The sequence below is a fragment of the Phragmites australis genome, chromosome 1 (assembly GCF_958298935.1).
Source record: "Phragmites australis chromosome 1, lpPhrAust1.1, whole genome shotgun sequence".
NCBI lineage: Eukaryota > Viridiplantae > Streptophyta > Magnoliopsida > Poales > Poaceae > Phragmites > Phragmites australis.
The window spans coordinates 22,661,237-22,727,745 of NC_084921.1; the positions used below are offsets into that span (position 1 = coordinate 22,661,237).

At 44.4% G+C, this 66,509-nt stretch overlaps 1 protein-coding gene across 3 annotated transcripts; it reads left to right on the forward strand.

Moving 5' to 3' along the window:
- Positions 1 to 27,356: 27,356 nt before the first annotated feature.
- LOC133912860 (uncharacterized) lies at positions 27,357 to 55,417 on the forward strand. 3 transcript variants are annotated; one of them, XR_009908909.1, is made up of 13 exons: positions 27,357 to 27,704; positions 28,797 to 28,906; positions 28,993 to 29,103; positions 29,180 to 29,237; positions 33,402 to 33,491; positions 33,910 to 34,004; positions 34,579 to 34,632; positions 35,027 to 35,164; positions 35,776 to 35,833; positions 35,938 to 35,963; positions 36,410 to 36,470; positions 51,677 to 51,746; positions 54,044 to 54,115. XR_009908909.1 is itself a non-coding variant. In XM_062355801.1 (13 exons), the coding sequence occupies exons 1-13, from the start codon at positions 27,446 to 27,448 to the stop codon at positions 55,148 to 55,150; spliced, it is 1,347 nt and encodes a 448-aa protein (XP_062211785.1). In that variant the 5' UTR covers positions 27,361 to 27,445; the 3' UTR covers positions 55,151 to 55,417. The 3 variants fall into 3 exon arrangements, 1 of the variants encoding a protein (XP_062211785.1); XR_009908910.1 differs by lacking the exon at positions 36,410 to 36,470 and adding an exon at positions 55,034 to 55,106 and having other exon boundaries at positions 27,359 to 27,704; XM_062355801.1 differs by lacking the exon at positions 36,410 to 36,470 and adding an exon at positions 55,034 to 55,417 and having other exon boundaries at positions 27,361 to 27,704; positions 35,938 to 36,052.
- The last annotated feature ends 11,092 nt before the right edge of the window (positions 55,418 to 66,509 follow it).

Here is a 66,509-nt window from a genome sequence, read left to right on the forward strand (position 1 = left end):
ACTACTGAAGGGGTAGTGGGCCGTCTCAACCTCGCTGATGACTCTACCTCTAGCTTCCATTGCTGAGGGGGTAGCAGGCCACCTCAGCCTAGCCGTCTACTCTGCCCCTGGCTCTGCCCCCTCACGCTCCTCAGCCTCATTGTCGACTCCACCTTCGACATCCACTAAGGGGATTGCAGGCTGTCTCAGCCTCGCCAATGACTCCGCCTCCAGCTTCCACCGCTGAGGGGGTAGCAGGCTGCCTCAGCTTCGCCGTCTACTCAGCCCCCGGCTTCTATCGCCGAGGGCTCCGGATGGCTCTACCACTATCACGGCCCTCAGCCTTGCCGTCGACTTCACCTCTGGCATCCACCTCCACTGCTGAGGGGGTAGCAGGTTGCCTCAGCCTCACCGTCGACTCCACCTTCGACTTCCGCTACCAAGGGCTCCGGATGACTCTGCCTTTGTCATGCCCCTAAGCTCCGCCGAAAACTCCGCCCTGGCTTTACTGCAATGCTCCAGCTGGTCTAACCTTCATCGAGCATCGTCACGGGCTCCGGAACATGTCACCTCCATCAAACCTCATCGCCGCGGCTTGCGGCCATCGCCGAGAGGTTTTACAGGGACGGGAAGCTGTTCGGGGTATTCTAAGACCTAGGTGGGGCTAGAGCTAGTTCTCTAATCATCTGCTCGCCCCTCATAAACTTAGAGCCACAGATGAGGGGGTACTATTGGGGGAATGCCTCAGCTTGGAGATATTTAGACGGTGTACTGTGGTATTACTATAGTGTCATAGTATCTTAGCCACCATGTGGTATTTAAAGGGGTGAAATGCCAAAAGTACCCCTCTAAGCATATGATTGTAACATAATATTTTAGGGGCAGGCAGGTAATTTTCCCTTCCCTTCTCTCTATAAATATGCCCTCCAAGGGCAGGAGATGGAGGACCCTAGTGATTTTTTCCCATTACACAAATGATATTTCTCTCACTCTCTCCTTTCCACTCACAAGCTCCGTCTCCAAGCTTGAGCCTCCTCTTATGAGAGGGGCTCTCACTGTATCTGTTCGGGGTTAGGACATCTAGGGTTAGGGTTCCTGATTTGAGGATAATATAGGGGATAACACATCTAGGATTTTGGATTTAGGCAAATTCACTATTAGCGTTCCGATTTGAGGCATAAATTTGGGGATTAGGGTTATGGGTAGAGGGGATAATCTTAGGGTTTTGCTAATTTTGCATAATTCCCCTCCTTCTGTATGCTTACCCGAGACTTGAACCCCCTAAACCGAGCTCGGGGGATTTGATCACCAGTTCATCCCCCAAATGTCTATCAAGTCCCAGGCGCTAGCCGACTTTGTGGCCGAGTGGTTGTCCTTAGAACCCGAGCAAGTACAGCGACTAGAGGCAAGCGGGCACTGGACCATGCACTTCGACGGATCGTTCACACTAAAGGGAGCCAGGGCTAGAGTGGTTCTAACCTCTTCTATCGGCGACATCCTCAGGTACGTAGTTCAATTATATTTTCTAACCACTAATAACACTGCTGAGTATGAGGGTCTCTTGTCCGGAATGCGAGCAGCCTCCACACTTGGGATTAAACGACTACTGGTGATAGGAGACTCGCTACTAGTCATGAACCATGTGTAAAAGGAGTTTCAATGCTCTGACCCAACAATGGCGGCATACCTCGTCGAAGTGAGAAGACTAGAGCGACGCTTCATCGGTTTTGAGATCAAACATGACCCTCACAAGGACAATGTAACATCCTGAGTTTGAGCATGCTAATTAATTACAAAATTCACTCCAGATTAAAACCTTTTAGGATTTATTAAGCTAACTAAGGCTAAGAAAATAGGTATGTGAATATATATATACTAGTGTTAATTGGCTAAGTATTCCAAAATACGCCAAATTTATTTTTAGGAAATTCCTACCTTAAGTTGATTCATACGCAATTGGTTTATGGCTTTTTATGCTTCTTCGAGTGGTGATTTGAAATGAATGTCTCTCAATTCGAATCTTATCTTAGATTCCTTTCCACTCAGATCCGAATCGAATTTAAATCCTTTTTGATTCAAATCATATTCCCAAATCTTAGAGCTTTACCTCTATCTCATAATTCAAATATTTCCATTTAAATTGATCCTAATCCAAAGTCAAATTCAAATTCAAATCTCTCATTTGAATTTAAATTCCAAAACCATTTTTCCTTTTTCCTTCTCCTTGGGCCGAATCTCTCTTTTTCCCTCTCTGTTCAGCCCACCGAGCCAGCCCGTTCCTTCTCCCTTTTCTCCCTCTTCTCCCGCGCTGCCGGCCCATCTCGCCCAAGCGTGCACCAGCGCTCGGCCCACGCCAACGCACTGCCGGCCTAGCCGCGTGCTCGCCCGCGCCCCGCCATTGCTGCACCGTCCATGTGTCGCTCATCCGGCCGATCCCCCGTCGCTCTCTCCCCTTCCTCCTCCAGCGTGTTGCCGCACCTCGCTGGCTCTCGCCACCGCGACGGCTGCCGAGCTAGTAGCTCCCCCTCTCCCATACCGCCATGCTCTCCCGCTCTCTCTCCCTCTACGCTCTCTCTCTCTCGCAGCCCGAGGGCCTGACGCCGCGCGACTTTCACGCCCCGCCCGTGTGTGGACAGTGCAGAGCACCCACGCCGCAGGAAAAATGGTGGGCACCGCTCCACCACCTCACCGTCGCGCTGCCCACCGATGTCACGCGCGTACCGCCTCTCTGTGCTCCCTCCCCTGCTATAAATAGCGTAGCCCTAGCCTCTCTTCTCCCCTTTTCCCCCATTCCACCACCGCCGCTGCCATTACACGCCACCGCAGCTCGCCGCCATCGATTCTCCAACGACATGCTGCCGAGGAGCCTCAGGACCTTGCCACCTCCTCTGTGCCACTACCCGTTCACCGAAAGCCCGACGAGAGCCCGTCTACGCCAATAGCAGAGCAACACCGCCACCACCTCTTCGACGAATCGTCCACCGTGTCTCGCATCTCATCGTTCTTTAGCACGGTGAGCACCCAAGCCCCTAGCACCCCATCCTAGATAGCGTGTTGGTGTCCCCATGCTCCCTCTTAGTTAGATGCCGCGTGCCGCTATGAGCTCTGCCCTCCTCTGCCATGTAGTTGTCGCCGCCGGTGTGTCCATGCCCTGTGTTGTCGCCGGCCATCACGCCGTGTCGCCGAGGGGTCCCATGGCCCCTTTTTCTTGCAGGTTGGCACCTTCTAGTGCAGGGGAGGTGCTATTCAGTTGCTCTGCGCCGCTGTCTCCTCTCCGGTCATGATTTGGCACTGTTCACGCCACCGGCCGCCATCGGCAGGCACCCAGCCAAGTCCGCCATAGCGCGTAGTAGGTCGGCGTGCATTCGTCTTTATGGAGCCCCGGCCAGAACGCTTCTTCGGCAAGCCTTCCAACGCGCGCCGCCGTTGATTTCTCACCACCGGCCGATTCTCCCCTCCCCTCTGCTGCTTGCCTAGCACCAGCGTGCACGCGCGCGTTTAGCATGTGATAAGGGGATTGGTCCCAATCTTTCGATGAGAGAGATTCTTTCGATTTGGTGGAAGTGACTTTGATGATCCGACTACACCGTACGACGACGATGCGCCTTAGCAATCGCTAAACCAACTCCGGAGGGTTGTTGACCTTGCCGTGAGCACGATCAACCTGAACACGAGGTTCAATTCCTGCGAGTAACCGAAGAACAAGCAAGAACTCAAGTAAAAGCAATCTGAAATTGCAATGATATTGAAAACAAACGAACAAAGTGGGGTTCTATTGATGATCTTGACAAGGTGGCTGTCCAGCACAACTCGAAGACTCAAAGTTTGCACGTAGCTAAACCAATCTAACAAAACCCGTCTCTTCTGCGGCGGTTCCTGGGTATATAAGGGTAGAGGATGACCAGGAGGTGTTGGAGTCGTAATCCTACCCTAGGACGCGCCCCTCAAAGGCTCTACTTGATACAAGGCCCATCGGACCTAAATAAGGTGGCGCAACACCTGTTTGCAGAAACAGACTCGGTTTTAAATTGATGATAGAGATCGACTCGGGCTGAATTTGGAGATGAGGCCGGATCCGTTGGAAAGTAGACTTGATAAGCTTTCCATGCAGTCCTAGAACGTCCCAAACGGAGTCCGGATGAAGTCGGTATGGCCGAACTAAATTGATGCTGTCATACAACCAAATCCGAATCGAACTCGTGGATAGGACTTGTTTTACGCTTGGTGACTCCACTTCTGCACTTGGGCATGTTCGGTTCCTCTCCCTGGTTCCTAAGGACAAGGAAATCATCACAAGAATTAAATAGTATCCCATTCTTTGAAACATTCGTATGCATCCCTAGGAACGCATTCACCTGATGATTAAGTTGATGAGCACGAGCTCTAGTGAGTGGTCCTTGTATTGTTGGAGAAGTGGTAGCAGATGTTGGTGTAGTGGGCGTAACAATAGTGGAGATGTCCTCATCATCATGGCATTGGGCCGTGGCTCGACCTGGCCGATTGGGCCACGGCTCGGCCCATGGCCGGCTAGCCTACCAGGCCGTCCCGGTAGCCAAAGGCTGTGTGGTTGTGGGTCGGCCCAGCTTTTTAGCCCATTAACCACCAGCCCAAGACCCGAGTGGGCTAGCACTGTGCGGCCCAGTACTGTGTATACCAAACCCCGCCCAGGCCCATCTAGGCCCGAATCCAGCCCACCCAAGCCCATTTAGCCCAAGCTTGTACTGTTCATGTGGGTCCCACTGATCATTGTTCATGTGGGGCCAGTTACTTTTTAGTGGGTCCCACCTATAGGCCCCACCTATGAATAGTGTCATTTTGTAATTTTCCAATTTAAATCTTCCGAGAGCCATAACTTCTCCGTTCTGCCTCCGATTTCGGTGATTCTTTCGCCGAAATTACTCACCGATCACATTATGATATCTATTAGAGCTCATTTTGCTTTCCATTTGGTGTTAATTGATTCTTCTCTAGTGTAGCCGTTATTGATCGTAGTCGCAATTGCAGAGCAACCAGAGTTCTGCGAGTGTTGCGCAGGGAGCATCAGGAGCGAGGAGGACCCCGATTACAATCAAGACTTCAAAGAAAACTCCGGAGAAGGCAAGTCCTAACTCCTTGATCATATTGAACCTATGTTTTCAAATAATATACATGATAACTAAAACCAGACTTATTATCGCATGTGCTATGTATTACGCTTTTACAAACTACATATAATTGTTAATCCTATCAAACACATGCCATGTCTTGAATATTATCATCCAGAATACATATCACCTTAGGATTACCTATCGTTATCTATATTAACGTCGGACGACGTCATGATATCTAGCATGCTTAGGATTGAATACGTCTCCTCGGAGATGTCGCTTTTAAAACACCTCTCCTTGGAGACAAGAATTACTATTATCAATGACAACTCATATACCATGAATCCTTGATGGTTGTGAAATCCTTGATGTCATGTGGGATATTGGATGGTGATGTGTAAAAATTGGTGAAAACTGTTTTGGTGTGAGCAGAAAGAGTGGTCCTTCAGGGAGGATACTCTTGGGAGCTCGAGTTACATGATGATATTCATTGCCCATGGAGATGCCTAGCCCGGCCGCTTAAGGACCGAGTCTTACGCGTCATGCTTAGCCACCCCCGTGCAACCATGCGTCCTGTAAGGGCAGGACTTGGCTGAGCATTCGCGTGGGTAAAGCTATACAACCTCTGCAGAGTGTTAAACCTATTTGAATAGCCGTGTCCACGGTCATGGACGTGCGAAGGCATGGTCACACTTGACTAGACTCAGGGTGTGTATCTTGATGAGTAAATGTGTGGACTAGATGTCCATGTGATGTGGCGCCTGGCTCGATCCGTCAGAAGCTGTGTGGTACTAGAGGTACACCTAAGGTGATAAAAGGGACTGCGGAGTGAGGTGTAGCCCCTCTTAGGACCGAGAAACCCCATATACAGCTTGTTACTGGTTTGAACTGCTTAAACTATTTTAAAAGTCATTAGCTGATGATACCACTGACCACCTGGATAAAACAGCTTTGCGCTAAAACTAAAACCATAAAGCCTCACCCTTGAAATACCCCTTTATGCATCTATCAACACTTTAAAGTAGTATAGGGCTTGCTGAGTACCTTTCGTACTCACTCTTGCTGTTATTCAGGTGAAGAAGCCGATGCCGACTTCGCCGGAGGTGAAGCCGGCGAGGTAGAGTAGTCTCTAAGGTCGCGTTCGCACCCTCGCTGCTTGTGGCTTGGGCTTTTGTTCCGCTGTGTATTTTGATGGCCGCTAGTCCAAGCTTGTAATATGCAATACGGGTTGTACCCTTTTGAATTCTGAACCTCTCTATAATGTACGAAGTTTGACTGTGATACTGTGCGTATCAGCTATGTAATCCAGGGAGTGCTACTGGGGGCACAGGAGATCCCGGTAACCTGAGGTCTTATAGACAACTTCCCAGCCGATGAGCTGTCCTGTCTAGATTCTTCTCAAGAACATGTCCCAGTCGGAATCTTTGGAGAAAGATTTTCGTGACCATCCACTGCAGCCTTGGGCCAAAGTGAAGGGGATGCTCCGCTCGAAACAAAGCTCCCGAGACAACACCTTTTGAGGCAACGCCTCTTTCGTTGCCGTCGACCTTAGGTGGCCATCATGTGGTCACCCTGCTTGATTCGAGTACGACCTAGATGGATCAAATCTTGGACTACCTTCATAATCGAGCAGTTCCTAATGATGATGCGTTGAGCAGTTCCTAATGATGATGCGTCAGCGGAAAAGGTCTCCCAGCAAGCCAGCAGATACTCCCTAGTAGAGGGACGCCTCTACCATCGAGGGAGCAATGGCCTTTTATTGAAATGCATCACTCAGGAAGAGGGGAGCACAGTGCTCTCTGATATTCATGGAGGCATCTATGGTACCCACGCTTCATACCGCACCCTGGTCGGAAAAGCGTTCCGGTAAGGATTCTATTGGCCCACTACCCTCCAGGATGCCTGCGAGCTAGTGAAACGGTGCGAGTTATGTCAGTACCATGGCCGAAATACCAACCTGCCGACCAAGGCACTGCAAACCATACCACTCTCTTGGCCTTTCGCTGTCTGGGGGCTCTATATCATGGGATCATTCCCAAAGGCCCCAAATGGTTTTGAATTCCTGTTTGTGGCGATCGACAAATTCACGAAGTGGATCGAGGCCGAGCCCGTCGGGAAGATCATCGCCACAGCAACGATTAAGTTTCATACAAGGGCTGGTAGTGCAGTTTGGAAGTCCAAACCGTATAATCATAGACAACGAAACTCAATTCCCCAGTAGTGCTTTCTGAGACTACTGTGAAGAGATCGGGACTATGGTTTGCTACACCTCTGTGGCTCACCCACAAAGTAATGGACAGGTTGAAAGGGTGAATGGAATGATACTACAAGGAATCAAAACTCCGGTCTTCGATTGACTTAAAAGCTATTTGAGACACTGGGTGGACGAACTACCCACAATACTCTAGTCGCTACGAACAACCCATAGCCGGGTCACGACCGAAACCCCTTTCTTCCTGATCTTTGGCGCTGAAGCAATGCTCCCCTCTGAAATCGCCCTTCAATCGCCCCAAGTCAGCAACTACTCGGACAACGACCATGTGGTACGACAGGAGGATGATATAAACCTAATCGAAGAATTCCACGATCATGCTCTAATTCGAGTCGCCTGTTATCAGCAGAGCCTCAGACGCTACCATGACCAAAAGGTGTGGAAGCGAACACTGGTCGTAGGCGACCTTGTCCTTAAGCATAAGGCAGGCCGAAATAAGTTCTCCACCAAATAGGATGGAACCTACAAAGTGGTCGCCATTACCCGGCCTGGTGCGGTCAAGCTAGCCTTGGAGGATGGCCATGAATTACGCAACTTCTGGAACATCGCCTTGTTGCGTAGGTTCTATGTGTGAGGTCGCTCGAAGACGGCTTTCAGACGAGCATGGAATATAGCTTGTAAGTTCTTAAATTTTAAGAAAGAAAAACCAGACTCTCTGTTTTGCAGGACCTCATGACCAGCCACGGACTCCCGACACATGAGTTCACTAACCATAGCACGCGATCACACTCGGCGACCACTATGGGGGTTGGTGAACAAGATGTCGAACAACCAGGCAGCCGGAGACAAATGCCGCAAAGCCACAAGTCCTCGTAGGGCCGAGCGTGGCCCGCCCCCAACGGACTTGCCGAGTCATGGCTTGTTCTACGCACTAAGAGCTTGACTAGCGTGAGGAATACAACAAGAACAGGCGTCTAACCCCCCACGCTTTTTTCTTATTCATAAAAGTTAGTACAAAGTTGACAGAAAGGATATGCCCAGGCTGGAGACCGAAATGAACCAGCAGAATACAGTCCACGATGAAAGAGCGAAAGTATGATGGTCATTGGCTCCAACTTGGCAAGCACCGGCTTCAACCTTGCAAGCATACCCGCAACGTCGATTGACTCTGTAGGCACCACAGTGAGCGAGACCGGTGCCAGAGGAGACTCGACCCTCACCAAGCCTTCCGAAATCGTCAAGCTCTCCAGCAAGGAAGGAAAGAAGCACGCCATGATCCCGGGGCTTGCCAACACTACTGAGCAGAACGTGAGACAAGAAGGAAGATGTGAGGGAGGTCCGAAAGATCGTCAAACACTCCTTTTTTCAAAAAAAGATCCCAGTGGCACCCCAACAGGCGCAGCGGTCAAGCTGCTCAAAATCCGAGGGGGCACACTAAAGGAACCAAAGAGTCCTTCAGGGCTAACAGCAATCAATGTCTCTCTCTCAAGACGCTTAAAAGCTCCCCCCATGACACAAAAACTCAGAGTTAAAACTCAGGAGACTAACGACATCAAAACGACTACTCCTCAGACAGGTTACGTTTGCCAGGGGCCTAACTGGTACGACCAGGACGGACCACGGTCACGGGGAAGCTTGGAGGCTACTATTGGTGTATGGCCACCCAAGGAATATAAGAACCAGGGTAGGAAGTCCCACGACTAGTACGAGGCTTATGCGACCAGCCTCATTGGGACCTCGCCTGAACCCGCGACCAGCCCCACTGGTCGCAGGGCCGGACCTGACACAAACTGTCCGATCACATTTATTGATATCTACTCAACTGTTTTTAACTTCCCCAGGCGCCTTCCCCTACGAACAAAGTCATGGACGGTGTAGAAGGATAGTGTCCCATCTTGTGGCATTAAATGCTATGGGGTGGGGCAATGCAGACCAGCACAGTGCCGCACAACAGATGGGACGATGTCAGCAGGCCGGTCAGGCAAATTGATAACTACACATACAAGCGGCGAGCAGAGCACCTGGACGAGACAGTGTTATAGCCAAAGATCTACGGTGAACAACGAGGGGATGTATCAAACCCTCAGGGCAAGTGCACACGCTTTGTCCTCTATAATGATGGCTTGGTTAGATATTAGGATGAGCAGGAGTCCTCTGTTTGGACCCCCCACGTGTAAGTCCCCCTCCTCCCTCCTATATAAAGGGATGAGGACCCCGTTTGTAGAGGGAGAAGAAAAGCCTAGCAACTAGCTAGAACACCCTCTGTAACCCACTCAGACCCTCCATAAACACAACACACAGGACGTAGGGCTATTATCCTCCGGAAGGCCCGAACCTGTATAACTCCTCACGTCTCAGAGTTCGTGACACACACAATTCATCATGTGCTTCACTAAATGCCGGCTCATCAACCCCATGTGTTCCTAAAACACCGTTCACGCACCCACTGTCCAATTTACTCCGGAATCACTATCAGGGATTAACCCACGACAGCATTGACAGTGCATATTCTGACATGAATCATAAATCACATGTGTAGAATAATAAGTCACATGTGTAGCGTTCACACATGACCGGAAAGACCATTTTCTTTTCAGTTAACTAAAAAGAAAAGGAATAAAATGAAAATCTTATGTTCAGCTCCACAAACAGAATGCTTCAGTATGCTTGTAAGGTATACTGATCCACTATGCATCGACACTAGTAAAAATCATCCACATGACACTATGCTTCAGAATATGTCTCGTAGTGCTGAAAATGATCATTACATATTGGAAGTTAGTAAACTGATCATTACATAATAGACAGAAATCCATGGCAAGAAAAAAAAAGTATTATCCATGAATAAACTAAACTCATGTAAACATTAAATAAAAAATTAATAAACAATATTATTAATATTTATTGTACAATCTAATTTGAAATTGGATCAATACCTGTTACCATCAAACCAAACTTGAAGCGAAGAGGGAAGTCGCATCACCACTCCAACACATCCCTGTACACAATATTTTTGGTGGATTTCCGAGTGGCATATATTTCTTTATTGGGCTTCTCCAAAGTTTGAGTCGTCTCTCTTGACACACCCCTCGACAATGCAACATAAAGCTGACCATGCGAGAAAACCGGTTCAGGAAGGTAAATTCCAATATGAGGGATGGTTTGTCCTTGCGCTTTGTTTATGGTCATAGCAAAGCTGAGCTGAATTGGAAATTGTTTCCACTTGAACTTGAAAGGGCGTGAAAGGTCCTCCGAGGGATACAAAGGGATTCGTGGTATGAACACCTTTTTTCTAGAGTGTTGGCCACCAACAATCTCAACAACAATCTCAACACCCTTGTCCCATTGCATAGGCCATTGTGAGGATCAATATTCTGGAGCAGGATCATTGGACAGTTGATTTTTACCTTGAGCACATTAGGCGGCAAACTATTTGGTGTGATTGAGTTCAGGAAGTCAAGCAGGTAGTTGTTGTGAGAATCATCATCAACCGAATCATAGCTATAATATACCTTCTCTTTGCCCGAAACCTTTCAATCATCCTTGCATTCAGCTCATCTACATGCTCATTCTTTGTTGAAAGAATAGCATGTGCACTCATGAAAGCCGTTGATTTTGCATTTTCATGGAGACCAGAGAAAACATGTTCTATGAGATTGTCCATTGATTTTTCTGCAGTAATATAATCAATCACAATGTTATCAGGCAGGTGTACATAGTCATCGCCAAACGTCTTTTCAGTGCCATTGCCAATTCTATATAGGTATTCAGATAACCATTTGTCAGATTGTGCCCTCATATTATGGGTGAGGTTTATCTTACATATCTTCTCCCATAAATAAGATCTTTTTAGAGTTGCATCAGTGATATGGGCTCTAGTACCACGTGTCACCACGTGAAGGACCTGCCTAAAGTCTTCGCCGAATACCATAACCTTTCCACCAAATGTTAGAGAACACCCCATTATATCTTAGAGTGACCGATCAAGTGTCTCAACAGTTTTGACGTTTTGTCATAGCAATTTCATCCCATATTATCAATGATGTTCTACAAAGTAGCTCTGTGGTACCACTCTGCTTTGTGAAATTGCACATGCTGGTGTCAGTAAGTTTGATCGATATCTTGAATCTGGAGTGTCAATACGTCCACCAGGCATTACCTATGCTGCTATACCAGAGGTTGCAATTGCAACTGCTATTAGTCCCAACGAGCGCGATTTTGCAAGGAGTGCCTTGTACAAGTATGTCTTCCCCGTGCCTCCAAGACCATCAACAAAGAAAATCCGACTCCTATTATTGAGAACATGATTGATTATTTCATCTAACCCATCTCATTGCTCCGGGTTTAAAGTGTCAATAATATGTATATGTTCTTGGTCCACGCCCAATGAGAGTTCCTCGGTAACCTCTCTCATATGGTCGTTTGAGCCAATAGTTGATTGAGCAATAAGAAATATATCAGGTATCATGCACCAGAGGGTAACAACAAACAGGATATTGGTTAAGCAATTATACAGTTAATAGTTACTATTGTTTGTGTTAACATTTGTTTTTGCAACTATTAGTGGGATAAGTATTCATGCATGACAAACATAAAATAGTTTAATCAGTCATGTCTCAACTTTATGTAGCCAGCAACACAAATAGTAGGTAACACAAACAAAATATAAAGAATTACTGCAATATGTAATCCCCAATTTATATCAACAAGGTATACAAGAAAACCAACCGAAAGTTTCAAATATATACATAATAAATATGTAATCCCCAATTTATATCAACAAATTATAGTGTAAATTATCTATAAAAAACAGCATTGTCTATCCATGAACAAATACGACACTAATATGGAACATCACCTGATGCATGCATCTACGAAAGGCCATAGTTTTGAATATCCTTGCCCATGGACTGAACCACATACATAATATGTCTAAGAACCATTTCCTCAACTATTGCAGGTTTGTTGTGGTTCCGGCTATAATCTTTGGCCATCGACTCATAATATTTATCCCACAAACCACGGATATTGGTCGCTTCACAAAATACCATAATAGTAGCAAATAGCTTTTTGAGAGCACAAGGCATCTGAAATGTGATTTATCAGTCTCTACCAACCCTAACACCTCACATGCTCCCCTGAACATGTTACACGGAACACCTTGTACAGTTCTAAGGTTCTCATATGAAGTTGTGCCTCTAACATGGTTTAGGAGCACACGCAAGTAGTACCTCTCTCCTTCAGCAGGATGTGCATACACAATTCTTCCAACTTGTGGCCTCAAAACTCTTTTTTGCCAGCGCTTTCGAGCCTTGATCCACCGAAACTACTCTAGAAAGTCTATGTATAACAATGATCGTGCAATAGGATCAACTCGGTTCATTTTAAAATACTCAGTAAGCATAGACCTTTTCCATTTATCCTGATTGACAACATCATTTAAATTAGTAGTAGATTTGTATGCGACCATATGCATACTAGGAAGGTGTAGTTGGAGTTGCACTGAAGGAGACACAACATACAAAGGGAAACCAAAAATTCTATATATAGCCTCAGGTGGAGTTATGAACCTAGCATCTCTGTATTGTCTAATCTCATTGATTACTTCCCCACTTGTACCTAATGGAACAATTGAGATGTACTTGAACAGGTACTTCACCGCCTTGATTCTAGAGCAAATCTCAACATTTATGTGGCAATTGTACCTCATAGGCAATGTTGGGTTGTACGGAACCACTCATCTATTATCCAATGTGGCACGCCTAATATCCACTTCCGTTTTATCGTCCCTTCTCCTATAAATAGGATATGAGTCCTTTCCTTGTTGTGTCGCTTCACAAAACTGATGTGGATAACGAAAACGGCACTAACCATCTATCATGCAAGGACAGTTCTTGTTGAGGACACCACAAGGTCCATGTAGCATGTGCTTGATGACAAGTTTATGCAAAATAGGATACTTGTCCTTGTCAGGAATCTCCGCAGATATGACTTTATCATAATAACCTGGGCTGGTTAATTTACCGTCAGGTGCCATAATTAACAAGAAGTGCCCATGTGGAAGCCCCCTCTTCTGGAACTCTGTCACATGTGCATATGTTGCAACTTCACCAAAGATTTCCTTCTTGAGCAAAAATTCATGCAAATCACGCAATTTTGCCTTCTATACTCTAGCCACAAATTCTGGACGATCTTGCGGGGTCTACCCTTGTATACTCTAGCTTATGTTAACATGCGTGAGCATTGATGACCATCAACCGTGGACAACATAAAATAAAACACCAGTTTTATATATCGACGAACCTAGATTGCACGAGTTCATTGGAATAATGAATACAATTGTACATTACCAGGATGAAAAGAATGTTAACATAAGCTCGTAAGATCAACTTACCCCTGATCACTTACAAGATTGCTCGTCAGGACTCGTAGTGGCGGATGTAGCCCGAAAATATAGATAGGGCGTAGACCCAGGTGGCCAGTTTGTTGGACTTCGGAGAAAAATGGATTTGGGTGCAGGGGCAGGGGTGCCTCGCCACCGGCGCTAGGTAGGGCGGCCACCCCACCTTGCCCTATTGGTGGATCCTCCTCTAGTCAAGAGGGCGATAGGCGAATAGGTGCCCAAAGGTACAATACCACCTAATATAGGGATTACCTCTTTAAGCCATAAGATCGGTTTCAACACCTACATGATAGGATGATATGAATTGAGCCTAATGTACTATAAACTCAATTAAATTGTTGTGTCCTAATAAGTGTTAATATGAGCCTAACAATGAGGGAGAAAAAAAAGAGGTTACTATGATCGGTCTCGATCATGGCCGGTGAGGGAATGCTGGGAGGATGGACAGAAAAAGAAGAGAGTGTTAATGTGCGATCATGCTGATGGATGGATCACCTAGTCACCGCTGGCTCCTCCCTCACTGACATGCAAGCACGACCACAGGTGGTGAGTCGATCAACGTCCCGTCCACTGCGTAGGGAGGTCCAGCCTCTTAGATGCAGGTCAGCTAGGCGCGATGAACTGCCTGTTGGATGTCGGGAAGATCGATGTCGTGGACGGCCTCCTGGATGCAGGGCTCGTTGGGGTGGTTGTCATCTAGGGCACGTGGTGAGCGACGAATAGGGAGGTAGGGAACCAAAAATTTCAACGAGGTATTGACGGGTGCATGGCTGGCCGGGCTAATCTGTTTGGAAAGGCAATCAATTATTAGAGCTAATCATGGACTTTGTTTGGAATGGGCACCCAAAAATCTCTCCCTAAGATGCTGGCCTGAGCTTGCCTTTTCTCTTCCGTCTCTCTACAGCACAGGCCCACACACTTGTTAGACTTAATTTTGTTTTTTAGGTGTTCTACATATGAATCTAGTCTGAGTAGTGGGCTGAGTCCAAGTTAGTTGTACGTGCATGTGTTAGAGAGTTGATTAGACATTAGCGAGGCACACAGAGTGTGTGTGCGCGGCAGGGCATATCGATGGTTCAGTAGAGGAGAACAAGTACGTGTGCTAATTGGAGTCAGTCATGGTGCATGTGTGCATGTTGTGTTCAGTGGTGGAGCCTTGCATGTAGGAATGAGTGGAGCCTTTCATGTAGGAATTAGTGGAGCCTTGCATGCGTACATGAGTCATACGAGGAATTTAGTTTTGTTAGTGGACCACGTGAGTGGTTGCGGCTAAACGTGGTTTAGCTTCTTAGTGTTTCGTGCCTATTTAAGCATTTGTGATCAACTCCCTAGTGTGCAGAGCCCCAAAAAATCTTTCATGCGTTCGCGTTTGCTAGCTTCTCCACAGTGTTATCCGTTTGCTAGCTTCTCCATCGTTTTATCTTCTCCATAGTGTTAGCTTCTCCACAATGGTTGTGCATTGCTCAGGAGTGGTCATGTGCACTCGTGTGAGTGATTGTGTGTGTTTCCAAGTCGAGCACTACTTAGAAGTGGTTGAGCAGAGTTTTCGTGTGTTGGAAGTGGTCAAGCACGCTCGGAAGAGGTCGAGCACTTGCCTGTGCACTGGCTCGTATCTCCTACCTCCAGCCGAGTCACAGCAGAGCAGCCACCTCCTCTATCTCCGAACTGAAACCAAAATATCTCCCAAAAATTCATCTGAGTCCAACCTCCATACAAGTCGAAGTCTATCTGGAATCTCTCAAACGGGATTAGCATCGAGTCCTAAACTGATCTGAATCCTTGATATTGCAACAAACTCGATCTTGTTTCTTCATCTGGAACCATCGCCCATCAGATGAAGGCTGGAGACCCTGCCGCGAAGCCGTCACCATGTGCTGCTGTCGCCCAGAGAAGAGGAGAGACGGAGCCTCTACTGTTGAGCGCGTTGCCGCTCCCTGTCGCTACCTGCTGAGAAGAACGAGTGGGGCCCTACCACACTGGAGCCCCTAATGGCCATGCCCGGCCTCTGCTGCAGAAGAGTGGTGGGCGACAAACAAGGAGGTATGGTGGGTGATAGCAGGCGGGGGCGTCGGGTGGGTTGGGAGTCGGTAGGTAGACATAAGATTTCTGTGGGATGACGACAGTATAAATCTCACCCATTGAATGTGTAGGATGGGTTGACAAATGAAACATGGTACTTTGGATGTGTAGGTGGTGGTTTACATAGAGTAGGAGGTGGGTTGGATTGGCCCAGATCTGTGGGTGGGTGTGATAGATCTGAGGATGGGTGTTGTTCAAAGGTACATTTACTGTGGTGGAAAATAATATTGTGACCTCTTGCTCTCTACAGTATATATGACTATGAACTTCATGACGTAAATCTTTGTGTGGACGTTCACTAGGGGACACTGTTTAATGGCTTCACTTGAGCCGAGAATGAGGCTTCTCGAGGGGAGCTCTAGCCTCGCCTCCAATCTGAAGATGAGTGAGGGCTACTTTGACCACTGTCAACCCAATGACCACAGGCGGTCGAAGCCTTATCCTGTTTGTAGGAACAAGATTGGCCACTATAAGGGGTGAATAGGCGCCTCAACAAATTTCTTTCGGAATCGATGGTCTTCTCCTATTTGGTTCACCCAACACACCTCAAACTCAAGTGGAAGAAAAAATAGAGAGAAATTTTAACACGAGAAAATCAAGGCAACACGACTCTATGGATGGTATATGAACCATACATTCCATTTAAGATCAATCCATGTGTCTTAGCACTCGAAAGATCAAACTTGCAAAGAAACAAGAAAAGATGAACGCCAAGCAACGAAACTCTCCAAGTTGATCGTCTAGAGATAAAGGAATTTAAGACCTCATCACATAAGCATTTTTTATGCAAATTTATACCTCTAGCAACAAAAATAATGATCTCACAAGGTGCTAAAATTTCAGCCCAAAAATCAAAATAAAAATCAAATCTGGAAACCGAAAAACTTGCAAACTTGCAAGGGAAGTAATAGATGAAAACTAGAAGGAGATGAGCATAATAACATAAAGAAAAATAAACTTTATTATAGCAGAGATCAGCCCTATTTTAGATAGATTACAAAGATTTTTTCCTCACAAAGCTCTCACCTAATGCATAGGCTAAGCATTCATATTCCTCTCCTCTAATCTAGCACAAGGCTCTCATATGGATGGTACAAGGGGCTCAAAATAGCTAGTTTATCTCCTTCCATAGCCCTACCCCTCTATTTATAAACCTAAAAAATTTGACACCTAAGTTTTCTAGCTTTTTCTAAAATACTCCTCTCTTGTAGTACACTCCTACATATCGTCGAGGGTATTTTATTCCATTTTCTTCTCAATTCGGACGGCTGCGGCGCCTTCATGACTTAGTTTTGCCTCGACGTAAGCTCCATGATGGTACCACGTACTCCTTCAGTCCTTCCACGGTTTTGAGACCAAACCGTGAAACCCTAGCATGCTTCTCAAAGCATGACACCTCACTTGCCTACACCATAAGCAAGTGCTCCAATATCGATGCGTGTACTCCGTCTTGCGATCGTAACCGCGGGCAAGTCTCTCCGCTTCTGATCCCTTGGGCTACCTTATCACTTACACCGACATCCCCTTCGCTTGACTTTGTCAACATACCGTCTCTATCCACCTTCCATGCTTTGCTTGACCTCCACGTGTTTAGCTACGATCACCTTTGACTTCGCCCACCCTCCTTGATCATCTGACACCAAGCACTTCGTTTAGCCCCAATCATCCCACCGTCGACCGCCAAGTTACATCCATCACCTGCACACCATGAGATAAGCAAACACATATCTCCAACTCCAATTCCAGATAGTCCATAATCAATATGCTCAAATGAAATCCCAAATCAATTCAAATCACATCAAAGCTCATGCAAAACTGAAGATCATCAAATCAAATAAATATCAATATCAATCACTCATCACAAGTAAATCAAGGCACATTTCAACTTGGTTCCCCTATCTCCCCCTTGATGAGTGCATTAACAACCCCTCAAAGTATGAAGATTTTGGTTTGAAGAAATTAAAACAAGATAAGCTCATCTAAGTGACAAAAAACTCAAGAAAGAACAAAATATGTCACTTGGTATAATAATGGTTGCAAAAATCCTAAGACAGGCAAAGATGAGCCAAAAACCTCAAAAGGGCAAGAAAAACTCAAAAATCCGAAAACACATGCTCCTCCTTGAGGATTGCATATTTTCTTTTTTTCCCCTTCTATTTCTAGATAAATGCAATTTTCTCCCCCTTTGTTAAATATTTGTGCATAATATCTTTGGACATATTTTGTCCCCCTTTGGCAATGCAAACATCAAGGATACAAGACAATGACAAAGATTTGTAAATGAAATATAAGCCTCCAAAGCTTCACATATAGATCACAAAGCACTTGTAAGAACTGGAGATGTCAAAGCACTATAACGAGTAAATAATATAACTTAAAGGCACACAAAGTCTCGAAGTGAGTTCATGTCACAAGCATCGGGAGTGAATAAGTTTTGATCATATTGTTCAATTATCCAAAGATGCCATCATAAAAGCATCCACAGTTTCATGATCGGTGCAAAAATTAAAGAAACTAGTGCTATGTCAAGTTCAAATTAGGCAACCAAGTTCAACTGGACAAGCTATGTAAACACCCACATATCAATCCAAGGCTTAGTTTGATAATATGAAAAAGAACATTCTTAGCAGATTAAAAAGCACAAATTAACTTTATCATTTGATCATTTAACTATCCTCAAGTGCGCTTTAAGCAACCGTGGGTTCAATTCTTTGGCAAACCACATGAAGCCTTAAGCCACCGTATTGGATTCAATTTTAGTTCAAACCTAGATCATTCATTTTATTAACTCAACATAGGATTCAAGATATGCAATTTTTCACAAAGTCAAAATAAATTGTACCTTTGCGACACAAAAGAGCACATGCTCTCTCAATGGTTAATTATGGGCTAAACATTTACATAGACAAAGGTCAAAGACCCCTAATTTGCTGAACTGAACAAAGCGGGCTAGCACAAGGTTTTCACATAACTAGTCCTAATTTAAGTATTGATTAAGCTAAAGCAAATACTCAAGGGTGACAAGAGATTATATTCACATTTCAAGTTCATTCTTAGAAAAGACAAGCTTGCTCAATAGATTTTATGCCATGTTTCAATAAGAGTCTAAGCTTGCATAAACTGTTATACATCTACTACACTTAACACAAATTCACAACTAGTACAAGAAAATGCAAAAACATATAAGTGAAGCTTTCTAACATGATTATCTTAGAAAATGCTATGTAATGCAAATGCAATAAGAATAAGATAGGGTATGTGCAAAGGTAACTTCCCCTCACACAACGTCATAGGGATGTTACATACCAAGCTCTTCCCTTAGAAAGGCAAACCTTGTTGCATCTATAGGCTTCGTAAAGATGTCGGCTAGCTAGTGTGGGTATCTATATAGCTCAACTCAATGTCTCCCTTCTCATTGTGTTCTCTCAGGAAGTGGAATCTCATATCTATGTGTTTGGTTCTAGAGTGTTGAACTGGGTTATTGGCTAAGCTTATGGCACTGGTGTTGTCACACAAAAGCAGCACACTCCTTAAATCTAATCCAAAATCCCACAAAATAGCAACCATCTATAAAATCTGTGAGTAACAGCTAGCAGCAGCTACATATTCAGCTTCAGTAGAAGACTGCGCAACGCTAGACTGCTTGTGAGAAGATCAACACACAAGAGAAGTACCCATGAAATGATAAATACCAAAGGTACTCTTCCTATCAATTCTACAACTAACAAAATCCGCATCCGAAAAGCCACGAAGAGGGTGCAGAAAACTAAAGGCCATGCTCGAGAGTGTGCTTTAGATAACTCAGAATGCATTTCACCGCTTGGCGGTGAGACGTCCTCGGTGAAGCCTGGAAGCGAGCACACAAGCATACGATGAAGTGGATGCCGGGTCTTATCGCCGTCAGGTATAGGAGGGAGTAGATCATGCTTTTGTACTCCCGCTGGTCCACCTCTTCGCTATCTTCATCCGGATCAAGCACGGTCGAGGTAGCCATCGATGTCGTTAATGGCTTTGCATCGCTCATGTTGAACTTTTTCAACAGATCCTTGGTGTATTTCGCCTGGTGGACGAAGGTGTCTTTCTTGCACTACTTGATTTGAAGTCCAAGAAAAAAGTTGACTTCACCCATCATCGACATCTCAAACTCTTTGCTTATAGTTTCTACAAACTTGGCCACAAGTGCATGAGAAAAGCCAAAAAAATGATATCATCCATGTAAATCTGAACAAGTAGGAAATTTTTGCCATACGTAAGAGTGAATAAAGTTTTATCAAACAAGTAGTAAATTTTTCCCATACTCTAACGAGAAAGACCTAAGCCTATCGTACTAAGCCCTAGGTGCTTGCATTAGCTCATACAAAACGTTTTGAAGCTTGTATACTCCTTTTTTAGGGTACTTGGAGTGCTCAAAGCTTGGGGGTTGTTTGACATAGACCTCTTTCTGTATGAAACCATTTAGGAAAGAACTCTTGACATCCATTTAATACAACTTGAAACCCTAGGATGCCGCAAATGCTAGGAGGATCCTAATAGCTTCTAGCCTAACTACCAGTGCAAAGGTCTTTCCAAAATCTATCCTCTGAATTTGAGAGAAACCTTGAGCCACTAGTCTAGCCTTGTCTCTCACTATAGACCCATCCTCTCCCTATTTGTTTTTGAAAACCCATTTTGTGCCTATGGTATGAACATTAGGGGGTGGCTCTATAAGGACTCAAATTTGGTTTCTCTCAAAATTTTCAAGCTCTTGATATATGACATTGATCCAATTTGAATCAAATAAAGTATGTCCAACATCATAGGGCTCAAAGGAAGTAACAAATGTAGAATCAATAAAATGAGCATGAGAAGCAGATTTAGACCTCATTACCCTTTCATTGATGTCACCGATCATTATCCATGGATGGTGTCATCGCTGAATGTGTTGAGGAGCTTCGCGCTGCGAGATGATCTCTCCCACAAACACTGCTGCAGGCTCAAAAGCAGCTGGAGTGAAAGTAGATGCCGCAGGACCCTCCGCCGGTGTAGAGAAGGTAGAAAACAGCTCAAGAGTAAATGTGGTAGTAGGAAGTAGTAGATTACATTTAAAACGCACTTCCAAGTCCTCATCTAGTAACTGAGATACAGAGAGAAGATTGTATCCTAGATGCTCCAGCAAAGCCACATCTTTGAGAGTGATTCTCTTATTCACACTTATCATACCTTTGGCCTTCATTCGTCCTTTCCGATCATCTCCGAATGTGACGTTATAGAGAAAATTGCCCTATTAGGCCATGATTGTGATTTTGATTATTAGTGACAATATAGTCAATAGGAGTAACATGTTTGTCAAGTATATGCTTTTGTAGGTCTCATTGATGCAACAAAAGAGAAGTCACCGAAGCCGGAACAAAGAGAGGAATGAATTGGACTTGTTCCATGAATTTTGATGTAATCACATGGGATGGATTTCTATATAATCTTATAGATCTCTTTACAAGCTTTTCATAGAGCCCAAGATCATCAAAATTGGAGTTTGGAGTGAAAAGTTATACCCAAAATACATAACGATATTCTGCTAAAATTTGCCTGACTGGATAATCCGGTGCTCACATCAAAAATAGTCTGGTGCTACATCGGATAATCCGGTGAGAATAATGAAAAAAAGTCCGGTATCCACAGAAAGTTTGAAGCGGGATCTTTTGCCTCACTGGATGATCTGGTGTTCACAAAATAAATATACCGGACTATTATTTCCATAGAGCTCTAAAATGATCATATGCACATAGGATAATCTGGTGCATGTGTCCGGTATTCAGTGAGTTATCACAGGATATTTCAGTGTTCATAGATGAGTCTGAGTGGGTCATAACGGCTAGTTTCTTCTACTATACTCACCAAATGATCTGGTATTCACAAAATAAACACACCGAACTATTATTTCCAGAGAGCTCCAAAATAAACATATGCACATAGGATAATCCGGTGCATTTGTCCGGTGTTCACAGAGGCTTGAGTGGGGGTTTCAATGGCTAATTTGTGAGAGTGTACTCACCAGATGATCCGGTGTTAGTACTATTGTTCTCATCGGATCATCCAGTGTTAACAACTTTTCTAAGCTATTGGGTTAATGGCTAGTGCGCGGGTTTGAGGCTATAAATACTCCTCCACTCAGTCATTTGAGGTAACTGGAGTCCAGAGAAGTTCATATACACCTGAGAAGGCACTCAAGTCACCAAAATGCTTAAAGTGATCATTCAAGGCAAATTAAGCATAAGATTAGAGAGTAGTTAGTGTTTATAGACCTAGAAAGTGTGTTGCTAGGTGATTACTACCTAGAGAGAGGATCAAAGAGTGATCCAACCATGTACCAAAAGGTACACTGGCACCTTGAAGTCTTGGTGACTTACCAGCAACTTGTTAACCCTCCGACTTGGTGTGGAGCGGCGGTAAGACACGTGTACGGGGACGCGAAAACCCTTGCCTTAGTGGCTCAAGCTCCGAAGTGATCACGGCGGCAAGTAACCAAAAGAGAGGCTAGTTGTGAGACCTTGCCTTAGTGGCTTGATGGCTCATCTGGGTGGATGCCTTGTTTTTGTGACTTAGTGGCTCAAAAGCCGTGATCGGGTGCCAACCGAGAGCATATCCTTTGTGGAATTCCAACGTGAATTAGAGGTGGCCTTCATGCCATCGATACCACGGGAAAAAATCTTTGTGCTGAGTTTTCTCTCTCTACCTTATTTACGTTTTCGTATTTATATTATTGCAATTTATCTTCTTAGATAGGTTGCAAGCATTTTTTTTTATTGGTAGAGTAGATATCCTAGATAAACCTAGAACACATTTAGATAGAAATTGATATAGGTTTATCTTGTGTCATTTCTTGAGCTGAAATAGTTCTAAGTGTCATAATTCATCCCTTCTTAGGACGTCACTGATCCCTACAGATGTACTCATCCCGCTTCATTAGGGTGAGCCTGGAGAACCATAATGCATCTCCAGTCATATAGCGCGAACAGTCGGAGTCGATGAGCCACTTGTTCTCTAGGCCTCAACCCGCCACCTACATATGAGAAAAATAGTAGGTGGATGGCTCAGTACTGAGGTTAGATAGAAATACCTTGGGAATCCAGTACTAAATCATCCGCTCTGAAGCAGCGAAAGCAGGTGAATGCATATCAACACTAGCATGCTGGGGTGAGAACCACGATGAGGAAAATATGGTCCGTCAAAGCGTTAGGACTTAGCCTCTTACACGTGGACCAAAACTATATGAGTCATGTTAAAATCCACACCAGGCAAATCCTTTAGAAGAAAACTGATGAGCATTTAAGACTCGTGGGCGAGAGCGAGAAAAATGCTCATGTGAACTAACAAAAGAGCGATACATGTCCCAGGTACTCTATTTCCACTCACACGCGCTTATCTCTCCTACGACAAAAGCAAAATTTAATAAGGTGACCCTCTCTTTAGCAGTAGGTATGGTGGTAGTGTCATTTAGGAACTTGACTGCCAGTCACTCTGGGCTCTCTCACTGGGGCTCTCACCTTATGTTGTGGAGCTTTCTTGGGTTGTGGTGCTAGAATCTTCTAGGTAATCTATGATATGGGTTTCTTCTTGATGGGTTGTGGTGTAATATTGATTTTGGACTTCTCTGCATTGCCAACGCTTGCCTTACCGTTTGCTAGCAAATAAGATTTTTTTTCTTTTTAGTATTTTGGATTAAAAAGCCCATGCTGAATTTGAATTCGGATTTTACTCATATACATCCGATAGTGAAGTCCGTGAAGTTTGAACATCCTCACTTAACCATCAAGTTCTAGGGTAGTAGATGTGGTGAAAATAGTCTTATTATCCCCCATTGTAAGCAATCCTCTCAAATCCCAACCCAAGAGCCAAACCCGCCTTTTAACACATAACTTGGTCTTGGCTAAGATCAAATTCATTTTTCCCTTGCCCTCTAAGTACTTCTCCACTAGAGAAAGGAGGTACTCATTCTCTGTCAAAAGTTTTTGAACTTGCCCTTTAACCCAACTGAGCTTTTTCTAAAAGATTTTGCAGGTGGAATAATTTGGCTGCACATCCTTTGAATACCCAGCACTCTCCAATCAAGATTCTAGCTCTTTAAGGCGCTTGTCTTTCGGTTCAACATCCTTTGCAAGAAAAGGGCAATTCTTGCAAGAATCTAAGAGAGTAGACCTGGACTCCTCCTCAAGGAGCTTCTTCTCGGCATTTTTGAGCCGACTGGTACTTGAGTATGCATATTCTAAAGCTTGACAAGTTCAGTCATAACCAACAAACAACTCTCACACAACTCATCATCATACCTAGATCTAAGCAATGCAAGCTCAGAATAAAACAGACTCATACTTAGACCTAAGCTCCTTTAACTCACGCACAGGTTTCTTAAGTAACCTATTCTGGCTAATGTTAGTATTATTCAAGGTATCAACTTGAATAAAAAGCTAGTCGTAGGAAGGTAATACCTCGAAGGGATCAAGTTCGGAGTCGTTGTCATTGTTGTCATCCGCCATGATGCAGAAATCGGTAAAGTCCTTATTCTTCTTCTTGTCCTTCACTGGTAGCTCCTCCTCCTCCGAACTCTCCTCCTCTCTAGAAGAGGTGTCGATGTCATTTAGAGTAGCCACGAATGCCCTAGAAGCCATCTTGGCTGCCTTCTTGGTCATCTTGTCGCGATTCTTCTTAAAAAAGGGCTTCTTATTCATCATCTTGTGCTTGTTGTGGTCGTGGTCTTCCCTCTTCTAGAGCTTGGGGTAGTCGGCCTTGAAGTGGGTGGTATCACCACACTCAAAGCAGGCACGGAAACTGGCCCTCCTCTGGTCTCGGCGATTTTTGTAGAAGCAGTTGAACTTCTTCACAATGAGATCAAAGTCCTCATCATTCAAAGTGTCTCCCTGCTCCTCTGTGATAAAAACCAAAGAAGACAAAGCAAAACAACTCGATAAAGTGTTAGCACAAGAGAAGCTAGCTCCAACCTGATTGCCATCATTCGATCCGGAAACAAATGCCATCTTATGAGACAGGGGGCTTTCAAGACCTATCCAAGCCGCCTTGACTATCTCGGTGGACTTGAGCTTGCTGAAGAGTTCATCACAAGTCAATATGTCATAACTTGATGACTGTTCAATGCTCGAGATCTTTACTTCTCATATGCCACGATCAAGAGCATAGCGAAGCTTGATTGCTCTCTCATGATCAGAATAGGGTAAAACACCAGTGGATCAAAGATTGCTAACGATCCCATCAAAGCGAGCAAACATCGAATCCAAATTCTCTCCGGGGCCTTGCATAAACATTTGATATTCTTGGTTGTATGTGCTTTGTCGTCTAGCCTTAATCTTATTAGTGCCTTCATGAAAGATACTCAGGGTAGACCGGATCTCTCAGGCAGTATGAAGGTGCTGGACCATGTCAAACTCATTCCGACTAAAACTTGTGAATAAAATATTTCTGGTTTTATTGTTGGCCTCATACTTTTCGATTTGAATATGAGTCATACGAGTAGCAGGAATCACATAATTAGAATCAATTATTTCCCAAATTACACTTCCTTGCTTAGAAGATAAGTCTCCATACGCACCTTTCAGTATGAAAAATCTCAACCATCAATCAGAGAAATCTTCCCACTTCTCTCTATTATCGTCTACGGATCACAAAGCCGGTAAATGTCAATAAGTGGTCAAATCGGCTCTGATACCAATTGTAGGAATGAGATTGATGACAAGAGGGTGATGAATAGGCATCTTAACAAGTTTCTTACGAAATCGATGATCTTTCTCCTATTTGGCCATTCCCAAACGAACGAAAAAGTTTTCAGGCAGGTGACCTTGATTGTGACAGGGAGTGGGGTTGGGACATCATTGTTTGTTGCAATAGGATTATTATTTGTACCAAGGTTATGGCCTCACTGATCATCAACATGACCTACAGAAAAGCATATTAACCTCATAACGCTCCTCGCTCTCATCATCGGTGGAAGCGTCGAATTGTGTAAATTGAGGTTCATCCTCGGGGATCTTCCTGTTTGAATCATCGATTCTTTGGTAATGGATACCACTTGTAATCTGTGTAGGCCATTGCTGGAGACTTGACGCGCTCTATTAATGACCGATGTACTTGCCTCCTCACTGGCGATGCCAGATATCAATGATCAATAATCAACTGCTAAATACTTATTTAATAGGGAGGGATATCTTATCGTCACATAATAATACATATCGAAGATAGAGACACGATTTTTTATACAGGTTTAGGTCACCGTTAGGATAATAATATTATGTCCTATCTTGTCTTGATTAATCTCATAAATAGATATTACAATGATGGTAGAGAGTAAGTAGTTTTAGTTCTAAGGCTTTAGGTGGATTTCTCCATGTTTTGGGTCTTAGAAGCACTAGTCTGATGATTCTAATGTATGCTGTAGATCTTTGCTAGATGTCTCTGATTCCTACCCTATTAGGCTTACTCCTAGGTTTCACGATGTCGGAGCTACTCCTCTCCCTCCTTTTATAATTGGGACAAGATAGCTGTACCCTATCGGATTTCTTTGAGCGTAATCTTTTGAATTGTAATTCTCTCGGATATAAAAAAAAAACTTATCAAATACGGAGTTAGTTTCTTTATCCGATACGATAATATACTAGATATTTTATCTATTATCATATACTTCAATTACTCTATGATAGTTACTAACAACACATGAATACCATCCCCTCTCTCTAAAGCACATGGAAATGTTCATCCCCTCTCTCTAAAGCACCTGGAAATTCAGTCAAAATAGAAGAACTGACGTGAACAAGCTTATGTAAGATGGTTATATCCTGATGTGAGATGGTCACATCATCCCAGAAATTCCTCATGAAAAGCCGTCCTCAAAACAAAACAAAATTATTTGTGACGCATAAAATTATTTTATAAACGCACATTGGAGACTATGAAAAGTTACGATGGGAACTTAAAAATTTGGTCCGATAAACAAGCCTACACGCAGACATTTCACGTAAACAGTTTTGAAACGGTATCGTCGCTCTCAATGATCTTGTGTTCCATATTTTGGTATTTATAGATAAGTGGTTTTGTTTATTTATTATCTTAGGTGGCCTTTGGATGGTGTTTAGGAAAGGGAAAAGGAAATAAGATGGGATAAAAATAGCTGGATATGGGATAGGTACATAGTATCTAAATCTAATCTCTTGTTTGGTATGAGATGAGTTTAGGATAAAAAAGTTTAGTTGGTATAACGAAAATATCGTTCCAAGATAAAAAGGTAGCCAATAAAAAACAGTATAATAAAGGACATATAGGTAATTTTAAGTGTTCTTCATCTTTATTCCAGTCATAACTCACCCTTTGCCCTGGGTATGAAAGAAGCTCCTATATCTATATCTATATCTCTAACTCAAATCTCTGTTCTTTCCCTAACCCTATATCCAAACAATGAAAAACTCTCATTCCATCTTCTATTTTCCATTCCCATCTCCTATTTCCAAGAATCTAAAGAATCCAAACGCTACATTAGTTTATAGTTATTAACTTAAATGATTCTATATTTTATTAATATAAGTAATATGATGACGGAAGAATCCGTCTTTTGAGTAGCAAATTATTAATTTATAGACTACTACACAGACCCTTCACCTCTCCATTTCCGTGGGGGCGCCGTCCCGTTCCCTGTCCTCCTCAGATCCCATGTCCGCCCAGAAGCCACCACCGAGCCACGAGGCCTGCGGCGCGTACGCTAGCCCGGGCTCGACTCCGCCCGAGCCGCAGCGTGAGCAGGAGGAAGTGGCGGCACAGGGGAGGACGCCGCTGGAGAGGGCGGCGGACGCGACGGAGGAGCTGTACCATCTCCGGGACACCTTCTTCCCCGGCGACCCCGCCGAGAAGGCCGCCGCGCTCCGCGCCCGCGCAGACGCCGCCCTCGTGCTACTCGACGCCCTCCCACCCGGTACGTGTCACAACCTTACAACCGCCGGTATCTATTGCTTGCAACATATTCGATTAGTATAAATGGGTAGTAGTGACTTGGAGCCGTGTACAAATTGTGATGATTTGCCCCCAATTTGATGATGGTAGTACAATGACATGGAGTTTTGTAATGCCTACTTCCTTACTTGCACTGAAGCACGCACGTTTCCACTGTTGATCGCCATGTTAGTGTTCTGGGTTTATGGCCAACAATGTTGTGTTACTGTCATTGGATATTGTATCGGGAACTAATTCAAACTCTAGGATGGGTGTGGCAGTGTCCGTGTTGCATGTGGTGCTTGAGGCCTGGCCGCCTGAGTCTTTTGAGCTTGGTGGCTGGTCTATCCGTTGAATATCCAGAGTCCAGAGTGTAGTGCTTGCATATTGATTATTCTAGACTTCATCTTGTGCATATGGGAAGGAACATGTTTTATGTGATGTTACAGAAAAATTGGATGTTTCCAACATGGAGGAAGTAACAAACCATTGTTGTTCCTTTGTTTTCTGAATACATGCACTGGTGTTGCATTGCGACGATATACAGTTGGATGACTAAACAAGGGAACAAAATTTTCTGTTGCACAATTAGCTGCAAATACAGAACGACAAAATGTTATGTACTATGACGTCCTTGACAGTTTCAACAACAAATGGTCACATTATCATTAAATGATATACGGAAATGCTAGCTCCGACATTTCTTTTTCTAATTTGGACACACGATAAACTGCATCAGGGTTTTATGTCCTTGCTGTATCCATCTGCTTTAGCAATTTTGTTCCTGATGCTGGCATAGGATGGCTTATGCTTTGCTGAGTTATTTCATGCCTTGAATGGAATTATTTTGAGGATGGTTTAATTGTTTGTATTTTTGGCTTAGCAAGCTTGTTATGTAGGCTGTTGATTATTAGTTTCCTGACTTTGGTTAGCAACTCGTTTTGTTGCTCCTGTTGTCATGACAATATATACTCATAAGATGTCACATACTCTAGCTCCTAATGGTACACACTTTCTAGAAAAGCTTATGCCACACTCTTTTCTGAATCAACCTTTTCGTTTCTTGTACTTTCAGAGCAAAGGAAGTCTCCACAACAGCGTGGTGTTTATGAATTTTTTAGGGGAAAAATACTGGATGTCTTCCCTAAATATAATAAGGAGGCTGAAGATCATTTATCTAAAGCAGTATGTAGCAGAAGATTAAACTACTCTTTTTATACAATTCCTTGAATAAGAACTTAAACAACTACTGTTGCTACTGTATATATTAGGTAAAGCTGAATCCATCTCTTGTAGATGCATGGCTATGTTTGGGTAATTGCATTTGGAAGAAGGGGGATCTGGCTGCAGCAAAGAATTGCTTTTCATTAGCACTAAGCAAGGTAAATTTTAACCTGGAAGTACTTACCAAGTGTCCTTTTATATATTTCTGAGTTCTATAGCATAATTTTTTGGCAGGGTTCAGATAAGAAAATACTGTGCCAGCTCTCCATGCTTGAAAGAAGTATGGCTCAAGGTGAGGATGTCCCAATATAGTAGTTCCTCGTTCCTCGTCTGATAATTTTTGCACAATCAATGCTCCCCATTGCATATATATGATATATCTTATTACCAATTATTTCAAATCTGAACATATTGATGAATTAGTCATGCTTGCATTTCTGTTCTTTTCTAAGTGTTTTGAAACTTCTCCTAATTCAGAATTGAAATAATCAGTTCAACCTGGCATTTCTTTTGTCACCTGGATGTGCAGTATGTACGTTTAGCAAGACTACTAGCAGGCTGTAAACTGTGACTTTCTACTTCAAAAAAAAAAAAAAAAATCTGAGTACTTTCTTTTAGAGCATCGATTACTTATTATAGTGCTTATATTCTTGATATCATCCAACTGTTAAATATATATATAGGCCCACATATTACTCTAGGCCTATATTGGTCCATAAGAATTGGCTATATATTGACATCAAGTCTAATGGATAGATACTCTCCCTTCCCACAATTCTAGTCAAGGTAACATGTTATCATAGCCTAGGGTTAGGGTTACCTAATCCTGATCTGTTTTTTTTTTGCGCCATCGCATCAACAACCCACCTTCGGCGCCGTCGCGCCACTCGTCCTCCTCCAACGCTGTCGAGCCGTCCATCCTCCAGCGCCGTCGCGCCACCTGTCGTCACTTTCCACTGCGTCGCCCACCCTATTTAGCCGCATCCCGTTGCTTGCCTCGCCGTCGCGGAGGTCTGGCTCGTGGCCTGTTGCCGTGCTGCCCTCTCGTTGCCCTTGTTGCCGCCCGTCAAGGACCACAACTACTTCCGTCGCTGCGCCATCCTCTCTTCACGAAGCACAAGCGTCAGCTGCTACTGGATCTACAATGGTTCTACTGACGCTGAGGATTTGCATTGGTTTGGCTGCTACTGTTAGTGGTGCGTGCTGGTGGTACTGGTCTACCGGTATTGTGGTATTGGTAATAACCTTTTATTAGCACAATTCTTATTATTCCTTCACAATTTTAGTCATGTCGCAACCAAGTGCGATTGTTATTCCTTTTAAGCTTGATGGTCATAATTATCGAGAGTGGGCTTTCTCTGTGAAAAATGTGTTGAGGGGTTATGCTTTGTCATCTCATCTGACTGATGTTCCACCTGTTGATAAGTCTAAAGATAGTTTTGTTGCTATTGAAGTCAAGAATTGGCAGAATGATGATGGAAGGGTTATGAGTGCTATTGTCACTAGTATGAAGGAGTCTGATTGTCTTGAGCATCACAAAACAACTAAGAAAATGTGGGACTATTTGTAGCATCGATATGTCCAAAATAGTGGTGCTCCCTTGCATATTCTTATGACAGGACTGCATGGTCTTCAGCAAAATGATCTGTCCATAGATGAGTACTACACTGCATTTGATTGTTTGATAGGACCGTTGCTCTCAATGGCACCTCAATGTACCGGAGGGTGTTCAGGCTGTTGTGACTAGAAGAACAAGTTCATTGAGAAGTTCCTTATGTATCAGTTTTGTCATGGATTGCGATAAGAATTTAAGTCTACTCGTATGCAATTGCTCAACGATCCTACTACACCATCTATTGTAGATGTATTGTCTCCTTTGATTGTTGAAGTGACTCATCTTCGTTCGCTCACACATGCTGCAGTGTTAGTACCTCATAGTGTGCTAGCAGCTTCTCTGAGGACCAGCACAGCCAGAGGCAGTTCTTTAGAGGCTATTCCTTGTGAGCATTGCAAAAAGACTAGTCATCTTCTATAAAATTGTTTCTCTCATCATCCAGAGAAGTTGGCTTAGTTCCATGCACACTGTGTTGCTCGTATTTGTAGTGCAACTCCTTCCCGAGGCTCTGTATTTGTTGCTGCTGCTTCTCACGATAGTGATTCTCCTGTATAAATCCAGAGAAGTTGGCTTTGGTTCTAGATTTAGGATCTTCTTTTCATGTGACATCTGATAAGCCCTAGCTAGTAGCTTGCAAGCTGGTCATTGTTGGAGGTTCTATTCAGACAACTGATGGTACGTCTTGTCACATAACTCATCACAGTGCACTTTTCACTTCTTGATTTTCTGCACATGATGTTTCTTTTGTACCTCCGTTATTTAGGAATCTTCTTTTAGTTGGTCAAGTTGCTGACCGAAACTACTTTGTTGGATTTGACGCCTCATCTTGTTTTATACAGGATCTTCGAAGCGGGAGTGTGATTGGGACTGACCGTCGCCGTAGAGGGTCTCCTAGCCTCTACATTCTTTATACCTTGCGTTTTCCTCCTTCCACTAGCTCCACTTCTTGTGTGTCATCTGCTGCATCGTCATCCACATCATCTTTTGCTAAGCGGCAGCATCGTCTTGGTCATTTGTGTGGATCTTGTTTGCCCACTTTGGTTCGTCAGCGTCGTTTAGGTCATACGTCCATTGAGTCTACTTTTCATTGTAAGGGTTACAAGCTTGGTAAATAGTTTTAACTCCCATATTCTAGTGGTATTACTTATTTTGCTAGACCTTTTGATCTTATTCATTTTGACATATGGGGTCCTTCACCTTTTGCTTCAAAAGGTGGTCATAGTTAGTGTCATTTTTATCAATGATCATTAATGATATACTTGGATTTATTTCATGAAACATCGCTCCCGGTTGTGTTCTATATATCAATCTTTTGCTTGTATGGTTCATACTCAGTTTTCTACTGCCATTAATCTTTCGCTCTGACTTTTGAGGAGAATACATGTCTTCTACTTTTCATCAGTTCCTCACCTCTGAGGGCACTCTTGCTTAGCTCTCTTGCCTTGGGGCTCATGCTCAGAATGGCGTTGCTGAACACAAACATTGCCATCTTATAGAGGTTGCTCGCACGCTTATTGCATTCTTTGTTCTTTCTTATTTCTGGGGAGAAGCTGTTTCTACAGTCGTTTATCTTATTAATCGGCAACCATCTTCAAAGCTTGCTGGAAAATGCCCTGGTGAGGCTCTTTTTGGTACTTCTCCTAGCTATGATAATCTTCGGGTTTTCGGATGTACGTGCTATGTTCTACTTGCACCTCGTGAGTGGACTAAGTTGTTTGCCCAGTCGGTTGAGTGTGTTTTTCTTGGATATACTCCTGAGCTTAAGGGTTATTGTTGTTATGATCCTTCCTCTTGTCGCATGGGTATTTCTCGTGATGTGACTTTTGATCAGGACCATCCCTTCTTCTATAACCCCTCCACTTAGCCCTCATCCTCTCCCACAAGGTCCACTTCATTTCTATGACTTTCTCCATCTGGTGATGATACTCCTGTTCCAGCTCCTTCTGCGCCTCATCCACCCACCACTAATTCAGTTTCAGCTCTTCCTATTGCTGATCCCTCTCCTTACATCCCACCCTTTGGTGTGCTGCGAGTGCTAAGCATCTTCGCGGCTTATTAGCTGTGTCTTAGTAGTTCTTGATGGTCATCTTGTTTTTCTTGTTTCTGGTGCTTATGTTTTTATTTTAAGGTGTGGTGGTGTGTTGTTGTATTTTGTTTTTGCTCCTCCTCTTTAATGGAATGACACGCAGCTCTCTTACTTGTTTGAGAAAAAAGACACATTTCTATGCACCTTTGAAAACTTGTAAACAAGTCTAGAATTTGATAGATTAATATGTGTCATTCAGGTGACCCGCAGGAAAGTGTGGGTGATATACTAGTTGTATACAAATGCAGCCATTTTCAAATGCTTCAATGGACAGTGTAGAAATTAACGAAATTGTCTAGAATCATTGGCAAGGACAGAGGGAGGGCAGGGATGGGAAGGAGAGTTAGAGAGGGAATTGAGCATGTTAATATAATGTACTCATACAGAATGCCTTTCTCAGTACCATAGCTTGAGTTTGGTTTGAATTGCTTTTGAAGTCAAAATGGATTTTGAGTCTAACTCGATTTTCGATGGAGTTTTAACGGGAATCAGAAATTGAGAATTTCCTATGTAGTTCATGAGCTTCAGTTTATATTTTGTCCCTAGGTTGTCCAATATGATTGTGAAAACTGGCAGTATTGAAGAGAATTGCTGCACAAATAAGTTCTGATGGATACTTTAATGCTGAGGTTCTGCTATAAAAAATATATCTCCAATTTTAATTTTGCCTTTACGGTGTCATTACAATAAGATTATTTGTTGTGACTGAAGATTTCTCAGTTTCTTGTGTCTCATATTTTTGTGTTTTTTTTCAGGTAGTGAAGACCAGGCACTGTTAGTGGAAGGGAGCATTAAGCACGCAAAAGAAGCTGTAATGCTGGACATTAAAGATGGCAATTCATGGTGTAAGAGTTCTTTTCCTTCTGTAGTTGCAGAAGTTCTGTTTCTGTACAAAATTAGTTCATATTCTTTATTTAGAAGTTCTCAAAAATGTCTGCAATCTATAGTATTCAGAAAATAGATGCACTGATTGTATGATTTAATTAGTGTATTAGGTTCCATGTTATCTTGCATGATGGGATCAATACTTATTTTGGCCCATTTTTCTAGTTGTATGGATGCATAACCAAAAGAAGCACTTCCTATAGATCCATGTACATGATACCATTTGTGTGTTCAAACAAGAAACATGTTCTAATATTCCTCAAATCTGGCAAAGTTCGTTTGGCTAAACAGTGGCACAAACCGAAAGTGCAATTTAATCAGTGGCATAGAACAAATAGTCCTTGAACTAATGTTGTTCATTTTCCATTGTATCTGCAGACAATCTGGGTAATGCTTATCTCACTAGCTTCTTTGTGGGAGGAGCCTGGGATCACACTAAGCTTCATCATTCGGTGAAAGCATATCAAAATGCTGTAAGTTGGCATTTCGTACTTCTTTATATTGTCTCCGGTTGAAAGTTTTTTAGAAGTAGGACATATAACCTTTTTATAAAAAATCCAAGTCTTTTTTTTCTCGAACGCATAGGAGAGCTGCGCGTCATTTTATTAAAGAAGAGGAAACACAGTGCAAACAACACTAACAAACACAAAACACACAACAAAAAAGGAAAAAACAACAACACAAGAAACAGACAGGCCACAAAAGAAGAAAGAACAGACAATGAAAACCTAAGACCCAGCTAAAAGAGCCTGAAGGTCCAAGGCTCCAGCCGCACACCAAAGAGAACCTTGCACAGCCACGACTTGAACTGCCAACTTGAAATCAGGGGAAACTCCATTGAAAATGCAGATGCTTCCAGATTTCCCAAGTGACTAGGATAATAAGAGAATTCAGACCCTTTTTGAGTTGTTTATCCACTTGTTTGAGCGGCACCACCAACTAGAGAAAACCGAATTGTCTGGCTGTGGAGCAACAGCCTGCAGACTGACCTTTTTTGAGGTGACTCATTCTACTATATTGATATTGTTGAGTTTATTTAATGTGCAGGAGAAGGATCAAACCATGAATTTGAATCCAGATCTCTACTATAATTGTGCCACAGTGAGTGTCCAGATAATTCAGTCGGTTTTGGAATCAGCTAAATTATGTTTACTTATTTATTTTACTTTAAACCCTTTTCTTTTCTTTAAAAAACTCCAATGTATCTTTTTCTAATAAAACCTTTTGGCCACAACATTCACGGTGGCATGGCAAACAAGTGCTGTCATGCCACTGTTCATTGTATGGTAAGCTATCGCGGGTGGTTTGGTCAAATCCTTGCCAGCCACGACTGTCTTTGCATGGCAGTATTCCTGCAGCACAGCGGCGTGGCAAAAAGGGTTGAGACTTGGAAATGTTTTTAGAGAACAGATTTAAAAACCTTAGATATTTCTGAAATACCCATTCAGTGCAATACATTATTTGCATATGGTGTTTTTATCTCTGTTCCTTTTAGGCTGACAGATACTTAGAGAATTATGAAAGGGCCCTTCATGGATTCGAAGCTGCGGCTATAAAAGACCCTGGCCTTGGTGCTAATACAGAAGTTCAGAAGATCATCAGTCTCCTTGATAAGCTAGAGAACGCAATGAAGGTAACTAATATATATGTAACTATGTTGATTGCAGAGTTTGACATAACTTAACCAATCACATTCACATAATGGTTGGTACTCAATTATTATGCATATTTTTGGATCCCGTAAGCTAAATGTATTCATGAAATTTGTTGGAGAGACAGAAACTAAATGAATTTATGCAAAATGCCATTGATCTTTTTCTGTACTGTAGTAAAGCAAAAGTATCCTGTTTCTGTTTTCCTTCAAAGTCGAACATCATATTTGTAATGATAACAGTGTCACAGGATAAATCATAGGGCCATTTCAAGGTGGGTCTAGTTGGCTGTCTGCTTAAGAACTTCAATTTGTTCATGTGATGAATTAAAGATGAACCCTATTACATTAATAAAGTTGTTCATGGAATAAGTAATTCATAAAGCTATTTTTTTTTCTTTTCTGTCTTAACTCGTATATAACTTCCTCTTGTATTTGTAACAGATGAATCAATTTGCTATTCAGTTTGCATTTACTCAACTAGGTGTTTTGATGAGAATGCGTTGACTAAAAGAACACAGATATTGTGTTTGAAATTGCATTTTCTTTCTTTTATGGAAAAAATGGTAACTTATAATAAAATTCTTCTGCAGGGACAATTACGCTCCAAAAGATTAGCATCATTGGTGTCATCCTTGAGTGATGTCAATTGTAATACTCATATTAACACAATTTCTATATTTAAGTATTTTCTTTCCCAGAAATATTCTGTTGTTGACTTGTTGTTTATGCTTTTTACCATTGTTTTGTTGCAGTAAAATCATTGCACAAGAAAGCCACTGTAAGCATTCTATCAGAAGGTTTGAACAAAGCAGTTGTTGTTTTGGGGAAAGTTGTTCTTTTGATAAGATATGATAATGTTGCTCCATTGTAAGTTGCCTTATCCATAACTTTCAGTAAGCTACATATGCATGCTTTATCATACCATGCCTTTCATTACCCACAAGAACAACAATAATAACAACAAAGCCTTTGTTCTAAGTAAGTTAGGGTAAGTTAGAGATGAAACCCACAAGATCCAACTAAAAAGATGATGAGAAAACAATAATGATAATAAAGGTACTAGTAATAGTAAAAAATAAAAGTAATAACGGTACAAAGAGACGGATGCACAAGTTATGGTTCTGGCACGTGGATTGCTAACTTCCACATACTTCTATCTGTGAGTAGTTCTTTGGGGATATTCCATTCCTTCAAGTCTCTCTTTATAGATTCCTCCTGTATTAGGTTTGGTCGACCTTTGCCTCTTTTCACATATCAGCGCGCCTCAGTATCCCGCTATGCACAGGTGACTCTGGAGGCCTTCGTTAGATATATTCAAACCATCTCAACCGATGTTGCATAAGCTTTTCTTCAACCAAATCATCTCGTCACATTACTCTTCTTTAGGATACTTGTATATTTTTAAATGGCATGAAACAGTTATGTTTATGCTTTAAAAATGTGCTGTGCAAAGAACTATTAATTAATAGGGAGATGAAAGTAATTCAAAGATATGATACTTGATATTGAATTATGTTGAGAAGGTAGTTTTAACTGACATGAAAGAAATAGAAAGTGAAACTAACTCTTGGTCTTAAAAAAGGAACTATTCTAACAAACCGTGCATGCCTCAGCCAAAACAGATTTTGTTCATTTCATGCTGGAAACTGTTTTTGAACTAGGAGGTATGGTAGCCAAATTGTAAAGATACCTTGCATATTAAAATTGTAATCAACTTGAATATTTAGTAGTTCCTTTGTGTTACCACAGGCGACAAAATGGAGTTGTGATTACTCTATGATGCATCAAGTATTTTATACTACCTCCGATTTTGTTTACTTGTCATCAATTTTTTACCGTAGCAATTTTGATCTTACGTTTTTTTTCAAAAATTTATAAATAACTAAAACTTTCGTATCATTAGATTCATCGTGGAATGTACTTTATTAGTATTAGATACTTTTGAGTATTCGTAAATTTTTCGTAGAAAAAAACGTAAGGTCAAAATTGCTACAGTAAAAAGTTGGTGACAAGTAAACGAGAACAGAGGTAGTAACTATTTTGAGCTCTTTAAACTAGCAGAAATGAAAACTCCTAGCTGCACTAAGCCTTAGGCATTAGGAATTTTTGGTAAAGATAAGCAACAAGATTTGCATCATCGTAAACTATAAAGAGAAAATTGTCTACTACAAGTTTATTGTCTTTTTTTTTTTTTTTTTTGTTGTAAATCTGTATTTTTATATGATATGCAAATAGTATTGATCTAAATATTTCATTCAATTTCCTCTTTGGATTTTAGAAACTTAACCTCATTTAACTTTCCTGGTCCAAACCGAGGATTCTTGGTTGCCACTACTCATTGCTAGAATCTTTAACCCTGATTGTTTTTCATTATTACAGTGAATATAGTGTGGGGGCAATGAATGTATGTGTTGGGGGTCGTTGTTAAGGACCCCCGACGGTCCTATGGCTCAGCTAGCCTATGCCCATGGAGCCATGCCTTCCGAAGCCTCTATGGCTATGGACCCATGCCTTCCGAAACCTCCATGCCTATAGAGCCATGCTTCCCGAAGTCTTTATCTTTCGGAATCATGCCTCCCGAAGTCTCCATCTCCTGGAGCTATGCCTCCTCCGGAGCCTATATTTTTGGGGTTCGGGCAGGCTTCCCAAAGGTTATAGGGTGAGTCACCAAGCCTCAAGAAAGATCGGCCAGAAGGGGAACACCGGTCATCCTTTGCATGTAAGGAAGTGACCGGCATTAAATACCTAGGTTAGTGGACGCCGCCCTGACGCCCCAGTACGATGGAGGTTATCCTGATACCCCTTACAGCGTGGCGTCGGGCCGTAATTGGCGACCGGCTCATCCCTTAGGGTGCAGGCACCACAATAGTTATTATGGTAGATATTTATCCTCTATGCAGGGTAAATAATAGTTATCCGGGATAAAGTCCAGTATGTCAGGTCCTAAATATTTGTGCATCGTGATAACTTGTACAGTAAGCTACGTACCACTCTATAAATAGGGGGTCGTGGTCATCTGGGAGGTCACAAAGAGAACGCTTAAGGCAACACGCAGTACACAAAGGTGCCCAAGTGTTAAACCACGTTGTGATACTCCCCGAGACCCATCCATTTTTCTACTATTAATACATTTGTGGTATTCCTTTATTTCAAATTTTATCTCCAAACTTGAGTCTCCTCCTTAGAAGAAACTCTCAACGTACTTGCTGGGCCAAGACGAACTCTTGCTCCAACAGTGATGCCGTCTGTGGGGAGTCAAACACAGAAGTGCTAAGAGAGATACGATGCCACCCAAGAAGAAGACCACCAAGGCCGTAGCAACAGCAGCCGACCCCCCGATCATGCCTGTGCGACAGCCGGGCGACTAAACACAGCCGTGCCGACGACGGCCCCCCCCCCCAACTGGGGGAAAGACGAACTCTTGCTCCAACAGTGGCGTCGTCTGTGGGGAGTCGAACATAGAAGTGCTAAGAGAGATAGGATGCCACCCAAAAAGAAGACCATTAAGGCCGCAGCAACGGCAGTCCACCCCCGGTCACGCCTGTGCGACAGTCCGGGTGACTAAACACAGGCCGTGCTGATGACGGCCCCCCAACCGGGGTAAACGAGGGCCTTACGGCCACCGCCGACCCAGCCATGACCATAGCTGCGGCCGGCACTGAAGGGCCCTCTATTCCAGAGACCCAGCTGCAAGGCGAGGTCCCCGCTGCGCCCCTAGGGGCTACGGCTGGCACCACTGCCGTAAACACCATTCCAACCGAGCGTCAATCACGCTTGGCGGTGCTTCTGACCCACATGGAGGAACTGCAAATGGCCCTGTGGGTCGAGCAGCAAACTACCCGCACGACCACTGTCGCCCTCGTGACGATCGGCGCTATTCTAACCCAAGCCCTACAGGCAGATGAACTCTTTGACACCAGGACCCTGCCTGTTCGGCCTTAGGAGCCTCAGGGCTGGCGTCGCGAGGATCCCCTGTAAGACTACGACTCTCCCCTACAGGCCCCTTCCTGGAGGGCTTTCGGACCCCAAAGCTACCTATGTTCAAGGGCGATTCGAACCCCGATGAGTTCATTCGTTCCTACGCCGTCGCCATAAAGGCCAGCGAGGGCGGACCAGCCACCATGGCTAAATGCTTCCCTCTCGCCTTAGAAGGGGTGGCCATATGCTGGTTTTGGGCACTGGACGCTGGCGCCATTCACGCCTGGTCCTAACTCTGAGATCTCTTTTGCAGCAATTTCCAAGGCACCTTCGTCGAGCCTGTAACCTTCGGAAGCCTGTTCACTATCAGGCAGGAGTCAGACGAAACCCTACGGGATTACTTCCGAAGGTTCTCCCAGACCAAGGTCCAGATTAGGGGCATATCAGACTCTTCGATCATCGATGCCGTAACTCAGAGCCTGGCCGCAGGCCACCTATACGATCGGCTGAACCGACGTTGCATACGCACGATGGAAGTTCTCATGAGCAAGTTCGAGGAATATGCGCGGGCAGAGGAAGAAAAATTCCGTTGAAGGCGCTCGCGAGCTACCGAGACTTCCCGTGTCAACTCCGAGAAGTCACTCACAGGCGGGATCATCACACGCCCCCTCCCTACCAGCGAAAAGGGCCTTCGAGGAGGCTCATACCTTCGGGTCTCAAAGGGGGTGACAATGACAACGCCGAAACATCAACCCAAGCCGCGCGACTCCAAACCAAAACCACCCCAGGGGACGCGGTTGAGGACGCCCCGGAAGCCTCCCGAAGCGAAGTCACATTCCGAACCGACATTCCGAGGAGGAATCCTGGTGCACTCTATACGGCGTAGGACGAGGACATAACACCGACGACTGCCGGACCCTCACCACCTTCTGAAAAGAGTACCTCGGGAGGCAAACAGCCTTCACCTCGACTGAGGGAGCCACCAAGGAACGATCCGAGAATCGCAGGCCACTGGCTAGCCAGCGGGTCGATCATCTGGCTTTGCAGAACCCTCCGTAGCTGGCCCTACCTTCTCTGCCCCAATCATCCGCAGAGCGGTACAACGACGAAGTGATGCAGAGCAGATAGATCGTCCTTGCTATAACCGGCGGAGGGAGCTCCGGCTACACTTCAAAACGGTAGCGGCGAGACTACGCACGCGGGGTGCACCACATCGGAGCAACCAGCATCCATCAGTAGACCCCCGAATGGGCTGACGCCCCCGTGACACTCACCATCAAATCCCAAAGGGGTAAAAATTTTCCACTCCGATGCCCTAGTCATCTCAGCCAACATCGCCGAAGTCGAGGTCCGGAGAATACTGATCGACGGGGGTAGCTCGGCGGACCTCCTCTTCATACATGCTTTCGACTAACTCCGAATCCCACAAAGCCGGCTTTCACCAGGCCATAGACCCCTCCAAGGATTCAATGGGCCCTCCTCGACACCCTAGGCCAGATAGAACTCCCGATCATCTTTGGCGAGGGCCCGGCAACACGGATCGAAGTGATCACCTTCGACGTTGTGGACGTACCTTACACGTACAACGCCATTCTGGGACCGGGAACTCTGAACAGATTCGGAGCTGTATCCCATCACAATTACCTCTTCTTAAAGATGCCCGGACCCCAAGGGCTAATAACCATCGATGACGACCAAGACCTGGCTAGGTGCATCGAGTACGGACACCCTCCCCGGCCTTCACATCCACGCCGTGACCCAGGAGGGCTCCGAGGACCCCATCGGTGCATCCCGGGCATCGCTGCCCTCCAAGCCCACAATCGGAGGGTGACATAGTGTCCCCGTGCATCCAGACCAACCCGATCGGACCTTCCAAATAGGGGCGGATCTCACCTCCGGTCAGGAAGCCCAGCTTTTGACCGTCCTACGGGGTAACCTCGACACCTTAGCATGGTCCCTGCAGGATCTCCCTGGAGTCAACCGCTCCATTATCGAATACTCTCTTCAGGTCGATTCGAAGGCTAGGCCTGCACGCCAGGAGCTTCGCAAGTTGTCCCCAGAGCGGGCAGAAGCCGCAAAAGAGAAGGTCCAGAAGCTACTAATGGTCGGTGTCATTCGAGAGGTCATACACTCCGATTGGCTCTCCAACACCATCCTGGTCAAGAAACATAGCAGGAAGTGGCGTATGTGTATCGATTTCAGATCGCTGAACAAGGTATGCCCTCGGGATCCTTAACCCCTTCCTCGCATTGACCAGCTAGTGCATTCCACCGCCGGCTGCGAGTTGCTAAGTTTCCTAGACGTCTACTCCGGGTAACACCAGGTGTGGATGGCAATGGAAGATGAGAGCAAGACTAGCTTCATTACCCCCTTCGGTGTATACTGCTACGTTCGAATGCCATTCGGTCTTCGTAATGCTGAGGCCACCTTCTCTCGCCTAGTGCACAAGGTACTACGGCAGCAACTGAGCCGCAACGTCAAAGCCTACATAGACGATATCGTGGTAAAAAATCAGCTCGAAGCCAACCACGTTGCCGATCTACAAGAAACATTTGATAGCCTTCGGGCTGTAGCCGTGCGGCTAAACTCGGAGAAGTGCGTATTCGGCGCTAAGGCTGGAAAGAGGATGGGATATCTTGTCTCTCGAAGAGGTATCGAGGCCAATTTGGGTAAGATTCGTGCAATCACAGAAATGTCACCTCTCACCAATCCAATGGAAGTACAACGCTTGGCCGACTGCCTCGCAGCCCTCAGCCGCTTCCTCGCTAAATCTGCCAAGCACAGCCTCCCCTTCTTCAAAACGTTGAGAGGCTCCGAACCATTCAACTGGACTCCAGTGTGCCAGACGGCATTCGATGCCCTCAAGGCCCACCTTTCCCACCTCGAAACACTCGTGATGCCCCTTCTCGGCGAAGGCTGCTCCTATACTTGTCCGTCTCTGCCTCTGCTGTCAGCGCCGCCCTGGTAAGGGAGGAGAAAGGTGACAATCGCTCTACCCAAAGGGCTATATACAATGTCTCGGAGGTCTTAGCCGGAGCCAAGATGCGCTACACTGAGCTCGAAAAGATAGCATACACCCTGCTGATGGCCTCACGCAAGCTCCATCACTACTTCCTCGCCTACGACATCACTGTCCCAACCTCTTACCCACCTGGCGACATGTTTCGCAACCGGGGGGGGGGGGGGGGGGCAACGGGACGCATCGGCAAATGGGTTGTAGAACTAGCCCCTTTCGTGGTAAGGTTTGTAGCTCGCACCGCCATTATATCCCAAATCTTGGCAGACTTTATCGCTGAGTGGACTCCGGCACCCGCCGAACCCGCCGCTACCCCTCCTCCAGACATCTGGACTATCTACACCGACAGAGCATACAACTCCATGGGAGCCGGAGCTGGTGCGGTCTCATCTCCCCCACAGGCCAGCAAGTCCAATTCGCTACTCGTCTGGATTTCAAGATGACCAACAACATAGCCGAATACGAAGCCGTCCTCTTAGGCCTCCGGAAGGCTCGGGCCTTGGGGGCAGCCAGAGTCATCATCCGGACCGACTCCCAGATCGTCGCTGGCCACATAGACAAGAGCTTCCAAATTCGACATCCGGACATGACAAGATACCTCGAAGCCATCCGCAAGGCCAAAGCACACTTCCGCGTCATATCAATACGGAGCATACCGCAAACAGACAACAGCTAGGCAGATGCCCTGGCAAAAGCTGCCGCCACGAGCAAAGACCCACCATTGGGCGCCTTCCTCGAAACTCTACACCAGCCTGCTGCTAAAACCCTTAACGAGACGACCGCCACCATCCTCCCCATCGAAACCACCGATTGGAGTGCTCCCCTCTTATCCTTCCTCACTGGAACAGAAGAGCCGGAAGACACGATCGCACTCCGTCACATTTAGTATCGCGCCAGGGGCTATCATTTCATAGAAGGCGCCCGTTACAAGACTGGTGTCTGCGTCCTCCTCCTTCGCTGCATTACCAGACAAGAAGGGGCCAACCTTCTCCGGGAGATACATGAAGGCCTTTGCGGTAACCATTTAGCGTCTCGCGTCCTAGCCGGCAAGGCAATTCGCAAAGGGCTCCATTGGCCTACAATCATGTCCGATGCAGAAGACCTCGTCTGCACCTGCCAAGGATGCCAGTGGATGGGATGCCGAAGCCACTAGCCTTTCAGACAATTTTGCGACGACCTCGACATCGAATTATGCTTCGCCGCAGTTCGACATCCGCAGTCTAACGGGGACGTCGAATGGGCCAACGACAACATCCTTTTCGGCTTAAATCGCTGACTCGTCGGCCTAGCTTGAGGCCCATGGGTTGAAGAGCTTCCTAAGGTTTTATGGTCTCTCCGCACCACTGTCACACGAACCACCAGGTTCACCCCTTTCCGCTTCCTATATGGCGACGAGGCTATGACCCCCACCGAGATCAAGAGATGCTCACTCAGGGTGCAACTGCCACAGACTACTGGAGAAAGAGAGCTCTCCCTTGATCTCACCGAAGGCACACAGCTTCATGACGTCCAGAATCTCGATCACTACATCAAGAAAACCAAGGCCTGATACGATCCTAAGGTCGCGCCATGGAGCTTCAAGCTCGGCGACCTAGTACTTCGACGTGCCCTAGCTCCGGGAAAACTGCGCAACAAATGGGAGGGCCCATACCTGGTCCTCAGGTCTAACAGACCCGGCTCCTACCGCCTGGCCGATACAGAAGGGACCGCACTCGAACACAGAGACCTTCCGCAAATACTATGTATAGACAACTCCAGCCTCAATTCTCTCCAAAAATCCAGAACAATAAAAAACCTTAGGTTTACACACCCACAAATAGCCAAAAACCTATAGGTGTTACCTTAAAAAAAAAAAGAGGCCCTTACCCCACTAAACAACCTCACAAAAAACTATGAAGACCCTCCAGTATCTTGAAGGCATTGCCTTTGTGCCGGAGAGGTAAAAACCTTCGGCATCTTGAAGGCAGTGTCTCCGTGCTGGAGAAGTATATCTCTCCGCCATCTTTAAGGCCTGGCTGACCTACGTGCCGGAGAAGTATATCCCTCCGCCATCTTTAAGGCCTGGTTGACCTACGTGGCGGAGAGGTAATGACCGCTCCAGCATCTTGAAGGCTTAGCTTCCGTGCTAGACAGGCATATATCCCTCCGCCATCTTTAAGGTCTAGCTAACCTACGCGGCGGAGAGAAAGACCGCTTTGGCATCTTGAAGGCAGTGCCTCCGTGCCGGACAGACATAAGACCCTCTGTCATCTTTAAGGCTTGGCTGACCTACGTGGTGGAGGGATAATCTCCCGGGCATTTTGAAGGCCTAGCCTCTATGCCAAAAAGAATTAATACAAATTAAGAATCCTCCGGCACCTTGAAAACTAAAAGTTTCCGTGCCAAAATCATTTAACCCCTTCAGTACCTTGAAGGCCTACCCTCCGTACTACAAGGCGTCGAACATCGAAACATTATTAAACGATATGTTCCTCTCTACTCACGCCCAACGCAACGCAATACCCCTCGGATCTCGCACCCTACGGCCGCTACCAGCAGCAGAGTGCAAAGAGGCTGGGATAGAGAGCACAGGCGAAGCGTTGATACAACAACAAAGCGTCGATACGATAAATTATAAACGCCAAAAAACAAAGCTAACATAAACACAAGTTTATTCATACATGACATACAAAGAATTTTTGCATCCAGCCAACCACTGTACATTGAATGTATGCCTAGCAAACTCGCTAGCTTGTTACATCTCCCTGATGTGCTACGGGGGGACGAGGGAGCTTGACCGCCACGCCTCCTAGAAATACGACGGGACATAGAGAATTGGCCTCGGTAACTGCGCACAGGGGGTCGATGCGAATCCCCACCACGAAGGGAGCTGCTGCCTAAAACAAAGCCCCCTCGGCCTCGGGAAGACGAAGGATCCGCTGGGAAGGGATACGAATCGAATGCCGAGAAATCCAATTGTTCTCCTTGCTCCAGCGGGGACTCCGTGGCCTGTACCTCCACCTTTACCTCGGCCAGAATAGGCTTAAGGATTTTCGAAGGCACCCTTCCGTCACAATCCCGGGGGAGGACAAGGCGTTGAAAGAAGCGTGAGCTAGCAACCTCCCGGGCTGCTCGGGCTGCACACCAGTCGTCCTTCGCAACAAAATAGACATCCGGAGCAGACGCAAGAGGGCCCTCCAGCTCGATCTTGACCAAGACATCGGCGGCCACCTTTGGATCCACACACCTCTCGGAATCGCGGAGCATAACAAAATGACTCCACCGTCGGATGGACGGAGTAGCCCCAGACACTCCGGACGCACTTGATCCCTCCCCGGAGGCACCATCCCAGACACGAGTAAGGCCCTCTCTGACTTCGGGCTGCCGCACCTACATACACAAATCGGACTCCAGTTAGTCTTAAAGGAACGAACCTTGAGGAACAACACAGGCGAACCACAAGAAGATAAACATGGTTCTATTAGATAAGGAAAAGACCAACTACATGAAGCAGAAGGAGTAGTCGACATACTAAGACTTTGACCCTCTTCGGAAAGAAAAGAAAGCAAGAAACGGACAGTCTATGGCAAAGCTACACCTCTGGCGCATCCACACGCGAAGGCCGCTCCCGCGGAGCAACGGCGCAAAGCGAAGGGCCTTCGGAGGGCCGTGGTGCGCCTGTAGGCTCCGGATGAAGGACCAGACCTCCTGACGAAGAACCCGGGCGAAGACCCCCTGGGGCGGCTGGAGTCACCTGACCCGCCATATAGTGCAACGTCATGCTCCGACCATGCCTCACCTATAAGTTATGGTGGAAGTTCTCCAGAGCAGCGAATCTCCGCCGGAGGTGTCTTTGGCCCAAAACCCTCAACCATGGAGTCCGGTACCTGCTGCTCCAGTATCTTGAAGGGACCAACCCCCGCTTGGTGCAGTAGGGTCAGCTGGAGCGCTGCAGCCACGCGTGCGCTGGACCTCGTGTAGGTTTCCGCGGCCATAACCATGACCTTCGCGGCGGACTGAAGCTAGAAGAGCGGCATAACGGACGCCTCCGAGTCAGAGTGTAGCGGCTGACACATGGCCCCAAGGCCGCTCGTAGCATCGGAGGTGATCCAGACAACGTCTGATGCAAGAGAAGCTAACTGCTGGCACTCCAAGCGCAGTGCCACCTCTGACGCCTGAGCCTTCTTCAGCTCTCACTGCACCTCATCCATCGCAGCCCAAATGGTCTCAACATCAGCTTTGGCCAACACACGGGCTACGTTGGCCGCATCAGCGAACTCCCTCGCCTCCCGGAGATCTTCAACAGTCTTTCGCGCCTCAGCCTCCGCACGCTCCCGCTTCAAAGCCTCCTCCGGCCGAAGACCCTCATGCTCGCGGAGCGCCGTGCCCCCTGAAGGCGACCCTCCGAAGACTCCACCTGCTTCCGGGCCTCCTCCAAGGCCTGACGAAGGCCTTCAACCTCGTCACAAGCCGCGGCCAAGGCCTGGCGCCCCCCATCACCCAGTGCCCTCGTCAAAATTACTTGCTATGAGGCACATCAGAAGAAGAAAAAGGACCGGATAAGCTACTCAGAACCCGACGCCGAACTCGGCAAATCATGACTCAAACTACCGACCTGCAAGGCCGCCGCTACCAGACGCGTCTCCACTTCCCCCAAAGGATGTTGGGCCAACGATCGCTCGACCCCTCTGCTCTGGAGAAGAGAGGAGGTCGCAATAAAGGCCCCTGACGCCTCCAGGCGCAGCGTGAAGTCATCCAAAGTCAAAACTCTGAGGTCAGGGTTTCCCTCGGCCGCCGCGAAGGGAGCCCTGGCGGAGGGCGTAGTGCCCCCAGCACCGGCCGCCAGGGCCAAGTCACCAGCTAGTTCGGGACTCCGCGGAAACAAGGCCGCGTCCCTCGGGCGGCCTTCGGGGCACATCCGGAGGAGTCCCTGACCCCTGCCGAGGCTCCGAAGCCCCTGGGGGAGGAGTCGAAGACACATCCACCTCGATGGTCACTACAAAATGCCAAGAAACACAAATCAAGATCTCGGTGCACGACTAAAACAGGATATAGCTAATGAAGCAACAACGCCTCACCAAGTCTCTCAAACCCTTTCATAGAAGGGCGCGTAACGTCCTCGACGTCCGAACCAGCAAACCTAGAATGGTATTCCATGGAGGCCACGCCTCCTCTGGCTCCGACCGTGGCCGGTAATATCCGGAAAGGCTAGGTCCTTACCCCGGTCACCACCACCGAGCTAACCCTCACCTCCGGATGGATCGCCTGTGCTCCCGACCTGCCTCTGACGCTTCTTGCGGACCAGCGGCACCTCGGATGACTCAGCCGGCGAGCCGGTATCCGAACCTTCGAAGACAGAAGGCCGCTAGGCCCGGAGTGGCCTCGCGTGGATCGCGGGAGCAGCGCGCGCTCGTTTCACGGGATCCGCCGAAGCCTCCACTCCAAGATGAAAGCAGATGCGGTTGTACCGCTCCCAGCCTTGTGTCAGAGCCACTCACCGCTCCCGCTCCGCATGAGTAGGTGGGTCCAGAATCACCTCCGCGATCTTCGCCGTAGGCTCTAGTGGAAAGCAGCTCTCTGAAAGAAAAAGGAGGCTCACATCCGCGGGTTGAAAACCAGACAAAGAGGACTCACCAGAGCAGACCGGGGGGGGGGGGAGTACACCTTCAGTCACTCTTTCGCATCTTGCTCGAAGACGCAGTCCCAGCCCATCTGAAGGGGCTAAATGCGTAACATGGTGAACTCCTCCACGAGATCACGCATGCTCATCTTTTCAGCCACCCTCCGAAGAAGGGCCAGTCGCGAAGCAAACTGGTCGTCCATGATCCCCGTCTCCGGCTCCAGGATATACGCAATATCCCGGTTTGTGGAGCAAAGGGGGATGCAAAGCCTACGTCGTAGTAAAAACATCGTTGCAACCAGTCAGTATACCACCAACCATTAATAGCCTTCGCCGGGAAGGCATCGCGGTACTGCGGCCGTGTTTGGGAGTTAACACTGCCGAAGCTGAGGGGTCTCTTCGTTCCATCGTCCATCGCCCTTATCATCTTCGGCTGGCAGCTAGTGAAGTGGAGAGCCGCAAAGAAATCTGTCCTCCCGTCACACCCCTCCACCCACATGGCCCACTCGAAGGTGGCCAAACGACGATAGCGTTGGCATGGAGCTGTAGAAGTTCTACGTAATAGTGGCGAAGCACCACCTCGAGCAGCGGCACTGACAGGAATCCCAGGCCTACTTCGAAGAAAGCCTCGAACACCACAACCTTGTGGGCCAAAGGCTCCGAAACCTCCTCGTCCAGCGGGGACCGAGCGACGGTCCTAGAGGGAATCTTCCCTTCCTTAACCATCTGGTCAAGCTCCTCGTCATCGATGGTAGACATCCCCAGCACGGTGGTCTATTGAGGATGACTTCCGCTGGCACGGTGGAGCTCACCCCTGAAGGCGGCCCCATCGGCAATGGAGGAACCGGCGCCACTTGAGGGCCTCTCGTCACGGCCGCATCGGCGGCTTCGCTCGACGCCTGAGTTCCAGCTCCGCCCGAGACACTCAAGCTAGCCATACAGATCGCAGGAGGATGGCAAAGGGCGCTGGACGTCAAGAAAGAAAGAAGAACAACAACCAATAGACGCACGCGCAAAGCAAAAACAACTGAAGGCAAAGGGTAGACAAGAGCGAGGCGCAGGCAGAAAGGCTGTTCAAGGTAATCCCTCTCCTTATAAAGGTAAGGGAGAGATTACCTTCCATAGAAAAGCGGGCGCATGCCCTGTCCGTTTGCCTGCTAGGCCACGATCATGGGGGAGCGGAACTGCCCCCCGCGACCCCCAACCACAAGACAACACACGTCCCACGTCCGCCTGGCAGGACATAATCATGTCTTTCTTCACAGGGCGCATTGAATGCCCGTTAGTCATCAAACGGACGGTCTAAATTAAGTGGATCGAATCTTCCAAGACCAGCTAAGCGATACTAGGGACCAGGAGCTATCAACGGCAAAGCCAGGGACCGCCGGAGGCCCTACTCTGAAATAACTACGGGCCCGACCGCTCTGCTGGCCGCCCTTGCAAGGGCTACTATTGGGGATTGTTGTTAAGGACCCCTGACGGTCCCATGTCTCAGCTAGCCTATGCCCATGGAGTCATGCCTCTCGAAACCTCCATGCCCATAGAGCCATGCCTCTCGAAACCTCCATGCCCATAGAGCCATGCCTCCCGAAACCTTAATTTCCTGAGCCATACCTTCTGAAGCCTCCATCTTCCAGAGCCATGCTTCCTGAAGCCTCCATCTTCCGGAGCCATGCCTCCCTCGGAGCTCTCATCTCCGGGGCTCGGGTAGGCTTCTCAAAGGTTACAGGGTGAGTCACCAAGTCTCAAGAAAGATCGGTCAGAAGGGGAACACTGGTCATCCTTTGCCTGCAAGGAAGTGACCGGCATTAAACACCTAAGTTAGTGGACACTGCCCTGACACCCCAGTACGATGGAGGTTATCCTGACACCCCTGACAGCGTGGCGTCGGGCCACAATTGGTGACCGGCTCATCTCTCAGGGTAAATAATAGTTATCCGGGATAAAGCCTAGTAATTTGGTCAGGTCCTAGATATTTGTACATCGTGATAACTTGTACAGTAAGCTACGTACCACCTTATAAATAGAGGGTCGTGGTCATCTGGGGAGGAGGAGGTCACAAGAAGAACGCTCAAGGCAACACGAAGTACACAAAGGTGCCCAAGTGGTGTGTTAAACCATATTGTGATACTTCCTGAGACCGATCCATTTTTCTACTATCAATACATTTGTGGTGTTTCTCTCAAACTTCATCTTCAAGCTTGAGTCTCCTCTTTAGAAGAAACTCTCGCCATATTTGCTGGGGCAAGACAAACTCTTGCTCCAACAGTATGGGAACTAATAGTTGAGAATGTACAACTATTGACTATTCGAGAAAAAAATTGAATAGTCAATTAAGTATCTTGTAATATTTGTCTATAACCATATTCCTAATAATTTGGCGACATGGTTGTTGTTAGGAATAATAACTTGTATTCAATGATAGCCCCATGGGGGAACTATATAGAGTACATAAGGGAAACCTTATGACTAGGAGATTATCATAATACTCTTGACTATTATACCCTTAACATCTCTTCAAATGCAAGGTGTATGCAATAGCGTTGCATTTGAAAGAGGTGACACTAAGTAATAAACTTATACAAAATAAAACTAAACATTAAAAAATTATCTCTTCAAAGCCATCGTAGAGTAGAGCTTTTGTAATCCTGTCGAATCAAGCCGAAAAAGTGCAAAACGAGACACAGAAATAGAGTCGTGATGGTGACAACAAAAGAATGCCCTTGGTCAAGAATTGCAACAAAGTGAAAACTAATAGCAAGATGACAAATGAAAATGTCACCAGAGCTACGGAAAGACTAAGATGACAAAAAGATGCCCTAAATTAAGAATTACAAATACAACAATGACGAGTAGCAACACAACAAAATGAAGTTGTCACTAAAGCTATGAAAAGACCTAGATGACATTGTTGCAGCAATAACGACGGGAAAGTATTAGCTAAACAAAGACAAATATTTGGCTAACCACAAAAAAAAAACGACTAATGGACGAAGGAATATGTGGACTTGCATGGTCTAGACGAACTCAAAGGGAGACTTAAGCTTGGATGGATGCAGCGGAAAACAAAGACTAAAGCTAGACGCTGATGAAGAAAACATCGGATATTAGTAGAACAAAAGCTAACTGTAGCTTAGAGAAGCCAAGCAGAGACCCGACAACAGCAACAGGAGCATTAACAATGGTGTGTAGCAGCAGGACCAAATAGCAACGATATAATGCCCAAAGCAAAGCCCATCAAGTAGCCCAAACAATAGTTGCAAGCAGTGGTAGCTAGCTAGCTAACGGCTGCAAGGTGGATCGGAAGGTGACCCTTCCCTGATCTCTCGTGCCTCACAAAACGAGGACAGCCTCCCAAGCTTGTGCGGCAGGAGAGCCTCAGGACTTCTTCGGGTTTTGGCGGTTGGAATCTCGCTGAGATCATGACGCATGCTTCGCAGAACGTGTTGGCGGTGTGTAGATCAGGAACAACAGCGACGGATGGTGAGCCCGAAATCGATGCAGCGGTGCAGATCGTGCACAACGGCGGTTGGATACGGGAGATCAGATCCGAGAGAGAGAGAGATAGCAGGAGGGAGTTGACGAGAGAGATCAGAAAGGGTGGGTGTGCTAGATCAGGACGAATTGCTACATCCTTAAAGGAAAACTTAGCTCTAATATTATGTTAGGAATAGTAACTTGTATTTAATAGTAGGTCTATAAGGACAATATATAGAGTACGTAAGGAAAACCCTAGGACTAGGAGATTACTATAATACCCTTGACTATTATACCCTTAGCAGTTACCATGATTTAAGCAAAAGTGTCATAATTTGTGTATGTACATTTTTGTTCCTTTACAGAGCGTGCACTATAAAGGCCATTGTATCTTGTTTGTTCCTCCTGTTGTCTCATATGCTTTGTCATATTGTTATACACTTCAACGTTACAATCTTTTTTTTTTTTTTACTTTTTTCAGGTATTATCTAACATGTGACTTGGACCAGTGTTATTTTATACTGTCAGTTTATGGGCTACGAAATGATGCAGTAAGACCTCAGAACACTGGTGAATGTTTATGTTGTGAAAAATGTGCACCATGTGTTCCTTGATTGCCCAAATGATTATTTTTGGTTTAGTCTTTGTTTCATCATGGTGTTTCTGGCCAAGAACATGATATAGCTGTGAGCCTTTGATTCCTTAATTGGACTAAGTCTGCCCTTTTCAGTTGATTGTTATCAAGAACTGATCTATTTGAGTGATCTTAGAATCAAAGGGCAGAGCCCTGCCCCATTTTATGGAAAAAAAAAGACCAAAGGTGCAAGTATCTACAACAATCAGGTTTCTGATACTTCAGGGCCTGTTTGGTAGAGCTCTAGGAATTCGTAGAGCTGGAGCTGTGGGTACACTGAGGGTAGTTGGAATCATATTGTTCTTATTTTAGACTAAAAATAGTAACTTAAACCATTTTATTATAGCCTACAACATTAAAATCTGACGTGGAGTTAGAAACGAGAGCTCTACCAAACGGATCTAAACTTATTAGTACTCAAGGCAAAGTCAGTAGCCACACTACTACTCACACAAGCACTGCTACTAGAACAAAAAAACAAGTCTGTAGGAACTACATCTGGAATTACCATCAAAGCAACTCTATCTTTACTTGCTTCTATCCATGGTGGATCAAAACCCACTGCTCCACCTGTAAAATGAAGCGATCCATCTTCAGCGGTGCGGTATCCTGGCACAACATTCTCCATTGCCTCAGTCTGTAGTATATGCCTTCAATGTTCCTGTACACTCCATCAAGAGACATATCGGAAACTCCATCTCATATTTTTCAAAAATCCCTAAGACACATGAACTAGTCCTATTCTTCACATTATATTTCTCATTATGGAGCCAAAGAGAAGGAATTGATGCAATATCAGAACCTAAAACTTTACCACACATCTTAGACAATTCAGACCACAGAACTTTTGCTTCCACAGTAAAAAAGAGATAAGAATTGTTCCATGTTCGGAACAGGACAAACAGTTTGTTGTTAGAGAGAAGCCACAGGAACACATGAACCCTGGGAGGATAGCAAGCTTCCAAAGAGCAGGAATAAAGATTGGCTTCACATCTCTGAAATTAATGAAAGCATAGAGGATTGGACTGAGTAGAGGCCATTATTAGAAATTTTCCATACATGTGCAACCTCATTGAACTCTAGCAATAGATACCAAATCCTCCACATTCTCAGCAGTGTAGCATCTACACATTGCCTAAAACTAAGCTTTCAATTGTGACCATCCTGACCATCAACAATAGTTCTGTACTTCATATTCACCATGACATACAACTCCCGAATTTGAATTGCTAAACTAGAATAATCAGTGGTCTTCCCAAAACATAATTTTAGTACTTTTACATACACACTATCAATACGGGAGAGACATTTATGTGTTTTAAAAAGCGCTAGGTGCTAAGTGGGCAGTGGATTAGGCGGGCTAGGGGCCACCTAGGTGGTCTAGATGGGGGCAATTAAACACTAGGCAGGAGGGTGACACCTAGTGCATAAGGCACGTAGGCGGGCTAGGCAGCTGTTTTTAAGTGAGGCATTATCATGAGGACAATAAAAGTCATTCAGGAGAACTAGTTCTGTAATTGTGATCAATAACCTGTTTCCAAATCTTATCCCCTTGATAATGTCTAGTAGAGTAAAAGGAACCTGAGAGGAAGGGTGCAGTGGCTGGGGAGGAAGGGTGCAGCTGCCGCCAGCCAGGGAGATCTGCACCGTTGGTGCCACCTGGGTGGCGAGGTGACCTCAAGGGTGGTGGCAATGTGGTCTCAGGGGCGGTTGAGATGTGGAAATGCATCAGGAGTGCTTTAAATATTTTTTGGTTGCTTAATTTCTCTGATACTTGGTGATACCGTATCCCGCTGTATCAGAAACGGGAACGACACTTGGGATGAAGTATCAGGCTTAATACATTAGGATGAGAATTAGTTTTGCTGGTACATTTATTTGTTTGTTGGTGAGATGAAAACGTTTGGGGTTTTGTTAGATATTTCTTATTTGGTGGGAGGGGATTACCATTTACAGTCTATTTAAGGTGATTCAGGTTGCTTTCTGGGTTTAAAATAGTGTTGCTGGGTTTGTCATGAAACATTGATAACAATCTATTTAATTGTTATTTTTTATTTTTTTTATGTTGCAACAGTTTCCGTGTTGTATTTCCTTATGTTCCAATAGTTTCTTTGTTTGCAGCTCATGACTTAGCAAATACATTTTGAGATCATTGGATTTTTTCCTTCTGCAATACCTGATATACCTTGTTAATTTAAGTCTTCTCTGTCATAGATTAAAGAGGGTGATCGGGTGGCATTGTTCGAACCATACTACAGAATCCTGGATACATCATGGAAAGAGAAGGTACACATTTGACACCGTGATTTTCTACCTCCAGTCGCACTGTCACTTAAGACGACATATCGCTAATGGTATGCAGAACACATTATTTATCTAGGTATATTTTCCCTAAAATCCAATATACCTAACTCCATCGTACTCATACCACCTTGTCTATTGGTTATAAGTTATAACTAAATCCTCTCTAACTTATGGATGGTACTTGTGTCATGAATTCTCAAATAATGACAAAGTTCTATGGTCACAGTTTGTTTATTATTACCTTTAGTCACCTTAATCCTTTGTACAGACCAGAAAGTTGAAATTGAGATAGAAGAACGAAATGTTAAACTATGATCCAAGTCTCTTTCCCATTATTTTGTAAAAGAGTAACAACTGGAATAAGCTTTGGTACCTGCACTTCATTTTGATGGGGAAGGGAGTGTGATGCACTTGCGTAGTAACAACTGGAATAAGCTTTGATACCTGCACTTCATTTTGATGGGGAAGGGAGTGTGATGCACTTGCGTATTAGTTTTCTTTATTGCGTGGAGGGATACAACATGGGATAAAAAGATTATCCAAAATGAGAAAAAAACTGATCTTGTTAATGTAGTCGTTTTTCTATCACTTGAATGTGCTATACCGGCCAATAATTGTTAAAAACAGGTCAAGAAGTTTTTATTATTGAAAAGATTAATTAAGTTATGTTCTTGATTTCATGATATGTTATTGAAGAAAATAATTATGTGGCTCAGTTGGAACTAATAAGTTGGAACCAATTACATTATTGTTGTCAAATTGTCTTGATTTATGCATCAGTTATTTTCTAATGAAATGACTTGATATGACAAGCGACTTATTTATTGTTAATGTACAATGTTTGTTTGTGATGATTATGTGATATGTCAGATTTTACTTATTCTTTTCTTTGTCATACAGCACTATCAGTTCAAATCAATACGAGTGGACTTTCCAGAACAAATTCTTATTAATGAGAAAGCTCCAGCTCCTCACCATGTTGTACGGGCTTCGATCCATGCACACAACAAACCGTGAATTTCTTTTGTCAAAAATGTCAATATTTGATACCGATTTGGTGTATTAGACATGTCAGCGTGCAAGTAGCGTGAACTGTTCGTGTCCCAAATGGAGAAAATTAAGCATGAAATGTGATCAGTGTACGGTTTTGTTCCAATCTGCTAGTGTTTAAGGTTGAAGTTGGTAGCCAATATTTTTGATTGGTGTTTATTTGACTTGCAGGAACCTTTTGACATCTTGTTTTGCATAGTTTGTGATATTAATTATGTGTAATTTTTGTGTAAATGTGGAATGTAACATGTACCCCAATCCTGTAAAATGTAAATCATAGGATGAATCGGAAACCTGGTCAACCTGGCGTAGGGGCATCAGTTGTCGAACTTGAGTATTGGTTGATTTTATTTGGGTTGATTGTTCAGAGGGATGTCTGCAGGCGTGGTGGTGCAGCGAGGTGGTGGTAGGGGCAAAGTAGTGGCCTGCCACTGCATGATGATTAGTGAGCCAACGGATGCTGAACCGGTAGTGGGGGTGCCGCTAGAGATAGGACAAGGAGAGTGGGGCGAGCAAGGGCAAGTGCACAAGAAAGGAGAACGAAGCTGGGTGGAAGAAAGAATAGTAGCCGAAAATGGAATATGTGTAATCAAGTCGGTTTTCAGTCGACTGACAAATAGATCCTCCACTTTTTTTTTTTGAAACAATAGGTTCATGTTTCCTGGTAGAGTCTTCAACCAACCCATTTACATTAACGCACACAGCGCCAAGCCACCAAACCTACAGAATGTGCCACCAGCTTCTGCTGTAAGTTGGATTATATGCGAGAAAAAGCTATGCCAATGATGGCAATCTTGTCAGGTGGAATCCTAGAGAGGATCTACCTGACAGGATTTTGGATCAGATTTGGGTGGATTTTAGAATAAATCGGGTAAAAGCAAGAACTACTTTAAACTAATTTGAAGATAGTTTTACGAGCATTATATTCCTTGCCTTTCTTTGATTACAGCAATTACAATGAGCTTAACACTTAGTAAGCTGATTGTCACCCCTCTCGGTCTGACCTCCAGTTACTCAAAAACCTAGTAAGCTTAGGCTTATCTAATGCATTGTTTAAATCTTGTTTAGCCTAATCAAATCAAATGTTCATTTGCAAATGTTTCATGACTTGTTGATTAGGGGGTGGCTCGTTCTTCTCAGGGAGTGCCGATGATAAAAGATATGAAGTAGATGATGTCGCTAGCTGAACACTCACGTCAATGCACGAACGCTCAACTCTTCAAAATACGCCTAACACACCTATAGATGATCGTTGTAAGACCACGAGTGACGAACACCAAGTCCCCAATTCCCAGTGGAACGACGATTTGACCTTGGATTGCAGAACTATAAACAATAATTGCATAATTCTCTCTCAGCTATCTTCGCATGAACGTTGATATGAAAGAAAAAGCAATAACTATGTTTTAGTCTTATGCATAAACTGGTTTGTCCTCTATGGGCTATGGACTCAACTATATATACTACATAGGACTGTAGAAACCGAATTGGACTCGTTACAACATAAAAAATGAAACCTAAGCTAAGATCGACTTATTATTTTGATGACTGGGACTGATTCATTACAAATTTGGCAACATGGCTGAATCCGTTGGAAAGGTTATCAAATAAGCTTTTCAATGGGTACTTACACAGCCCAAACCGACTTCGTATGAGAGATTTATGATACTTTTAAACGACATCTGTTTGTCTGCAATAAACTAAGTCCGAGTCGGCTTCAATCTTTCCTATTTTGCTACTCCTTGATTGATTCTGTGTAGAACATGAAAGGCAAATATCCAATGCCTTTGTAAATGTATAACTGAATATGATATTTAGACGCCATATGATTACCCTTTTTCTCTCACGCATCCCTCAGCTCTTCTTAGTCTATGTGCCAACTAACAATGCAGCTCTTCTTCCTCTTGTGCATCGTATTGATCCAAATACCTAAGCACAAGTAAATTACAAGATTGAGGTAGTATAAAATTCTCCTTAAAAGTAATGATATGGTCATTAGGAAACAAGTTAACTTGATCTTGTATTTTTTTTAGCACGTGCTCTTGTAATTGGTCCAGTTGAAAATTCGATGCATATATTTTGATTATTAGGTGGTGGTGAAGAATGTTTCGTAAGGTTGTCCTCATCATCTCCCCCCTCGTGAAAACGTGTCGCCCTCGATGCTAAATCGTCACTACTGAAAAACGATGATAAATCAGCAACATTAAATCTAGAGCTCACACCGTATTCATCGCTCGAAAGCTCGATCTTGTATGCATTGTCATTGATTCGCTCTAATACTTCAAACGGTCCATCACTTCTTGGCAGCAGCTTTGACTTGTGTCATGTTGGAAAATGATCTTTGTGATAGTATAACCACACTAAATCACCTGGTTCAACTAGTACCTTTTTCCTTTTCTTGTTTGCTTTCTCAGCATTGTACTTCACCTTCTTCTTTTGTTTTCAAATGCAACTACTTGACATAATCAGCTCACTTTGATGCTTCCATATTTGCTCAGTGTTGACTTGGAAGTGGCAGCAAATCAAGCGGTGTAACCGGTTTAAAACTATATATCACCTCAAAAGGACACATTTGAGTACTCGAGTGCACATACCGGTTATAAGTGAATTCCACATGCGGCAAACAGTCCTTCCACTCTCTTAGATTCTTCTTGATCATGGTCCTTAGCAGTGCTGAAAGTATGCGGTTTGACCATCAGTTTGCGGATGACAAGTTGTGTTGAATAATAACTTCATCCCCAACTTACCCCAAAGTGTCTTCCACAAGTAGCTCGTGAACTTCACATCACAATCTGACATAATGGTACGTGGCACACCATGCAACCTCATGATCTCCCTGAAAAACAAGTTAGCAACATGTGACGCATCGTCACTCTTATCATAGACCGGATTAGAATGTATAATAAATTCTTTAGGCCATTTGTTAAACCAATCGGCATTACTAACCGAGTATACAAACAAAATATTGTTTTAAAGGCTATTTTCCACTCACCCCCTTCTTTCATCCAAATCTGATGGTAACCAATATGCAAATCAATTTTAGAGAATATAACAACACCACTCAATTCATCTAACATGTCATCTAAGCGAGGTATAGGGTGATGATATCAAATAATGATATTATTAATCGCTTTATAATCTACATGCATGCACCATGTACCATATTTCTTAGGAACCAAAATAACAGGAACAACACAAGGGCTTAAGTTTTCATGGACGTACCCTTTGGAGAAGCTCTTGCACTTGTGTCTGAATTTCTTTTGTTTCCTCGAGGTTGATACGATACGGTGGTCGATAGGTAGCATCGTGCCCAGAATCAAATCAATTTGATGCTCTATCTCTCTGATTGGTGGTAAACCAGCAGGCACCTCCGCCAGAAACACATCACTGAATTCCTACGAAACACAAGAAACACCACTAGGAAGAGAAGTAACGTCGTTAGTCAAAATTAAAGCAATGCATCTTTGTACAATAGTACAAAGTGCACCAAATTAGGATGCTTATTGAATTCTCTCATCTCTGATTTGGTAGCTAGCATTACTAAATTCTTCTCTCCCTCACTTTTTTTTGGGCAAATTCCTTATTTGCCATAAAAAGTTTTACCTATTCCCTCCTTTCCACTCCAATTTTTTTTTTGGAGTGGCAAGGAGGGAATAGGCAAAAATTTTGATGGCAAATAAAGAATTTGCCCTTCTTTTTACCACTAAGATTTGGCTTATGGCGCTTACTCACTGATGGTGGAGTCACTCTATGTTTCTCTCTCTCTCTTTCTCACTCTCGATGTGCACCTCAATTTTTTTTTGCATTAAAGAATTCACAATCTGTTGCGGTGTAAATGGCTTCAAGATGATCTCCTTATTGTTCCATCGGAATGTGTAGCGATTGGTATGTCCGTCATACATAGCGGAATGGTCGTATTTCCACGGTCGTCCCAACAGCAAGTGACACACCCTCATAGGCACAACATTGCAATCTATAGTGTCAGTGTACTTCCCAATAGTAAACGTCACATGCACCATATAGGTCTCCTTCACTTCCTCTTTATCGCTCAACCATTACACATGATACGGCGCGTGGATGTGGCAAATATTTCAAACCCAAATTATTGTACATGTCTTTCCTGGCCAAATTGTGAAAACTCCTGCCATCAATAATAACTTTTCACACCTTGCTGTTAACCATTGCCGAGGTCTAAAACAAATTGTACTATTGTTCGAGTGATAGTGATGTAAACATGGAATACTACTCAGGGTTAGGAAACTATGGATCACACTCATAATGCTCTATCTCATCAGTGTGCAAAACTGGTGTTGCATCAAACAACTCGTCATCACTAGCAGAAACATACCCATCATCTATAATAAACATAACCTTTGTATTTGGGCAATCTTTCTAAAAATGGCCAACTCCTTTGCACTTGTGGCAAACCCAGTCATGTGAACACCCCATTGACCCCATAGAAGAGACCACGCTAGCAGCAGGCATCGTTGGTCGACATGTCAGTGGTGGAGTACCCTCAGACTTCTTACTTGCCGAACTGAGCATTGGTGAATTGCTCCTAGACTGAGTACTCTTGTTTGGCTGACTTATGTTGTATGGCTGCCCCATGCTTGCTGAAAAACGTGAACGGGTAGCAAACTTTGCATCTTCGCTACTGGTGCTCAGCTTCACGCGCTTGGTGTAGCAACTTAGTCATATCATTGTAAGGATGGTAATTGATGATGCGCTTGATGGCATAATTCATACCAGGTAGGAATCTCGCCATAGTCTGCTCTTCATTCTCACGCACATCAGCATGTATCATGATGGTCTCCATCTCCTTATTTTTTTCCTCAAAAATGCAGGAGAACTGTGTTTAATTTCATTAAAGAAGAAGAGAACAAAGTATAACACCAGTTTTAATCACCGGCATACAAGAACACACACATGGCACATGCATAAAAAACACAAACAGGAGAAGGATCCTAAAAAACTACCCCACCATAGCCTCCAGAGCTCCTTAGCCTCAGCCGCACACCACATGGCTCCTTCCTCATCCACTTTCTTCACCACAGCATCCACACTAGGAGCAACACCGTTAAAGACACACTCATTGCGATGCTTCCAAACCTCCCAAGAAGCTAGAATTATGTGTGAGTTAAGATCCTTCTTTAGCTGCATGTCAACCTTTTTAATCGCTCAGCACCATTAGCTAGAGAAAATGGCTGCATCAGGCTATGGAGTTAATGCCTGTAGCCTGAGCTTTTGGAAAATAGTATACCACACTTGCCTCAAGAACACGCAGGGGACCAGCAAATGTTGAATATTCTCATCCGCCTGATTGCAAAGAGGGTAGAATGCCAGGTGTAGTAGCCCTTGTTTGGCCAATCTATCTGTAGTCCAACATCTTTTCAGGATTGCAAGCCAAATAAAGAGCTTACATCTTGGAGTCACCCAACTCTTCAATATACGTCTCCATGGTGTAAATCTGATGGACCCCTCAAAGAAAGCACCATAAGCTGACTTACAAGTGTATACTCCGGAGCCAGATAGTTTCCATACGTGCTGGTCTTGGACGCCTTGTTAGAGCATGAACCCTTCAACCAAGTCCCAAACCTGGAGATATTCTTCCAAGTCTCCATCTCCTTATGATACTCATCAATTAATTTGAGACCCTGTTGTAGCCCTATCAACTTCTCAAACAATGACGTTAGTAGTGACGAGGTACAAAATGTGTATGCAAGTGTTGCTTCATCTGTTCCTAGGTGATAACAGGCAACTTAGGGTGCTCCATCCGCTTGCGAACTAACTGGTTCCACTAATGTGTGGCTTAATCATTAAATCTAGTGGACGCAAGTAATAACTTCTTCTCATTGGAATAATTGTTCATCTGGAATAGCTTATCAATTTTTAGTTCCCACATAAGGTATTCTTCTACATCCGTACCACCTAAAAAGATACGAATAGCAAATTTGGGCTTAGCAATAAACTCCTCATCAACGTCCTGTCTACGGTGATGCATGTTGGTGTTGTGGTTGCGGGGCTGTTGGTCGTCATAAGTGTTAGTGGGAAAAATCATCATCGATGGAGAGCTCAACATCTTCAGCCTAGCTACGTGCACCATGCACACGTGCAGCAGCATTTGAATGGCTAAGTTGACACCTCCTCCTTAGGCACCGTTAGAGACACTGTTACTTCAACCACGCCTAGAAGCAACAAGGCGTCCTGTTGCATCTTGCTGTGCTGCTAAACAATGAGCTTTTCACCGTCGTCGCTCCTCGTCCATGAGAATAGCATGCTCCTCCTCGGTCTCAGTGTGCTGAACAGCTTGAGGCCCATGTGCACTTCTGTTGTTAGCTCACAAACTCCCACACACACGGAGGTTTGCAAACATAGCGTGCAACTCTTCAAAGTTGTTGTTTCTATATGCAGTTGTGTGACCTCCTCCCCGAGTGTGTTCAATCCAGTCTGAACTTCTCCGACCTCATCACGCACACTATTGTCACCATCATGGAGTTGCTTTTGCAGCATCTCGCGCAGCCTAGTGTACTCAGACCATGTAATCGGAGCATCCGACTTACGCGGATCCTCCTCTTGTCCTGACATGGCAAAAGCTCACAAACACCAAGTGAAAAATATATGTGCATATAAGTGGAACACTCAACGCTCACAACTCATTATTCTGAAACAAGACATGCTTACCACTCCAAAGTGAATTAGAGATAGCAAATGTACACTTGTGACAGCAAACGATCAAGAACAACAACACACACACAACGATAATGGGACTATTGAAACCAAGGAATGAGCTAAGGAGATGGCCAAGCCAAGCTCATATTGCAATAATTCAAGGAGCGATGCTACCAATTGCTCGAAATAATGAAGAAGGGCACAAGGTTGCTCGAAACAATAAAGTGTGCAAAATAGGAGCGTATACCTTGAAACTTATAATTCCAAAACAAAAGGGTTATTCAACCGAGCGCCTTTTTCTTTGCCTCCTTTTTTCTTCTAATTTTCTCTTTTCTTTTTTATTTTTGTACTGGTTTTTCCTTTTTTCTGTACTCAGCTAAATACAAGATAATATCCAAAATAGGAGTGTTGTATTGATAGGACTGATGCGCACAACTAGAAGCAAGAGCAGTCCCTTGAGCAAATCAATTTGCTAGCCTCAAAAGGTTCAATGATATGCAAATGATAATCGGTTCTCAAAGAAATAGCAGCTAGAAAGGTCTCAAAATTTTGTGAGACTTTTTGTTTTGTGTAGAGGATAGAAAACAAAACTAATCTATAGGTAAATAGCTCTCACTAAGTAGCTCTGGAATCTGATACAACGATGATACAGGGGTGGCCCGATCTTCTCGGGGATAGCCGATGATAGAAGATGTGAAGTAGACGATGTCGCTAGCTGAACACTTGTGCTAATGCACAAATCCTCAATAGTTCAGAATACGCCCTACACACACTTGTAGATGATCTTCGCGATACCATGGGTGACGAATGCCAAGTCCCCAATTCCCACCTTTGATTGCAGAGCGATAAACAATGATTGCCTAATTCTCTCTCAGTTGTCCTCGCATGAACACTGGTATGAAAGAACAAGCAATAGCTATGTTTCAATCTTATGCATAAAGTGTTCTATCATCTATGAGCCGTGGACTCAACTATATGTACCACCTAGGACTGTAGAAACCGAATTGGACTTGTTGCAACATAAAAAAGGAAACCTAACCTAAGACCAACATATTAATTTGATGATTGCGATCGGCTCATTACCAATTTGTCAATGGGGTAAGATCTGTTGGAAAGGGTACTTACATGACCCAAATCGACTTCGTATGAGAGACTTATGGTACTTTTAATCGACATCTGTTTGGCTGCAATAAACCGAGTCTGAATGGGATTCAATCTTTCCTATCTTGCTGCTCCTTGATTGATTTTGTGTAGAACGTGAAAGGCAAGTCTCCAATGCCTTTGGAAATTACATGTACAGCTGCATATGATCTTTAGACACCTTGTGATAACCTTTTTCTCCCACGCATCCCTCAGCTCTTCTTAGTCTATGTGCAACAAACAATGCAACTCTTCTTCCTTTGTGCATCCTATTGATCCAAATGCCTAATTACAAGTATATTACAAGGTTGAGATTGTATAAATTTCTCCTTAAAAGTAATGATATGGTCAATAAGAAATAAGTTCACCTGATCTTGTATTTTCTTGGCACGTGCTCTTATAATTGGTCCAATCGGTAACTAGATGCATATATCTTGATTATTAGGTGGTTGTGAAGAATATGTTGAAAGGTTGTCCTCATCACTTGTCACATTGCATCTTGCTAACGATCAGAAAGCATACCTCTTAGCTCGTTCTTTTATTCATTCAATGAATTGTTCTATTGATTAGAGAGTGACGTGCTGATGGGTCAAGAAGTTGAGACTAAAATTGAGCCAGAGGTGTACGCGAGTGAAGCACCGGAGAACCAAGGAAAACATATATCATACTTCACCCTTATTTTACAATGGTTTGTGCAACTTGCTGTACTTACCACATATCCGTGTATAGGACGGCTGAGTTGAATATCTTATGCTGTGTGCATTGACTAACCTGTGGCCCTGCGGTGTGTTGAGAAAAATGATGAGGTGGAGAAGTTTTATATTGGGATGGCGAGGACCCTAGGTGTATCCAATGGGCAAGAGCCTCAGTGGAACTATGTATCCTCGGTAGCGTAGGCTCAGGCTAGCATGATGCAACACATATGAGAAAGGTTAACACGAGTACCCTCTTGTTTGATCAGCGGATCACATGAGCCGAATGGTCATGTGTCGTGTGAGAAAAGTTGTACCCCCTGCAGGGTGTAAGAACAATTCGAATTGCTGCAGTCTCAGTCATGAGCATGCTTGGTGTTCTGACACTTCATCGTAGAGTCATGTGATGATCTTGAGATGATGGTCATGCTCATCGGGGACGAGTGTGATGAGGAAGGGTTGATGTGATCCCTTCAGGTTGATCACCTATTAAAGGTTACTCATTAGGTTGTGGGTAGGATTTGGGACAATAGGGTCATGTTGGTTTAAGTTGCTTAAGTCTTCATACTTAGGTGCTTACATATAAAAATGATTAAAATGGCATTTAAGCAAATGTGTTAGCTTATGGCTTACATTCCTTGGAACCACCCAAATGAATTATCCTTTGAGTCGAGAATATATATACTCATATGTGTAAGTCTTGCGAGTACCTTCGTACTTACAGTGCTATTGTTAGTTTTTGTTGCAGGTGAGGACGAGTTGGTGTTTAGCTACTTTTACCCCGCCGATACCGGTGATGGCCAAGAGTAAAGCCAAGTGATACGAGGCTAACCCTTGTGATTCTTAAGGGAAAAAGCATCACTGGCCTTTTTTGTTATTTTGTTGTACATTTCCACTGTGTATTAAATGAACGATGTACTAAAGATGAGCTTGCTGTAATATAGCTTCTAGTCCTCGTTTGGGTCAAGTTAGTGGACAACTTGGCACTACCTTTTAGTCTAATAATTTGTGTCGAACCGTGTTGTAATATAACTTGTACTTATTGTACCTTATTTTGATGAACGTGTTGTAAAGATACATGTGTGATCTTAGCAGGCATGTACTGAGAATACATGTTGCACTCGTTTTAATCGAATGGTTGTTGTGATGGGCGGTTTAGATGTGTGTGTTAGCACATGACACATCGGATATTAGGCATGTTCTAGCTGTCATCTTTATAGCCGATCAACACGTTCGATTAAGACGAATGCGATTTGGACGGCTCTCACACCATGTCTACTTCTTTACTCTGACCCAAAAGGTTACGTAGGGCAGGCAAATCATTGATTGTGCAGAACAAGGAGCGTTTAACATGAAATTCTCTCTTTTGTACGCATCCCATACTTGCGCCCCTTCATTCCATAGTGTTTTTAGATCTTCCACCAATGGTCTTAGGTAAGCAGTTCCATGGTCTTAGGTAAGCAGTTCCTAGATCTTCCACTAGTGGTCAGCTCATTTCCATATCAATACCGTTCCTAGGTTGTTTTGGCCCTTGGATAAGCAGTGACATCATGATGTACTTTTGCTTCGTACACTTGCAAAGAGGTAGGTTGTAAATACTAAGAACAACTAGCCAAGTGTTGCGCCGGTAGCTCTTGTTCCCAAAAGGATTCATTCCATCTGTGCTCATCGCAAACCTTATATTCTTTGATTTTGCATTGAAGTCTTCGAAGATCATGTCAATGTTTCTCCACTAGGGAGAATTAGTAGGGTATCTTAGCTTTCCATCTTGCTTACAGCCCTCCAAGTGCCAACACAACAATTTGACATCTTTTGGATTCACAAACAAACACTTTAGATGTTGAACTATAGGCAACTACCACACCACCTTAGCAGGAATTCCTTTCTTCACCTCGCCATCATCTGATTGACTATTGCGCTTGTATCGAAATGCTTTGCACGTTGGACATGAATGCAAGTCTGATAGATCTTTACAGTAGAGGATACAATCATTCGGATATGCATGCATTCTTTCTACCTCCAACCCCAATGGACAAAGAACCTGCTTTGCATTGTATGTGTTTGTGGTCAGCTCATTTCCATCCGGAAGCATGTACGGTAGGAGGCCTAATAGAGAAGTGAAACTCTTGTCTGTCTAACCATAGCTTGCTTTAAATTTAAGCAATTAAAGCACGGATGTTAGCTTTGTGTATTCCGGCTTGCAACCATGGAACAATGGTTTCTCAAAGTCTTTGACCAAGCACATGAATTTGTTAAATTCTCTTTGAGTAAACTTCACATCTACATCGCAAAAAATATGGTCCAGCCTATCATCATCGTTTGCACCAAAAAAAATCATCGACATCTGCAGCACCACAATCATCAACGTCTGCACCACCACAATCATCATATGCACCAAATTCCTCATCATCTTCTCCTATTTGATCGACTTCGGGTTCTTCGATGATACCAATGTCTTCATGTAATACATTCTTCCAACACGTGTAGTACAATTTAAAGCCCCTAATAGAAGTGCGCTTGGATCTGCAGGGTTGCATTCTGTTTGAGAAAATATCTTTCATTTCTACAATCACAACAAGGATAATATATAAATTCAATACCCTTCTTCAAACGATGCTCCTTGGAAGCTATAAAAAAAATCATCACACCATCAATGTACCCTTAGTTCGTACGAGAACCGTACATCTAGCCATGATCCATCTAAAAATATATAGAGTAAATTAATGTTAAATTAACCTAATAAAAGAGCAACCTAGATAGCTTTTCATAAAAAAATAGAGCTACCATGCATGCATTAACCATGGAAATGATAATTAATTCAAAAT

Excerpts from the sequence above, each read along its gene's own strand:
- LOC133912860 (XM_062355801.1), top strand. The coding sequence starts at position 27,446 with ATGTCCGCCCAGAAGCCACCACCGAGCCACGAGGCCTGCGGCGCGTAC. Across the intron at positions 28,907-28,992 it reads AAGATCATTTATCTAAAGCA|GTAAAGCTGAATCCATCTCT; the intron begins GTATGTAGCAGA and ends TGTATATATTAG. Across the intron at positions 35,165-35,775 it reads AGCTAGAGAACGCAATGAAG|GGACAATTACGCTCCAAAAG; the intron begins GTAACTAATATA and ends ATTCTTCTGCAG.